Raw genomic sequence first — 59,549 nt, forward strand, 5'->3', positions numbered from 1 at the left:
TTTGAAGTTTCAACAAACCTATCTTTAGCAACTAACTACCATTTACACCCCTAACCGTAAAGTCTTATCAGAAACTTTAAAAAAGTATAACAACACAACTTTTGATAACCAAAATGAATCATTAACATGAATTGTTTATGGATAATTAAATTATATCCGTAACGACTTTAGCGCCATTTAAGTTTTAAACAGCCACATATCACGCCAATTAGGCACAACTTAATGATCGCTGTAGGCCAACATACTAACACCATGACACCGTAAAGCACGCATAATAAACTTTTTTAAGGAAAAGTGGAATGCTAAATCAACCTAGCTAGCTTCTATAAAATCACCAAATTAATAACCCTTTGTTATTCCACCATAGGATAACTTGAACATGTCATTGTCTTGTCCTATGTTGCTGTTGTTTTGGTTTCACATTGGTTTGTTACTATGTGGATTATGTTTTGCCGGTGATCCAACTGCAAGTTATGAACTTGAGTTCTCGTATATTACTGCTTCTCCACTTGGTGTTCCTCAACAGGTGAATTATTTCTTCATAATGTTTATGCTTCTGATGTTTGTGATATGTTAATGTACATAGTTAGTAGTAGCTCTATTTCTAAAGCTCAAGGCTGGCTCCTGAGTAGTTTTTCTAGCTTGGCTTAGGTTTGGCTGGTTTATTGCTTATTGTTTATTTAGTGTTATACATTTATATTTAATTTTTATATGCATTTTAGTTATAATTTTATATAAAAGGGAATATATATTATATAGTTATTTTCATCACAATTTCACATATATAAAATATTACGTAGTAATATGTTAATATATACTTGTTATATTAGATAAAAATTTACATAAATAATAGACTCGTTTAGGCTGCAAGTTGGTTTGAGCTCGATAAATGAAGTTCTGCCTCGGGCTCCTTTAATAAACAAGTTTAGTTTTAGGCTTCAGCTCCGCGGGACCGAGTATGTGTAAACTCGGCTCGGTGCAATCTTTTAATGAGCTGATCTTGAGTAGTTCTTGAGTAGCTCACGAGCGGGTTGGCTAGTTTACCCCCAAAAGTGTATATTTATATTTAAATTCTGATTACAGGTTATAGCAGTAAATGGGAAATTTCCAGGTCCAATAATTAATGTTACCACTAATTACAACGTGATTGTGAACGTCAAGAACAGATTAGATGAAAGCCTCCTCGTTACATGGTATGTATAGTTTAACCGCTTTAAATTAAATATCCAAAATCCAAATATTATGACTTTGTATGTATTTCACATGTGAACTTATGTTTAACAGGCCTGGAATAGAAATGCGTCGATCTTCATGGCAAGACGGGGTACTTGGCACAAATTGTCCCATTCCTTCAAACTGGAACTGGACATACCGGTTTCAAGTTAAGGATCAGATAGGTAGTTATTATTATGTTCCAAGTACTAATTTTCAAAGAGCAGCAGGTGGATTTGGTGGTTTTGTTGTCACAAACCGTAAGGTTATATCGCTGCCTTTTGATACTCCTGATGGAGATATAGTGATTACAATTGGTGACTGGTATACAAGAAATCACTCGGTTAGTTTTCGATTTTATTTCTGATAAATAGTAATATATGTTTAGATACAGTATCTTACATATGGTTAATTTAATTATCTTTGTGTATCAAGGTCTTAAGAGCCTCCCTTGATGCTGGAAAGAAACTTGGAATGTCGGATGGAGTTTTGATTAATGGAAAAGGACCTTTTAAGTATAGTTCCATTGTTCCAGATGGTATTAATCATACAACATTTAATGTCGATCCAGGTAGATGTTATTGGTATTAGTTTATAATATGAAACGTTACATATGAAGCTCTTTTGTAACAAATATTTATATACAATACAGGAAAAACTTACAGAATTCGTGTGATCAACGTTGGAGTTTCAACTTCTTTAAATTTCCGGATTCAAAACCATAATTTGCTGCTAGCAGAAGTTGAGGGACATTATACATCCCAACAAAACTATAGTAGCTTTGATATTCATGTGGGACAGTCTTACTCCTTTCTAGTTACTATGGATCAAGCTGCAAGCAGTGATTATTACATTGTTGCAAGTCCTAGATTCATTAATCAATCGGTTTGGGAACGAGTGACGGGTGTTGCTGTTTTGCATTATTCGAATTCCAAAGGACCTGCCTCGGGTCCTCTACCCGACCCTCCAAATGACTTATATGATCATTCATTTGCATTGAATCAAGCCTTATCTGCCAGGTATAATCTTGGGAGTAAAGGGGTAGGGCCGGGCTGAGCCCAAGCTTGACTATGCTCAAGCTTGGCTCATTTAACTTACTGAGGGCTTAAGTTTGAGCTTGGCTTGTGAGTGAGTAGTTTTTCAAGCTCGCTTGGCTCGTTTATCATTTATATATTAGTCAATTTGGTACATTTTTTTAAATATTTTTTTATATATACTGTGATATATACTGTGATTATAATTATAATTGTTCAGTAAGTTACGCCTTTTGTCCTTGAGCTTTGATTAAAATAACTATTTTAGTCTCTAATTTTTTTTAATAACTATAGCTTGAATTTCATCCCAATTTTCTGTTAACTTTTGGTGAAAAGACAACAATGCCCCAACATCACACGAGGACCACTTATGTAATTAGTTATACTTTGGAAGCATTTTTGTCTTGTCACAAAAAACTTACAGAAAATTTGGATGAAGTTAGTGGGCTGGAGTTAATTGAGTTGAAACTGAAACCACGATGGCTAAACAGGTCAAATTAGAACTGTTGGGCTAAAATTGTTATCTTAACCAAACTAGAGGGACTAAAAGCATAGCTTACTTTGAATTTTTTTCAACATAATACATATTATTTAGTTATTTTATCATAGCCCTCATTGATAAACACCCAGTGGTGCCGCCTCCGTCCTTGCCTTCTAGCTCTGTCGCCCTGCCTACTCTCTCTGTGGATGGGGTCCGATCATTTCCTAAAGGGACCTCATGCAGGAGAGACGGGATGCGGGCGCAACACTTGTTGGACGCTCTTAGTGGTGAGGGATCAGTGACTTCCATGGGTCTGCTCTAAGCCATCACTGAACTCGCCAACTTATGGTTAGGGGGTCTGTGCCCAAAGGTGCTCGCTGAGTTTTTTGCTTCGGCCCCCTTACCCCTTTATTAGCTATGAAGATGGTTGGGAAGGAAATGACTCATTATTTAGGGGACTTTCAGTTTTGGGTAGGGACCCCTAATGGGGCAGAGGCGGTGCTTCACAGCGCGAACCGGTTTCTTAACTCCTTTCACGCGGACGGTTCTTTAGCTATGCTTACCATGGACTTCTCCAACGCCTTCAATATGGTCGACCGCACAGCCCTTCTCCGGGAGGTTCATCATCATTGCCCGTCTATCTATCTATGGGTCCAGTTCCTTTATGCCCGGCCGGCTAGGTTGTACGTTGGTGATGACTGTATAGGGGCTACTACTGGGTTCAGCAGGGAGACCCCCTTGGGCCCCTCCTCTTTGCCTTAGCATTACACCCTCTTGTTTTCCGGGTACAAAATGACTGTAACCTCCCATTTCATGCTTGGTACTTGGATGATGGGACTATTATTGGTGGTGCCAACGAAGTCGCTAAAGCCCTAGACATTATCAGCTCGGAAGGGCCATCATTGGGGCTGCAACTTAATATTAAGAAAACCGAGGTTTTTTAGCCAGCGTGTAATGGGGTGAAAGTCAAAGATGGACTTTTCCCTAGTGGGATTGATAGACCAGAGAGAGGGGTAAAGCTCCTTGGAGGGGCTGTTAGTCGAGATCCCTACTTTATTAAGGAGTTGGCGAGGCGGAGAGCATCTCGTGCGATTGATCTTATGAAACTCTTACCTTGCCTTAGGGACCCCAGATCGAACTCCTCCTGCTTAGGTCTTGCATGGGGGTTGCTAAGTTGCTTTTTGGGTTACGAACATGCCATCCCCATATGATGGATGATGCTGTATCCTGTTTTGATAAGGGGCTTCGAGAAGCCATCGAAGACATAGTTGTATGTGGAGGCCCGTTCTTTGGTGATCTTCAGTAGCGACTTGCATCTTTACCGATGCGCTTGGGAGGTTTAGGCCTTCTTTCGGCTCATGATGTTGGGGTTTACGCTTTTGTAGCGTCGAGGGCTCAGTCTTGGAAGCTACAGAATCACATCTTAAGGAATAGTGGGGTTGTCGACCTGGACTCAGACTACGTGCAGGCCCCGGAACGCCTAAATGGCGCTCTCCCAGACTTTGACATTGGCGGTTTCTCTAATAAGGACACCGCCCCACCAAAGCCTCAAAAAACTTTGGCGAATGCCCTTTTTGGCAAAATCACTCAGAGCCTGGGAGAAGTTTTTGGATTGTCCCCCCGACAGAAGGTGGTTATTGAATGCTTACAAGGTCCCCATGCCCAAGATTTTCTTACCGTTATCCCGATTGATGGCTTGGGCCAAAGCATGTCTGCGGTCGAGTATAGGGTCATTCTTAAGTACCGTTTGATGATCCCAATGTACCTAGAAGACGAAACATGTCCGATCTGCCGTAAGGCTTGTCTGGATAAATTCGGAGAGCATGCGGTTCATTGCAAGAAGATGCCTGGGTTCAAATACCGACATGATTGGGTGCGGGACGTTCTTTGGGACATCTTAAGGCGAGCTGGGATATCAGCTAAAAAGGAAGCCCCCGTAAACTTCCTTACAGACCCCACAGAAGGGAGATCCACTCTACGACCGGCAGATTTGCTCGTCTTTGGTTGGGCCGGGGGAAAACACGCTTGTGTTGACCTCACAGGGGTATCTCCTTTAGCCGGTTTAAGGGATAATGGGTTTGTAGCTCGGCAAGCAATGAAAAGGGCTGAAACGAAGAAGGTGGAGAAACATGCTAAAGCCTGCGAAGAGAACCAACATGTTTTTGTCCCTCTGGCTTTTGATACCTTTGGCTCCTTGGCACCGAAAGCTATCCGGTTCCTAACCAGGGTCCAACGGGTTGTGCATAGCAATGTGTCGACTCCAAAGGGGCAGGAGTATGTCTTTAGCAGGTTAGGGTTTGCAATTCAGAAAGGAGTGGCAGCGCAGCTTGTTGCCCGCCTACCTGCTATGTTGATGTAATATCTATGTTTCTATATAATGAAAAATTTGAAATGGAAAAAAAAAAATATATGTTATACCAAAATGTAAATAAATAATAGGCTCTTTAGGCTCGCGAGCTAGCTCTGACTTGTTCATTAACCAAGCTTATTTTTAGGCTCTAGCTTGTTTAAATTTGGCTTGATTTGAGCTTTAGCTGGCTGGTCTCGAGTAGCTCTTAAATCATTTAGCTTGTTTACACCCTATCTATAATTGAAAAAAAAAGCATTTTTCTTTGTGATTAGAATCATTATTAAGCAAACATTATTTCCATCAGGATGAACAACAGTGCTAGTGGGGCCCGCCCGCTCGTTTCATTACGGGTCCATTAATGTAACAGACACATATGTGTTACGAAGCGTTCCACCTGTAACGATTAATGGAAAACGTCGTGCTACTTTTAACGGAATCTCATTTGCTAATCCTAAAATAACACCTGTGAGACTTGCTGATACTCATAATGTGAAGGGTGCTTACAAACTTGATTTCCCAAAAATGCCGCTAAACGAACTGCCACGCGTAGACACGTCCATTATTAATGCAACATATAAAGGATTTGTGGAAATAATATTGCAGAATAATGATACAGTAGTTCAGAGCTTTCATATGGATGGTTATTCGTTCTTTGTTGTCGGGTATGCATTTTTTATTTTTCCATTAATCCCGCTTCTTTTGCATACTTTTTATAGACTTGAAAAATGTTGATAGGATTTGTATTTACTAATATTCAGGATGGCATATGGGAATTGGACAGAAAACAGTCGGGGTTCATATAACCGACGGGATGCAATTGCTCGATCTACCACACAGGTTTTTTATTCTATATACACCAATGTGTAAAAAGTACAAAATTTTGAAAATTAAAGAATGAAATAGCTGGCTCGAACTTTTGATGAGCCAAGCTCGAGCTCAACATTTAAGCGTGTTAAGATAAACGGTTCTATTTAAATGTTGTGAAAATTGGCGATTTATGTAACAGGTTTTTCCTGGAGGATGGACTGCAATTCTTGTTTATCTTGATAATGTTGGAGCTTGGAATCTTAGGACGGTGAATCTTGATAAATGGTATCTTGGTCAAGAAACATATATAAGAATCATCAATCCTGAAGATCATGAGCAGAAAACCGAATTGCCGGTGCCTGATAATGCTTTGTTCTGTGGTGTTCTAGGAAACTTGCAAAGGTATGACATGCTACTTAATTACTAATTATGTGTTTTTGTTTTGTTGTGAAGATCATATACTTAAAAAGTACCATGAATCTTTATGCATGTAATATATCAGGCCTCAAAAGACGTCTTCAGCTGGATCAACCATTAAAGAACGGTCAAAGTCAAACTATTTGTTGCTGATGGCACTAGCAGGTGTTGTTTATATGATGATGATTTAAGAATTTGCTGGTCAAAGTTAATTGTTCAAAAGGGAAGTTTTGGGTCATTATTTTAGAATCATAGAATGTAAGTGGTTTGAAGAGGTCAGTTAGTTTTGTTGGCAGAATTTATCTGGTCATTTTGTGTTTTCACAAAGTGAAAAACATATTTTAACTTGTTTATATGAAAGGAACTGGTTTATGTTTATAACTTATTGATCATATACGTTTTTAGATTTTAATGACCGGGACGTGACACCTTTTCTTTTACGACACAGATTTATACTTAATAATATATATGTAACTGAATGTACCTGTTATATTTCTGTGTCAACTATTTTTTCTCCTTTTCTTATTTCGCTTGTTATCATTCTGTTTTTAAATTTAAAAAAGTTAATTAAAAAAACAATAGTAATAAAATGTTATATGTTATACTTGGTTCAGTCAAATCTTATCTCAAAATATTCTTTTATGATTTCTAAATATTCATAAACTTGCTTCTGGAGGGCTGCCCCCCGGACTCCTACCAATAAGAGGGCGTTGCCTCTTAGCTCCCCCATTGCATAGGGACTCCGCCCCTAAAATCATAATAAATAATAACAAGCGTGCATCCCACACCTCCTAACTTTGTTTGATATTATGATAAACAATGGTCAACAAGTCAATCGAGTTACACACACCCAAAAATCTAGCACGGTAAAATGGGGCCTGTGGGGTTGCCCACCTCGCAGATTGGCTGGGCCGGCCTTGGTTAGGCTATAAACACTTTGACAACTCCATCGTAAAAGAATGCACAACTGGTTGTGAAGATGAAATTTTGTGTTAATAAAAAGACATCAGGAGGGAAAAAAGGATATATAATTTCCATCTGCCTTTATGGATTAATTTTATGTAACCATCAAGCACTACCTTAGCAACACACACACATGTGACTATGTGAGGCAAACTTCATCTCCAAGCATACTGTGTTTCTTTTTTATTAATAATGAACTAAAAGGGCAACATGGAATTGGAATAGTTTTAATTAATCCAATTAAATTTGAAAGAAAAATATGTCAAAACATCTAAAACTATGATTACTACATTGTTACTAGCTCAATCTTCTAATAGCTGCAACAATAGACGGTAGAGACTCTAATTAACCCATTAAGCATCATTAACAAAGTCAAAAGTTCTTTTTAATCAATAAACAACAGTTTAATGATATAGAAGCTTATGCAGCTGCAAATATCACAGGCATGATAATGAAGCCCATTAGTACTACACATAACAAACAGACAATGTTGTGATCCAAGTAATCATAAAATACAGCAGCAGCCCCATGCTTATATATTTTGATGGTTTAGGAGTTAGGACAATAATACCCATCAAAATAATTTAATTGACCAAGGGTGCTAAATCTAATCAAGAGAATAATACACCACTATGTGAATTCAAACTAGGTACAAGAGTTAATAAGGTTGCGTAAACATATGCATATGACAAATTAGGTCGTCTTATTATGTACAAGAATTAATAAGCGTTAACAATACTTTCAAGGGGGGTCGAGGAAATTATTTCATCATTTCCATAAATCTATCTGGCAACCATAGATGGAATTTGATGCATCTTCTGGTACAACAATTCGTTCCTCCGCATTTGGGCAAGATTGTGATGCAACAAACTTGTCAAGAACATGCCAATCTGCTAGTTGATCATTAAAATTTTGGCCTTGTGTGAGCAAGGAAGCTGGTTCCAGATTAATGTTTCTTTGGTTTATGTCAATACCGTAAATGGGAATGGAAGAATTGCAGATAGAATGATGTTTTGGAGCCACTAGAAGAGGGAGCTGGAGGTGGTGACCAGGGGTAATCTGGTAACTTTGCTGATGATCTAGTTCTTTCTTGCAAGAACCATAAGAGTATTGGTAAGCATTGTTGCCTAAGTTGGATAGAATATGATTCTGTGTCGGTGAGTCGATTTCTGGCAAGAATGAGACTTGATCATCATACCACATTGGTTCATGTTCATTTGTTCTCCTCGCTATGGGAAGTCTTTTCTTGAATACCCTGCATACCACCCACCCTTCTTCCTGATTTCAAATAGAAAAAAAATTGAAATTGGGCAAAAGATAAGCATTTTGGTAAGTTACTTGGTCAACAACACTAATTTCATGATTTTCCCACAAAACTAATGGCTTTTGTTTAATACTTGCCTGTGTTATAGCGTTTTCATCTGTTTCGAGTCGATATTCATGCATGATCCAATCTGATTTTTGTCCATTAGGCGCACGACCTTTATAGAAGACCAAAGTCTTTCTCATCCCGACCAAGTCTTGCTTATAGTAAATAGCTTTATCCCTTCCGGTTGCCTTCCAAAATCCTGCTACTGTAGCTCTATTTGTGCGAGAACCTGTTGGGTACTTTTTATCTTTATGACTAAAGAAATACCAATCGTTTTGCTCTTCCGTGCCTAGCCTGCAAAGCTCTGTTTGATAGAATTTAAACAAGGAACAAAACGATATTGGTAAATTATATTTTTGTATGCTGAAAACCAGATCTCTTTATTTAAGTTCACAAATTAATTAGCATCTTCTTTCAACTAAAAACCATTTAGGATATGATCAATATTATTTATTTATTTAGTTAATTAATTAATTATCTGATTTTAATAAAGAGCTGTTGGTAAACTCTGCATAGTTCATGTATATACATCTACCTGAATTTCACATTTGTATACGAGCAGTTAGTTAATTATGGTGTTGTTAGTATACCTTCAAGATCCCATGGCTCAATCTTGTAAAGATCCACATCTCTGATGACATCTAATTCGATTGTCATTGAGTTAATCTTTTTCCTAAGGTAATAGTCCACAAGTTCTTCATCAGTGGGATGGAACCGAAAGCCAGGCGGAACATGCGAAAAAGTATTCATGTTTTCCCCTTTTGGTGTAGAACTTGAACCTTCAAATTTGCTGTTAAAAGAAAGTTAATCATGAATTTTGGTTCAAGTTTCCCATTTAATAAACAAGAAAGAAATAAAGAAAGATATCATTAAGCTTAGTGCTAATTAATTAAGCATACTACAAACACACGTACACACACACATACACACACATAGTGCTAATTTGTATATGGTTATCTTCATCTACCATAGCATGTAGAATAGGAAACACATTTCTTAATAATATTCATATAATGCTTTCTCAATGATATTCACCTTTTCCATTTCACAAATATAGAGAAATTTGGTTTACCTCAACCAAAAACTTAGAAACAAAAGTAAAAAAAGGCTAGAGCTTTCATGATGATGAAAATGATCCAAAAGATACTATAAAAATATCAATGTAATAATAGTTAATGAAATGTATCACTTGATAGCATAAATCAACCACCATTGCCAGTTTACAAAACACACATGATCATCCATATGAGACTTAAATTTCAAGACCTAGAGATCGAGAGGATGCTTACGAACAATAATCGAAATCTATGCGGGCAACTTGAGTAAAATCTTATCCAAGGGTATGATAATACAAAGTTTGATAGAAATTAGAGTTTCAAATGCATTTGGAATTTGATTGATCCAAGAACACACAATGATCAAGATGCTTGGATTTGCTCGGGATTTGAACCGAATCTTGTCTTGTGAAATGGTTCAATTCCCAAGGGAAAGAGTTTGAAGAAGAAGTGAGCTAAAAGGGGGTATGTATAGAGAGAGACAGAAACCCTAATGATGAGAGATGATGACATATAATATGGGATATAAAGGTAAGTAAAGTCTAGAGATGTTTGTTGTAGGATATCTTTGTCTTTCACTGTCACTGTCAGATGTGGGGCTGGATTGGTGCCAAAGCTAGATATTTTGCCCTAAATATCTTATATTATCACTCTCTGGCGACTAACACCAGCAACTGATTGAGACCCTAGTCGATCTTGTCCAATTTCAACTTCAAGTTCGAGTTCGAGTTCGAGTTTGATCTTGTTAAATAAAATACATATTTGGATTCCAAAGGTAGATCGATACTTCGTTGGTGATCTGCCAATAACCAAAGGCTGGTATGCGACATTATGAAGCTTTTTCCGTTTGTTATCATTTATCAAACCGGATTTCATAGACCTTGGGGGTATAATATTAGGCTCACACAATTCAATTTGAATTAAAGAAGATTGCCAATTTACATGAATTGGATGATCATATATATAACTCCACCAGTGGTGAAGCTTAGGCTAAAACACCGGGGGTCGAACTCAAATGTATACAAAATTTCACAAATTAGGGGGGCGGGCTCAAATTTTCGACTGAAAGCGGCTAAATTTACACAACGTATAAAAAATTTGGACGAAAACGGATAACTTTACATTTCCACGCAAAAAAAAACCGGGGGGGGGGGGGGGGCACCCCTGGCCCTAACTAATCTTCGCCCTTGAACTCAACCGCGTGCATGCATTCAACCCCATTGTATTCCACGACCAAATGAGTCTTTAGCAAGATGTGTTTAAAATTCACCGGTAAAACTGTTATTCATGCTTAGATTTCCAACAAACTTTCACCGACGGTTGGTGTGTATATATAGTGGCGGATTTTTTTGTTGTATATAAAAGAAAATTGAATTTTTTATAATGAACTTATAAGTTATATTTTATCTACAAAAAATCTCACGAGTTTATTGTATATAGAGTATAGATTGTCTATGTGGCAACTATATACACTCTCGATCAGTTTAATGTAAATAAGATTTTAGTAAAGACAAATATTGTATACATATGAATAAAATTTACGATGATATATATATTTTTTATTATTATTTTAACAAAAGAGTAAACATATGGAACACGGAACATGATTAAACGGACCCCGTTGTGCAGGTCGTCACATATAAGCCTCGTCTCCACCACCGACGGTAATCATTCTCCCACCCCGTGCGGCCATCATTCTTAATATTATGTAACATTACTATTATAATCTTTTCTTTTTAATACATTATTTAAACAATAAACATATTATATGAAGTATAGTTAATTTAACAAAAAGTAGAGAGAGAGAGAATATGCTCAGTGGGACGAATTGAGTAACTTGTAAAATTGAATTTCAATTAAATATATGTGTAACTCGATCTTTAGTGCGTGTATAGTGTTTTCCGCAACACACCTTTGTCCTCTCTTTGTAATCGTGTATATAAATTTGTATACGACATTAATAAATAAATAAATAATAAATAAATAAGTAAATATATTAATAACATATTTAGTGAATACATACGAGGTCCTAATTATATTAGAATATTGTTTATGCATACTTATATATTCATTCTTTAAAATTGAATTCAGTAGTTGTTAGTAAAGCCGTCTTGTTTTGAAACTAATAAGAGTTTTATGCCCCTGACTCGCAATGGGAATCGTTTCCATTTTTACCCTTTGTTGCGAAGTGAACACGATTTGAATTTTTTGAATCTGGTCAATTTATAATTTCACAATTGGAAAAACACAAATTTGGATTATATTACTTACCTCAAAGAAGCCAAGCAAACTTTTTTGAAGAGAACAAAGGTACGTCATAATCATAAATATAAATCAATAGTTACATTAATTTTAAAATGTACGCAACTATAATTTTTTATGTATTTGATTTATTTTGTATGAAATATAAAACCGATTATATATTTATGTTAATAATTTCCTTTGATGTTATTGATCTATTGATCTTTTACTAATTTCCTACTTAATTTTAGCGACGCATATATAACACGAAACTATCATTTGGATTATAGAGAAATCATTTTATATAACAACATAGATTTTGTAAGAGTATAAATAAGACTTTGTTTTTTCTTTTTCATACTTATTTAAATCGAATCTCGTCATTCTTATTTTAATGGTGTGATAAATTGATTAGAGTGTAAAATAGAAGATAAAGTGGAACATGTAACCAACAATTTTTGCTGTTCAGAAAAGCTCAGCTCAACAATTTTGCTGTGAAGAAAAATAAAAAATTAAAAGTAGAATGCCACGTGGAAATTGATGGCCGAAAGGTGGACCTATAACTCAACCAATAATATTGCGGATGGCTGAATCGTAACTCAACCAATAATATTGCGGCAGCAACAATACTTGTTGGACCCATCTTTGTGACGCCGCAATTGCCCCTTGGCACCTTCTAAAACTGTTACATCTTAATTTAAAAGTCAAAATTAAACAATCAATATAATATTCTAAATATTTATGACTTTATTTCTTAAAATCAACTTTTGGTATATATAACACCGTATGATTTTTTTAACATTTAGAAATCAAAAAAAGTTCAAAAATAATTTGTTTAATTAACAATTACAATGAAATATTTCCACTTAATGTCAATATAAATCACCTTAGATGCAAAAATGGACACTTCTAAATAAGTAGTCATATTCTGGTCAAATGGCACCAATAAATTTTTTTATTTCTGTTGAGCGCGTGTTACGAAATTTTGGTTGACATCAGTTTCCTAAACAATGACCAAAAAAACAATTGGTTACGAAAAGATCCTCATTCGAGTCCCAAAGAATCGTTTGTTTTATTTTTCTTAACCCGGCTTACGATATATGAAACACTAAAAGGATCATGACCATTTAGTTTGGAAGGTCAAGCTAGCCGGTTATGTTCGGTTTTAATAAACGAGCAGAAAATTTGATAAAAACATGTTACGATATATAATCACCCTCTAAATTAAACTATTTCATTAACAATAATATTATAGGCTCATGGCTCCCCAAGTGAAGGCCCAAACGGCTTATATATTAATCATTACTTTGGATTAGCCCGCAAAATTAACTTGGGCTTATATAATTAGAAAATGTGAAGCTTGGTCACTAAAACTAAGGATGAGAAAATAATCAATAAAGCGAAACAAACCGAACCGAATAAAATCAGTCGATAAATCTGTACAAAAATAGCCAATTTGAACTAATATAAACGAAATCACACCATTTTTGCATGTTCAAACATTTCAAGCCAAAATGTGAAATCAAAACTGACTAGTATACTAACTGAAGTCATACATAAAACCATAAACCAAAACTTCGATTTTTTTGCTTCGGTAGCCCAAATTAGCCCGACCCGTACACACCCCCACCTAAGACCAGAAAACCCAACACGTTCATTGAATAAATACGAGTTGTATCAATTCCAATATCAAATCAAAAAAATGTACACAAATAATAAATAAATAAGAACACGTAACAATCAAATATGTCTCATAGTCCTGGAGTGAACGGTATGCCGGTGGCCGGGAGCCATGACCTGCCAGCAATAAGCCTCTCCACCGTATACTGAGAGGCTACACTCGCACTTCGTATAACTTGATATCCTGGCCATTTCACACGGTTTCTTGTAGACGAACCAGGACCAAAATTTGCGTATTCCCCATAAACCAATGTCTTTTGTGCAAAGTTTGTATTGTCCCATGGCAACCATCCTGTCGGATTGATATGACTATCAATAAACGATTTCATGAATACCGTCCTTGAATACTCTTGCCATGGTCGACCCAGGAATGTCCGGACCGACCCCACCACAGGCTTAAGGTCTGGTGCAGGCATAACACGGGAATTATGAATTGAAATTCCCGTGTTCTGAAAAGGGTCACCACGACCTTGAGCCGTGATAACATTTGCTTGCCCTTTTATTGGTCTCCGCGCCATGATCATACAATTTTGGAAAACCACAGCCGCGTTACCAAATATGAAATCGATTGTACCATAAATGTAGCATGTTCTATAGAATTGTCTTTGAGCAAGTACAAAAAGAGTGTCTTGATAACCTTCGAAGCTACATGCGTAATACACCGAGAGATCGGATGATGATCGGAAGGCCACCGCCTGATTTTTCACAGGTCCGGCCGTGTTCCGGAATGTTACACCTCGGGCAATAAATCCAATACCATCAACTCCTATATTTTACGGATTTAATTAGTTAGAAAAATGGTCACATGAATAACAACACAGTACATAATAATTGATAAGTGTAGAATTTTTATTATTATTATATATATATATATTTAAATGTTTAGGTTGCTAAGGAAAATAAGAAGTGTTTCTAATGGTTAGGAGATTCTAATGTTTCTGAATCGACTTTATATATATTAAACTAATTGGTTTTGTTTTTCTATTTTTTATTTTAATATTATATTAATTATAGGACTTGATTTTTTTTCTAATAACTTGTAATATTTATTTTTGTAAAAGAAGTCTAAATACAAAAGTTTGTTATATTTTTTTCATCCCAAATTAAATGTTATTAAAAATCAAGTTTTATTCTAAAACAAAGTATTTTTAATACTTAAATAAAAGTTTTATTAAAAAGGATTCGTAAACTGCATGGTGAAGAAATAACATGCAACTTAACGTAGTTACCATGCATTTTTTTTCTTTTCTTTCAAATATTAAATGTCTACTTTACTTCACTTTAATCATAGTATTACGTACGAATGTAACCAATAATAAATCTATTAACTAAATTATAATTAATCTTACCAACGGTCGCAGAGCTATAAGTTGTGTAGCCTGCGGCGACGCTCCGGGAGCCGGTAATAATGGTGTATCTTGCTCCATCACCAAGGAACATGATATTATTTAGATTGTTTCCAATTTCAAGATTCTCCCTATAAACTCCTCTTCTTATGTAGATAATGTATCTCTTGTTCCCACGTTTAAGACCAGCTGCAAAATTAAGAGCTGACTGAATGGTTCGAAACCGACTCCCCCTGGCTTGTGACACAATAATATCCGCCTTCATGTGAATTGAATTTGATTGCAACAGTTTCCGGTCACCCGGTGTAACCCAACTCGGATAATCACCATCTAGATCTTGGTTAATGTTGTCAAACTTTTGCTTAACAAAGAACTGATTTATAGCCAAACTATTGCTTATCATCTCGGTAAGGTTATGTGATTTGAGTGGTGAGACTAAGTTTGTCAAGTTGAAGTCTTGAGAACCCGAAAAGCAAGTTTCAAGATTGGTGAGGCCCGCACTGAGCCAAGTTTGTGCGTCAAAGTCAGAGCTACGGTTGTGTTTGAGGCCGTTTAGGGTTTGGGTGAGTTGAAGAATGGTGTCGTTGACAAGCTTGTTGCAATCGAGCCATACCCTTTTCTTTCGTTTGCTTCTGCATTTGTTGCGGAGGTTGGTGTTGCAGTTCTGTGCGTCCTGTGCCCTTTCTAAGGCGGCCTGTAGTACCAACATTCGGAAGTCTTTCCTGTGTCGTGGGGTATGATAGCCCCCACGACTCAGGAAGTACTTGCACTGTTGTGGGTGAGGAGTCGTATCACACCAGTAGTCTAGGCTGCCTCCGGTTTCTTCTTCTTCTTGTAAAGAAAAAGAAACCAAAGAGAAAAGAATCAACACATACAACAAAAATGGCAAAAAGAAGTTGACTTTTGCCATTTGATGACTAGGATTTTGTGTTGTAGATGTTGTTTAATAAGTTTTGAGTTTGAAATGAGAAATGGGTATTTGAGAGGGATTCAAAATGACATGTGATGGGGTTTATATTTATAGTATGAGGTGATAATTAAATATATATAATGTAAAGTGTAATGAAAGTTTAGTGAAAGTTGACATTGAGAAACCCTATAGAAATTGTGTGTGTAATTAGTTAATGATGAGATCCTTGTTATACGGATCGATCGAGCTGCCATTTTTCCATTGAGAGAGAATCGTGGGTTTATACTTTATAATAATGCATGGGTCATTTATTATGTCATCATTGTAACATGTAAACTCCAATGCATGGTCGTAGCTAGTCTTCGACTTCGTCGGCGACCATAAAATACTTGACTACTCAATAATATTATTTACCATTCTAAATGAACATAATAAAAGTGTTTGATGATGTTTATTAAGAACTTTAGCTAAGATAATTGTACTATGAGACCATGTGTGGTTAAAACTAGACATACTCAGATATTTTACGTCACGTGGCGCCTAGTCAGCTTTTGTGCATTTTGCAAAAAGCTGGTGTAGTGGAAAATGTCCCCAAAAACGCCTCTCTCTCTTCTCCCTCTCTCTCACAAGACCTCCAAAACTTGTGCCACACCAACGTTATCTACAAAACACTGGCACCAAAAAGTTACCCAAAACGTTGAGGGGCGGCGCAAAACGCCACAACAACGCTATCTCTACAGACAGTTAGTACTTATAATTAACCTAATTGACAGGATATGTAAGATGATAAATAGCTAGTTCAAGAGTTAATGAACTCATGTTTGGGCTATCATTGAATATAATTTATTATCAAACAAGCTACAAAATGAGACATTAATTAAAAAGTGCATAAGATATGAGACCTAGGATTACGAACACATAAGTAATGGATAAAAATAGCTCAAATTAATAGCCTTGTAGTTTCATAGACGATTATCCCAAATGTTAAACCTGAATTTCATCATCTATGTTCCTAATTGATCAATTTATTTTCCCTACTATATAAAACAATGCCTAAATATTTGATTTAACGTTTATTTAAACAGTCAAATTCACAATTAATGGTCAACTTTCGATTCTACGGTTTAACTCAAACTAACATATTTAAAATTACCATATTAAATTCTGACGTAATAAATATATAGTTTTATTATAATCAATATTTTATCACGTTAATGTGGGCTAGCCAATTTGATAGGGACAATTACCTTTTAGATTTGAGGTTCTGTGTTCAAACCTAGACAAGGGTGCGGTTATATATTGGTGTAACATTTTCTGTTAAAAAGATTAATGTTCTATCACATTTCCACTCTGTATCATAACATTAATGATTACTTGAATTATAAGACAAGAAAAACATAGGGTAAGCCTAATTGATGTACATCTGGATGAACGCTATAAAGAGGTGGAAATTATCCGGCGGCCGTTGATGTAAAATGAAGCAACAATGGTGGTCGATGCATTGGAGCTTCCGTACAGATGATGGTTTCTTGTAATTGTGAATAAAAATTCTCTAATTCTGGTTTTTTAAATCCGTAGGTCATCATTAATTATGTAAACTCGAAGTTACTTAATTAGTTAACTATTTAAACCCCTTTAAGAGTTCAAACACCGTATTCTCAGGAACAAAAACCTCTTCTCACCATGTGAGTTTTCCACCTTTTTCTTAATTAGTTCTTTATAAAAAGGTTTTTTTTTGTGCTCAAGTTGACTTGGCATGAATCATATATATGATAAGTATTTTAGTAAAAAAAAAATATTGTAAGAAAAATAATAATTTGATACTTATTATACTTATTATATAACACATGTATTTATAAATTTTACAAGATAAACAACTACAAAATCAAGTATCACCGACGTCGATCCGACTAGCCGGTTCTATTAAAAAGTAAAAGAAAAATTGACGGTGTAGAAAAATTAACGAGCTAATAACTTTGTTAAACTTTTGTCACAATTTACAATAATAAACACAAATAAGTAAAGAGTTAAGGGCGAATTTATAGAGGTTCAAGTGAGTGTTAACTAATTCACTCTGTGTACTCTCCCCGATCCTCGCTCGATAGTTTTCTTCAATAAGCGTCTCCCTAAATGGTAGAGATCACCAATACAAAAGTCTCACTCTTTAAAGAAAGTGATCACCTTCTTCACTAAGTACTTAGCTTTGCAATTTCTTCTAATTTCACTATATCAAGACAGTGAGTCTTCACGTAATAATTAATTAACTCTATATTATGTTAGATTTCCCAGCCAAATACAAATAATGTTATATGAAGAACCCCCCCCCCCCCCCCCCCCCTCCTTCTCAAATCACCAACTAATAATGATTCTTTTTGCTCTACACTTTTAATCTTCTTTCTATATAATTGAAGCTTTATTATACTTAAATAATGTAAGAGATTAACCTTAGAGCAAATGGGTGAAGACTTAGTTTTAATTAGTCTTCTATTTATAGTCAAGTATGTGAGAGACAAGGTTAAGGAACTAATGGCCCAACGGTCGCTTCAACCGACCTTGGACGCCTGGTCCACTTCACATTAGTCTTAACACATTAAAATGACTTGCTACAATTTAATATAAATTTCTGTTTGCTAAAATAACTTGCAAACACATATAAACACCCATTTAGGCCCAAAAGTGTCCCAGTAATTATGCATATATCTTAACACAGCAGAATAACTTGTTATAATATGCTGTGACATGTGTAACATGACCTAACCACACATGAAAAACACACATTAAGGTATAGATATTGTATAGGCCACACTGACGAACCTGAAAATTTCCTGAGTAAAGTTTCGCGAAAGTATGGCTTCTCAAGTGAAAGTACGGAAGGTTGCGTGTGAATGGAACTTTTATTTGGAAGATGGAACTTGTATTTTGAGGGTCTTTTACTTTTTCAAACTCCCTATATATGAAATTTTGTGTGTAATTATTACTATTACTATTATTGTTACTATAATTATGTTAAAAACAAAATCTTAGATATAAACGATTTGATTCATTGATCAGCATGTGCATGAAATTTATTCAATTCCCATAATCATAAATTCATAAACATGATCGTACCATAAGGTTAGACTATATGTACCTTTTTAATAATAAACCCAAAAATATAACTTTAATGCAATCGCTTTTAAATTATGATCAGTGTTTATATATTGCAACTGGGAGGGGCGAAAAATATATTCTTTAACATGTAAACCGTACGTAATTGAATGTGTCATTGTTTGGTCAAACCAATTTAATGATGTTAGTGTTTGTATATATTTTAATAAAATTGTTTGTATACATTTTAATAAAATTGGTGTTAATTAATGACCCCTTAATTTATTTATAAAATCAGCAGATCTAACAATGTGTTATAAAATCAGAACATTGATTAATGTAACTCGCTTACTCGGCCTAATTTTTATCGTTTTCATTTTCATTGTCAGATTATTTACAATAATGAATTGTATTAATGTACAGGCCTACCCTAGCGTATGGGCGAGGTGGAAGACCTAGAATTGTTAAAGATTTTCAAGGATGACCCTAGATATACCTCTATTATCGTGTGGATGTATCTTTCGTTTGGGAACATCAAATGCATACATTACACATACTTGAAATTATATACTTCGATGATTTTAGTGTGTTTATAAGAGAACAAAAACACAAATGCATTTAGCGTAAACATAATTTAGATGGTATGAAATTTGGGACACTGGCCCATTTTGACATATAAGATGATGCACTCTTTATCAAGGTATAATTACATACATAAAAAATCAATAAAAATGCGTGATAATCAAAATAAAACTTATTAAAAATGGAAGACATGAGAATTAAAAATTAACCAAGGACGAACGCCATCCGTGGGACTCGAACCCACGACCACATGATTAAAAGCCACGCGCTATACCAACTGAGCTAGAACGGCTAGACGTAATAAGTGTTTTCATAAATCATTTATATAAATTTCAATAAACAAACAGTTTCAAGATTGTCCTCCTTGTAGAAGAGTGTATTGAGTCTAGATCCAAATGTTGGACCGGATTGGATCGAAGCCCAAGTTTCATACCCAAAACGAGGGTACACTCAGACTCAAATAACACAAAATTTGAAGATGTGACCACAATTGTGGCAACTTGCATCGTTGCATACATTGGTCCACGCTTTGGAGGAAAAAAAAGACATGTTCACATGTACTTATTAAGTGTGAACTAAGAACTTAAAATTGTAGATTTCATGTATAAAACGGGGCGTAAAATGGGGCGGGTCTTTTGCTCCCCCCGTTTTTGTCTTTTTTCTTTTTACCTTTTTTATTTCTACAAGAAAATGCCCCACGCCACTAAAGGGTGAGACATTTTGGTCTAATCTGAGCTCACTGGGAAACGGCGTTGGGTTATTTGTTTGTTTATTTGAGCCACTAAAATCGTGGTACATCATCTAAGTTATGTTTTAATTATTTCTCTTTTAATTTTATTTTCAAGTAAAACCATTAAGCACCATATTCGAAAATGCCCTCATGCTTAGGCTATGTGTTATGGGTAGTCACTCCCTGTAATTCTCCATCATTAATCATATCAGCGTCATTTCAACGTTTCCTTCATTATTCAACTATATCATTCAACCTCATATCAACTTTTCCTTCATCATTCAACACCATTATTCAACTCACGTTATACTTTATTCTCCATCATTCTATTTATTATATTATTTAAATACGAGAAGTAATGAAAAAAGAAATACAAAAAAGAAAAAAAAAGCTAATTGGAGGATTTGAAGAGACCTCATCACTAATGAGGGAGCGGCACGATATTCCAGTGGTGTCACGTGTGCCACCTCATCACTCTCAATGACTCTCCCTGAGCCACACCTCATGGTCTTATATGACAATGGCGTGATAAAACATTTTTCATTGTCACTGTAGATGTACTCATTGGAAATATGGCTGCGAGCTTGGCATCCATAAAATTCCATAGTCTTATTGATACGCATAAAGTCTTTTTTAAAATTACATAGAATATGAGCAAAATATTCTTTTTAGAAGTTATTTATGCCTTCCAATTTGTTTGTTTTACCAGCTTTTATTCACTGAATTAAAAATTATAAAATGAAAATATAAAAATATAAACATAGAGATGTATGAACCACAGAATGAGAGGAGAGGAATCACATGATAACCTGTTTTATCATCTCGTGTTGTCTTTACCAATGATTATTGCCAACTAGTTCACGTGTCGGACAGTAGCACACTTTCTAACTTTATACATATAGTTTACACAAACCACACCACTCCCACATTGCAACACAAAATGCAACCTTTCACTTGTTCCATGCTATCTCTTCTAGCCATTATCCCCTTTTTTCTTTCACATAACTTCACTTTCATTTATGCAACTTCAAGGTTACATTCACAAACCAATGCCGACCCGACACCAACACGAACTTCATTAAATCCTCGTGTCAAGCCACAAAGTACGCCGACTTGTGTTACCAAACACTTTCACCTTACGCGGCCACTATTCATGTGAACCCTATGGAGCTAGCCAATGCGGCCTTGTCCGTTAGCTTAAAAAGTGCAAAATCAACCTCAAAAGTTGTGCGCGAGCTCTCCAAGGGGCCGAACTTGAGTATGAGAGACGGGGAGGCAGTGGCGGATTGTTTGGAGAACATGAGTGATTCTATGGACGAGATTAAGAAATCAATGGTTGAGATGAAAGGTGTGGACGGACCAGAATTTAATGAGAAAATGGGGAATGTGAGGACTTGGGTTAGTGCGGCTTTGACCGATGAAGACACGTGTATGGATGGATTTGAAGAGAATGCTGGGGCGATGAAGGATACTATTAGAGGGTATATAGTGAATGTTGCAGAGTTAACAAGCATTGCGTTGGCTCTTATTACTAATATTTCTTCTACTTGATTAATATTTGATTGCTTTATTGTATGTAATGTATGCATTATATGTGTGGTGTTACAAATATCATTATTTAGGCTAGCTAATAGTGTGCCCGTGGTGTGTTCACATGTTATAGAGCGGAAGATATGTGTTTGTTCAAGATAAATAATATTGTACTTTATCAGTTTTATTATGAACTTAGATATAACAGTGAAAATATATAAAAATAAAAAAATATATATATATACAAAATAAAAGTTGTATATTGATGCAATGTACAGATGTGTGCATTAACTTGAAATTTATTATAGACACCAACCAGATTTTGATGAAAGGACCGTGTCCTAAGGAAGGACTGGTCCATCATGTGTTCAGCCTGGCAGGACGTCCTTTTATCCGATCTTGTTAAATTTCCTCTATACGCTTTTTTTTCCGTGACGTCTTGTTCTTGAGTTTTTTAACTAAGGAAAGAAAAGGAAATGAGAGGGAATGATAAGAAAGGGAAGGGAAGGAAATTTTTTTAATTAGGTGTGTTCTTAAGTTAAAAGGAAATTAGAGGAAAGGAAATGATAACCATGTTAAAAAATAGTTATCCTTAGTAATCATCCTATTTTTGCGATGATAACTTATTGTGAAAATACATTAATTTAATCTCCTCTAACTCCTCCTACTCCTTTCCTTTCCATCCTAAAAAAAACTCAAGAACACCCATTTTTTAGCTATCCTTAATTTTCCTTTCCTTTTCCTCCTTTAAAAAACTCAAGAGCAAGGTGTAAGAGTATCATCAATGCGGGAGATCATGAACATTTACATTTTTGTTTGCCCGGCGCAAGGTTTGGTGTTAACAAAAAAAAATCAGACAAAAATATACCCTTGTTAAAGTGTCTTATTGGTTGGGGGTAAGGTTTTGACTAAAGTCTGTTGGAAAACTTGTGAAAAAGAGTTAAGATTTTTCGCTAAGAATGAAAATGTACTTTTCGCATTTTGGCATAGTTAAAATAAATGTAACTAAGATTACTATTAACGCTAATTATTTTGTTTGAATTCTATGTTGTGAGAGATTCACAACAAATCAAACTGCGTCCAAAATGAATTTAAGATGAATGAGATATCAATGTTTGAAGTTGAGTTTTTGAAGATAGGTTGTCAAATACTTTCAAATAATAAAGTGGAAGAAGCGGAAACTTGTCCCATATTGGTGGAGAAACACAACTTGTCCCATGAGGGTAGAACCCATAACCTTTGGGTTAGATTGTCACTAGACCAAGCTAATGGTTATGTAATTAAGTACAAACACTAAATATACATATTGTTTTAATAAAAATACATATAATCTTCTAAAAATAAATAAATTTGGGCCTAGCGGATGTCGGGCATGTGGCCGTCAACTACCCAGCCATACCAGTTATGGCCGGCCCTCGTTGTTGCAGTAGTGGATCCCCTGATCGAGTTTTAGCAACTTTGAGACCCCACTTTCACCTTGAATTGGCCAAATTATGAACAGGTGAAAGATTTTTCATTCCTTAGCAGGAAAGAGCTGTTGGTCTCCTCCACTGAATGTAGAAATATGAAAGGATTGGAGCTCAGTTGAGAATGATTAAACTAATAAAGGAGATTGGAGACTTTTAATGAAATTTATTTTTGTTTTTAGTTTTCTATCACGACCCAAAGGCCTTTATTTTTCTCTTTCCTTTCTTTTGAGTTTCGAGTTCAATTCGAGTGCTCATGGACTGTTTCAACTGTTGTATAGTAAGAAACATATGGATTCTATTGAGGACCCGAAATAAGTTTCAAATCCAAAAAAAGTGTTTGTATAAGAGACCACATCATAATTTATTCAAATATAATGCACCTTCATGTTAAACAAGTATCCTCAACCACAATTTCCTGTTATATTTGTTTCCTTTTCATATAGTTGTAACACTTTTATTTCTAAAAGAATTGCAGTTTACTACTTTCTTCTTTTAGTGTAATGTAGTTCATATTATTAAAATTGTATTTTTATGTTATTCTATGAACGGTTTTCTACAACGTTAGCTATGATTGAAATAAATCAATTCATAAAGAAGAGAATTTAGTATGAGTTATCGCTATACTTATAATTATGGTGACGGGTTTGAACAATATCAGTGGCAGTGCTACCTATTGGGGTTCGGGTTCGCCAGAAACCAATCTGTTTTTGATTTTATATAGAATGTATAGCACTTTATATTCGGTTTTATATATAACATATAACATGTATTAATGAACGAGCCCATTTTTTTTCGGAGAGTAAACCCATTATCATTTTTATTATGAAAACTTTAGTTAAAAAACTTTTAGTAAATAATTTTTTTATATAAAATATATAAAAAGCTATATAAATAACTAAACCTAATGGCATTTGCCCGTAATGCCATAAACTATATTGAAGCGAAGTCCAAAATACTATAAATTACTAAACCCGATTGAAGTGACCCAATAACTCAATTAACATTTAAAAACGATTGAAAAAAACTGATAAGTTGCTTAGCGGCCTCGTCCCCGATTGTCGACGACTACGTTCCTATGTCTGATCATCTGTGTTCGAGTCCGACTTGTCTGTCATTAAATCTTGCCCCCTTGAGTCACGTCTCCAATCAGTTTATCAAGCAATCAAAAATAATCTATCATTGGTTTCGCTTTTCAAATCCAATCATCCATCTAATATGAGTAAAAAAAAGGTTTGTTTTTGTTTGATTGTTTATGTAATTGTGTTTATCACTTATGTGTAGTTGTATTTTATCTAAGCTTGATTAGGTCACTAGGCGTATATTTTTATATTTAGAAGTATATGTGTTTGATGGTATTGACTTTGTGTATTTAGGGGTTATTAGTTTTTTTTTTAATTGAAGGACGACCAATTTCATATTTTTTCATGTAATCTAACCTGACCCGACTTGAAAACTTTGACATCCGATAAATAAATACAAAAACCGAAAAATACACATAATTTATACGAAGAAATTTCTGACTGCCACTGAATAATATGACGGTGATGATGAGTGTGGTGTAGGTAATAAAATTGGAAGTTAATAACATTTTAGTACGTGGCACCAATGTAAAGTTAAAACAATTAACTTTTCTAACGTTATATTCTATTATTCTAAACTGAAAAAATAATAAGTTAAATTTAATCTATTAATTGTAAAGTTTTGTATGGTTATAAGTTATAACATCTCATGTGACGAAAGGTTCCAAGTGCAAGTCACGTATAGTCATAATAAGTCAAATTTAAGAAAAGTAAGATGTCAAGCCCAATATTTATGATGTGACAGTTTAAAAGCAAGTTCTAGGTAATTTAATCTTTTTCTTAAATGTTAATAATATTCGTTTTTTTTATCATCATTAACAAGTTTGATATTCTTTTTTGTGTAATTAAAACAAATTAAATAAAACAGGAAAGTATATTCAATCAAAACTTTGGCCAGTGTTCTTCTTAATACGGTTTTAGCTTTGTTCATTTTGGAGAATTCTCTTAGACATCTTTTGATTAAAATTTGTTTGCATCACTAGTAATCGAGTAGGGCTACTTAACGATCAAGAGGAGCTAGTTTCAACTCGAGCTTGATCGAGTTGAAACTTAAACGAGTCAGTTTGGCTTGGCTCGCTTTGTAACTTGTCTTCGAGTCCAACACGTAAAAAGCTCAAATCAGCTCGTTTATTTCTTTCAAGTAGTAAAAAAGTAATTTTATTTATGTACATGTAGAATACATAAGTAGTTTAAATACGGGCTAAACGAGTGAGCCTACGGTTTTAGATCAATGTAAATTTTTTTCTAAGAAAGATTTAGGTTGGACTGCAATCTAGGTTTTGAATTGTAAGCATAACTACTTACGCTTAGTTCAAAATCAATCAAACAACAGCTTACCTTCGATCGAGCTCAAATCGTTTATAAACAAGCCAATTTCAAGCTAAGATTTTTAAAATTTATTTCAGAGCACGGGCAAATTTAATAGCACTTGGTAAATAGTAATCATGTATTCATATGTATATAAATCATAAACCCAAGTTTGGTTCTAACCAGTCACGGGGCTTAAAAGGTGACACTTTTAACTCATAAACATTAGGCCCAACGTAGCCCAATAATGAACAAGGCCTAATGTAACAAAAGTAAGCCCGGCCAATGTTAAGAATAACGAATTTGATGAGAGAATAATTAGGAAAGAATGAAAGGAATTTAGAAAATGAATTATAGCATGAGATGCGGCATATGTGAAGCAGCAAATGACGTGAGTTCACGTGTGGATGAGATGTGAGTTTGACTTTGGAACATAGATCACGTCCATCCACGTTTCTCGCTTCATTGGGTTCCCATGCACATGCACCCTATCTTTCCCATGTTCGGTCTAGAATCACAACTCATACAATCCATTCTTAACTACATTACATTGCATCTTTATCTTTATTTCTGACGCTAAAATCAATCTCCTTGTTCTAATAGTAAATAATTATTGTTTAATTCTTTATTTTGAAGGTTATAAAAGATAAAGACAACAAAAGTATGTTTTTTTTGTACTAAAGTTATGTAGCAATTGTTTCCAAGGAAGACAACGCTGAATGTAGAAGAGGGGGCGATTGAATGATGAAGGCTAGGGTAGGTGTTGGTTTAGAAGTTTATCATAATGTTTTTTTTTTCTCTGAGGTTTGGTCATACTTGACGCTTTCATCCAAATAGATAAAAAAGACATAAATGCCTCTGACTTAATAATATCGAAACATAGACAAAAACGGGTAAAATTACTCTACGTTAAAAACTTTTCTGATAAAAAAAATTACACTACTAATAAAAAAGGGAGCGGGTTGCCCCCCCCCCCCCCCAAGAAGCTACACCCCTAGACTTAACGCTAGAAAATAGACATAGCTAGCTATTTCGATAAAATTGGTGAGAATCGTAAAACCCCAAGGTTTCGAATAGAAACAAAAAGATAAAACTGTCATAAGCCACAATAGATCATAAACGAAAATGACGTGTTACTCCTGATATTTCTTTAATAGATCGATTTTCATAGACTAATAATTGATTGTCACATGCAAAACAAATTCTCACTTGTACCCATAAAAATATGATATTTTGTACTAAAGTTATGTCTATCCAAGAAGGTCGATTTTAAAGACATGTATGAGGGATTTGGGGTTGATGGCTAGCTAGGTTGTCAACATTTATCATAGCATGTGGCTAGTCCCAAACTATTCATTGATATGTGACCAGTCTGCTAACTCTAAAATGATTAATAAAACTATGTTGACTGTTAATACGTTGGATACTTGGATGATCATCCTCAACTTTTTTCATGCTTTCACTAATAATATAATAATAAGGTATCAGGGACTAATAATGATGATTTAACAAATTTTCTCCTCATTCTCAGTGGTTTGGTCAACAATTAATGCAAATATATTTTATGATATTAGGCAGTGAATTTGCCCATTATCTTTTATAATTTATTTAAGAACAAAATAAATGATCAATGCCAGTCTGGATTCAAGATTCTAATTTTATATACTGCTTTATACATCACGTTTCAAACTTTTCTTCATTAAACGTATTTTATAGTGAAACAAAAAATTTTAGCTGCGGATTTATGACCAAAGCATCGGTTTCAAAAAGGTCTTCAATTGCAAAAATGATTGCAAAAGAAGGTGGTCGCTAATTCAGAAATGCTTTTTATGTCGCTAATAGTGTCACACAAAATCAAATTTGGCCGCAAAACGAGTTTGCAAGTAATTTGAGGAATGAAAATTTTGGTTGCATATCAATCACATGATCGACCGTTTGATGGTCACAAATGCTGGTTTTATAGTAGTAGTGTATGGTCTATTTAAACGATATACAAACTTTATCAAATCCAAACACTTTCATATGTACTGACTTTCATATATATGCTAGTTGATAGCATATGTTGTCGTTGATCTGTTAATGATAAATGATGTCAAATCTGTCGCAAATGAAATTACACACACATTTCGGAAGGTCATTATCGACGAATTTCAGCGATAACTACCATTATCGAGGGTTATTGACAAATTTAGCTTTTGATACTATTCCTTTGTTTGTAATGACACTACTACAAAGTCGCACCGGTAGAAAAAAGTCATCTTACGATGGTTAATTCCAAATTTTAAAACGGATTATGAACATTGTAAAAAAACTAACTTTATCTTTTAAAGTGGTTCTAAAACCGCTTTAAAAAAACAAACAAGATAGATTTAAAAGAATAATCTAAGAAAACTTAAACGTATTAAAGGCAGTTCATGACCATTGTAAAAGATCACTCGCCAAAAAGTTACTTTTCCAAGCAGACTCAAACACATCTATTTTATAGACAATTATAAATGCCCATCTTTAAAAGCAATCATTTAATAGAATATACAATTATAAATGTGTTCATAAAATAAACTGCCCCCCCCCCCCCCTAAAAAAAAAAAAAAACAAACTAATTATATTTCATTGGACAATTGCCTCCTATAAATTCATGAGCACCTTCTTGGTTCCTTCCCACATAACAATATCAAACACTAGTCATCATCATCACATATGGAACCCAAACTCTTGAAAATATTATTCCTCACAACATTTCTATTAACCCAAGTTTCATCTTCCACTCCCAATGCCCAACAAAACAAATACTCCACATTCGTCAAAACCTCATGCAGCTCCGCCACTTACCCGTCCGCATGCGTAAAATCCCTCCTCCCATACGCAGCCACCGTCAAAACAAACCCCATTAGGCTCGTCACAGTCGCCCTCTCCACCACTCTCAAATCCGCCAACGCCACACTCTCCACCATCACAAGATTATCCAAAACTAAACAAATAACCAAATGGGAAGCTGCAGTGCTTAAAGATTGCATTGGGGATATTAAAGACTCAATGGATGAAATTAGAAAGCTCCATCAAAGAAATTTCGGGTATTCCTAAGTCTGCCGATAAGCATTTTGCCATCTCCAACGCTCAGACGTGGACCAGTTCGGCCATCACCGACGAGAATTCGTGCCTTGACGGGTTTTCGGATAGGAAAACTATGAATCCGGTCATTAAACAGAAGATAAGGAACAGCATTGTGAACCTTGCAAGGGTTAGCAGTAATGCTTTGTATCTTATTAATCATCTCTCAGTTTAAAATCTTTATTTCAATAACTAATTTTATTTTGGTTTTGCATCAGTGAGATTTATAGTAATTTGGTTGCTTTAATTCCATGATAAGTTGATGTTTTGTAAATTACGTGATTCAGTATTATCCAGTATGTTACTGAGTTTATTATCTGTTATAGTTATTGTTGTTACTTTTTTTTATCATTTTCTTTAAGTTTGATTGGTTATTTATTATTATAACTTTGCTCTATATTAATTAATAAAATTAAGATAGTTATTGACTTTTTATCATTGTCATTTGTATACTTACTGTTAGTTTTATTTAAAGAGACCTTATTTTCAGTATTTTAATACATAATTTATTCACTGTGGTTGTTTAGTTATGACAATTAACCACAAGTAGATTTGCCTTCGTATATTTAAAATTATTCTTGGATCAAGTATTTTTAATTTAATATATATATTGGTTTATCATGAATGTATAGATTCGGATTACTGAATTTGATGTCGGTTTGTTATTTTTGAGAGATTTATTTTATAATTTTAAAACTATTTTGATTATTACCAATATGCGTGAAAGATGGTCTCGAAAACAACTAAACTTTTAACAAACAAAGTACACTCATCAATATTTGGTGCAATTAGTCTATGTTTATACAATTAGTCTCGTTACAAGTGATAGGCACCCTAGTAAACAAACTCCGTCGTGAGAGTAAGAGAATGTCTAGATAGAGGGAAAAAGAGAGTAGTTCAATACCAAAATTTTGGGCATTGAAAGCTTACCTACACTTTAGAGGGAGTATAATTCTTCGGGTATTGTATGGATCGATACAGTACATTAATAACATTTTAATGTTTGAGAAAACATTAAAAGTGATTTCGGGAAGAAAACATTAAAAGTGATTTCGGGAGCTCCGGATAATATGATTTCTTAGTTTGTGTCCCTAGCTTCCTCAAATGTTGGGTAACTTAAGTTTACTTAATATGCAAGCTCTGTACGTATAAGTATTTAGATAATTGGTAGCATTTATATATATTTATAAGTTAGAGAATGCATGTCACTTTTCATGGGATTCTTTGATTGTAAGTATAGGAAATGTTATTCCACACCAACCGAAAAAGGAAAAGGTAAAAAAGCATAATAATAAAATATATGAAAGGGAGTCAGGGAGATGTTGTAGTTAACAAAAACATCATATTTACAACTTCGAGTAATCAATGCACTTCATTTTAAATCAAAAGTCATGTATCATTGTAATACATGTTAGATTTTGTAAGTATGTAAATCAGTAAGGGGCTGTTTGGTTGGATCTTAATGAGCCTCTTAATGGTTCAGGTCTGATTCAATCAGATTAAGAGTGTTTGTTTGATAAAAAAATTTACATCTTAATGGGTGAATGGACCTCTTACCCATTCAACTCCAAAACAACGTTGAATGAACTCTAAATGAAAAAAAAAAAGACCTAATTACCCACCCCTGTAGTTCATTCCTTCTTCTGTTCTTCTGGCAACCAACGCTCACAACCACCATCATCGCTCGTTGAAGCTCGATTTCTGCCAAATTACAAGCACAACCAAGTATGATTCCTGTCTCCTACTCGATTTATGCTCTTTTATTTCTCTACCCTAGTCGATTTCTGTTTTTCAACCTCTAGGTTCGGATATGGTTCGATTAGCCAGGTTGAGAAGCTTGGGTTTTGTTCAGTTATGTTAAATCTTATCAAGATTCATCAAAATACAATATTAGTTGGGTTAATTACATCCCTAACTAACTAGTATGTAGTGTAAATATATGTATATATATGTGTATGTTGTATAAAAAATATATAATAATGCCTATATATATAAGCGGACTGGACCGGAATCTTAAAAGGGCAAATGTCGTACCTGTAAATCGGACCGTTAATAAAGGGCTGGTTTCGGCTCTACATGGGGTGGGAACATTATATCACGGGTTTGCGGGTTTTTGATATAGTTTTTAGGCTTCATTTTATTAATGTAACTATGTTTTGCGGGACGGTTTCACGGATGGGGTTCATGGGTTTCGCGGGACGGTTTCACGGGTCGAACCCATTTATTAATGTAACTGTGTTTTGTTAGGAAATTTCTACGGTTCAGGTGAAGACCTCGGTTCGGGTTGCATGTATGAAGAGGTGAAGACATTGGTTCGGAATGAAGACGTTGGTTTAGTTGTTGTATATAACTTCATTTTTAAACATATATATATATATATATGTGGTACTGTGATTATTATTATTATTATTTTTTTTTATATTTGAAACATTTTTGTATATTGATTTCATCTTTAGGTATATATTTGCATATATTGGTTTTTGTATATTGAGTTTCAATGAAAATAGAACAAAAAAAACAATCTGATAGTTTATCTTGCACGAAATAGTTCAGAGGGGTATAATAGTCATTCTGCATAGCCATTCAGACGTCCAACCAAACATCACTTACTAGTTCAGCACTTACTGGCTCAGAGCCTCTTAATCATTCAGACCTCTTAATCATTCAGCACTTAATGATTCAGCACTTGCCAAACAGCCTCTAAATGTAATACTGACTCAAGTCTGAAGAAGCTTTGCACTCGAAAATCAGAATAGGGCTGACAGAAATCAATAAAGCTGGGCTTGGGCTTCAAACTGGTGTTGTAAGATAAAGGGAATTTGTTTGAAGTTTGAGCAACCAACTAACATAAATCAACCATTTTAACCGCACCTGAATACCAAACCCAGCATGAAGCGAACCGAGATATTTGGGTTGAAATACCCAAAATCAGGTAGACCCGAATAGCCCGAACTAAGGGCAGTTAATTTCTAAAGTCGATTTTTTTATATGGTTAACCAATAACCAATGATGTTTTACTTTTTTTTATATAGGAATCCAACTTCCAATTTTTATAGAAATCCAACTTCCAACACGTGTATTCAGTAGGCGTAGTAATGGAGCACGCATATCCTTGGTAGTATACTTTATTGACAAACATGCATGATGTTGTAAAACCTTGTGATATTAATTTTTGGGTAAACAAAACTCAAGAATCGTTTAAGGTAGACTATGTTTAGTCGAATAACTAGCAACAATACAAACCAATTCATTTGTGTGAAAATTTGGTCGATTTCAGATTGCATATTGTTACTAAATGGTAACATGACAAATTTTTTTAAAAAATAGTTATAGATAACACTGATATGCAAATCAAATGGTTTTACCTGATACTCGACCCGAATGTAGCCGGCCTGTTTAATCCGAAACCCGAACAACCCAAGTTTATTTGGGGTCGGTTCTTGGGTCAATTTTTTTTAGCTCAAACCCGAATAACCCGAGCCGAAAAAATTACCCTAAGAACACCCCTAATCTAGGATGGCCCGTCGCGTAGCGCGACCAACCATCAGTTCGGGAAACTTTTGGTTTTTGGTATATTTGGCCCCTGGACTTTGGTAAAGGTCGATTTCAAGCCGGAATTAAGCGAGTTAAGGTCCGAAATGGATATATAAGTATATAACATGATAAGATATAATATCAATATAACTTGGAACACATATTTTAAATGGATCTGAAAGGTAACAAAAGTTTTAACGGGTCAGGTTTTCGGGTTTGAAAAATGACGAATGTCACGGTTAAAATCCAATTTCATTCCACATACTTATGAATGAGTCAGTATGGGTTATATTTTATCTTTAGCGGGTGAACGGGTATAAAGGAATGTTAACTTAAAAGGAAATGAGCTGAATGGGTCGAAGATAGTCCAATGTGTGTCTTGTAATATAGAAAGTATCCTAAATCATTTTATTCCACCCTTGTAAGGGCTTTGCCACATGGGCTACAAGCAGGTTTTATGATCAAGCTTGAAAACAGTCTAATAGATGTCTGAATTGAAAGAAGATAAAAATACTCTTGTTACGTATTTATCATTGAAGATTTCTTATTATGTAAATTGAAAAAAAAAAACAAATAACAAACGTGTGGTATGGTTTTAATGTTTTATAATAAAATAAAGATTAAAGAAGGTTAAAGTTACTTTCACACTCTTTTAAATATGAGTGACACGTTAACCTAATCAACAAATTACAATGTGCTAATTGTTTGTCTAGGATTCAAATTTATGAATAAAAAAGATTAACGTGATTATGCTTAAGACAATCATTAAACTATTTAAATATTTAAGTAATGTTATTAATTACTGAAAGTGATTCATACGCCACTTAAGTATTAAATCCGATTTATTTTATGGGTTAGGTTCAAATAAAAAGTTTAATTTTTCTATGAATGCTAAGAAGCCATAAGGCTTTGTGTAGTGAGCGTGGGTTAGGGGCGAAATGTGGCGAGGAAGAGCGCAAACACCCCCCCCCCCCCCGGCGATATGTGGGCGATTTGGGGCGGGGTTTAATTGTCGCCGGTGACGTGAGATAAATAATAATATTATATAAATAGTACCGTTTGACAACGGTCAAATTAAAATATATGTATATTTAATTTAAACAATATATATATATATATATATATATATATATATACACTCTTCTTCTCCATTTCATACACAAATCATACCCAAATTCTTAAAAAAATTAACAAAATGAATCCTAGAAACAACTCGAACCAACCGAACTACCAATTCCCTGGTTTCGGTCAAACGTATGGTTCGCAATCGAGCCAACCGAACTACCAATTCCCTGGTTTCGGTCAAACGTATGGTTCGCAATCGAGCCAACCAACCAACCGAACTTACAATGGAACCCGATGAACTCGAACCAACCGAGCTATCCGTTTCAATTTTCCAACCCGAACCTAAACATGTACGCCAACTATCTAAGCCTCCAAAACACAATGCCGGCGTTCGGGTCTACACCACCGGAGTCGGAGCCGGTGACGGTGCCGCAAACACAAACGGCACGGGCCTCCGGTTCAAGCAAAAAGGCGACCCGTAAACACAAAAAGAAACAACCGGGGGAGCCGATGGCGCAACGTGATCCATACAAGCATTGGAGCGAGGAGGAGGAGGTGGCCCTCGCAAGAGCTTGGATCGTCATTTCGGAGTATCCCAACGTCGCTAAGTTTTTTAATATTAAGTATTTATTAAAAATGTATTTAGTGTTTATTAAAATGTATACTAATGTTGACAAATAATTTTAATTTGTAGCTAACTTTCAAGCCACCGGGGTGTTTTTGAATAAAGTATTTGAAGCTTGGCTCGCGGTAACCGGTAAACCCGAAGACTACCGGGGAAAAGAAGCGGTCCAAGCCCACTGGAAGGGGCTTAACGCCGATTGTTAAAAATTTGCCGGGATAATTAACCGGTTGCAGGGGTCCGGCTGGCGTAGCGGGCATAACGACGTCGACATTATAAGTCAAGCCTTAAGCGACTTTCGAGCTCAGGGTCACACTGTTGAGCGGCCCGGGAAACCGTTCAAGTATTTGAGTTGTTGGGAAAAGCTACGTGGTTGCTCGAAATGGAAGGGGTACCAACCGTTCCGGCCGCCCGACGAGCCGGCTCATCCCGGCCTTCAAAAAGGTAGAATACATCGTCGTCGACAAATCCGAGCACACCAAACACACCCTCCGATGCTCGTAGCTTTTTCCTGGACGACACGGTCAGTTTAGCCGACGATGTTGATATAGCCGACGACGAAGAGGTAGAGGAGTTGCCTCGACCACGCGGGAGATCGAGAAAAAATAAGGGGGAAGGTTCGTCGTCAACACGATTCAATACGAAGCCCGTTGAAATAAACGAGTTTGTCGGTCGTTTGGAAACAAATGCCACCGTAATAGGAAACGACTTTCGAGCATCCAACAAACAACAAGAAAAGTTGAACCAGACGTTGGAATTACGTCAAATGAAAGACGACTACGAATCCCTCAAAGCGGAGGGGTTTCACGAGGAAGCCGCATTATTGTTTCAACGACTACGTGAAAAAATGCACGAATATTACGGATATTTGTTTCTTTTTTTTAGTTATGTTTTTTTAATTTTTTTCTTTAGTTATGTTTTTTTATATTTTTAGTTATGTATTTTTTTGTATTTCTTTTTAAATTTAATGCATTTTTATTTAATTATTTAAATAAATTGGTTTTTATTTAATTAGTTTAATTATAAAAAGAAAATAATAAAAAAAATATACCGTGGGCCCAACTTGTAGCCCCTACACCATTACACCCCAAAAACAAATTCACACTCCTTGTTGACTGGGCGCCACGTGTCACAATTCGAGCCCAATTGTAGCCCCTCCACCACGCATAGCCTAAGTGTATGTTTGGTTTGAGGTAATGGAATATGGGGGAATGGAATGAGAGAAATAATGTAATAAACAAGGGAATGAAATAGATCATTACCATTCATTTGTCTTGTTTGGTTAACCTATGAGAATGAAATGAATCATTAGTTAATTTTATTTGATATCAAAAAAATTACAGGAATGAAATATAAATAATAAAAACGTTTTTTTCTCAGAGTAAGTTATTTTACAAAAAAAAATGGCGGTGGCAACGGCGGTGGCAGTGGGAGTCAGGCGTCAAGGGAAGTGGTTATGGTGGTAGTGGTGGTGGGAAGGTGGCGGTGGTCAAGCGATGGTAGCATTGGTAGTGATGGCGATGGTAGGGTGGTGGCGACGGTGGTTGAGTTCAGGTGATGGTGGTGGTGATTGTCACACCCTGTTTTAGGGCCTAGGCGTATGACCAATAGTTGGTACCTGTTTTGTAAATACATCAGAGTTGCGGTTTATTTTAGCGGAAGACTTTGGTTTAATAGAATATTAATTTATTTGAAAACTTCTCGGATAATAAATATCCGGTGTTTGATTTATAAAGCTTGTTGAAATACCGTTAATAATTAAAAACTGAGCCATCATTACCTTGCGAGTATTTAACTCCATGAATGTCTTGCTACCTGTACTAATCTGTATTCCCTGAAATGTGGGGAAAAATACGTCAGCTATATGCTGGTGAACACGTATGACTCAATAAAACATTTTGAATGACATTATAATACAAATATAGTTTTCTCTATAAGCTCAGCAGAAGCATTTCTACTTCTGGTCTATATACCACTGCCCTACACACACAATTGTTCCCGAGCCACGTAGCCCTTTTCCGGGAGACTAGTTATGACCATTAGCCCGCGGCCACGTATCCTTAGAATGATTAGGCTGAACGGTTATGTTTGGATCCAGACACATGTGTATTCGGTCTGAGTTGTCTTTATTTTCTACTTTGTATTATAAATTTTTAGAGATTACTCGATCTCATATAAGCATTGATTGACTCGTTAAGACAAACACCCGTTCGCCTTATTGGGTATATGTTTTGACTGATTAAAAAGGTTGACGTATTCACCTGTCCGTCGGTGAGCGTTTGAAACCTTGACTTTGAATGATTGACTGATTGATTGTTTGATTGACCTATAATAAAATAGGTATTTAAATATCCGGATCGTCTCTTGATTCGACTATAGACCTTTAGTCTGGTTTAAATAGCTTTAAACCTTGATTGATCATTTGTTTGAATAAAATATTTAGATACATAGTCTTTCTGTTTATTTACCAAATCATATGATAAGTTTCTTCTTCAAGAAGAAACATTTATAATTTGTTTCTTCTTCAAGAAGAAACATTCATTGATTGCTATGAATGTAAAATCTTATGTTTCTTACACATAAAGAAACAATGTTTTAATTATATTCTTTGTATACGAATGCTCTGTTTCTTAATCGTGAAGAAACTATATTTCCTTATGAATGTAAAACTGATGTTTCTTAGTTGTAAAGAAACACTATTATAATCCTTTGTATGTTCAAAGCTTATATAAACATAATTATAATCAAGGTTTGGGTTATACCCCTGACTATGGTCCAAGCCATATAATAATAATACCATAATGACTTAGGTCAGAAACCTTACCTTACACGGGTATTCGAAGTTAGATACCTAAGTTCGTACGAACAGCACTTCTACTCTATGTCGTGTACTGGTGCTTAGATTGTTAGAACTTCGACGCTTAGCACGAACTTCGAGGTTGGCACGCAAAACGAGGCAACATATGGTGGCCGTCGTGTTGTGAACGTACTTCGAGATAGATTGTCGGGTTATTTTCGGTGGCACACACTTCAAGAAACACGTCGAGTATTTGCACGGATTACGAGGTAATGATTGTCGGGTCGGCACGAAAACCGAGGTAGTGAGAGAGTAATTCTAGAGAGAGAATCTAGAGAGAGAGAGTGGAGAGGTGTGTGGGGAATGAGCTCGTGGCCTCCCCTTTTATAGCTGATTTTGGACTCCATTGCGATATGCGATGGAGTCTTCCATGTGGCCATCGTGTAGCGCGATGCCACCACTTATGCATGACTGCCACGTGGCCTGTCACGTGTCCTACCCTGCTGCCACGTGTCACCTGAGTGTGACACGTGTCCCTGAGTAATTACGGTCCATCGCGATACGCGATGGCCTTCTTCTTGGACTCATCGCGTAGCGCGATGGGTCATTGTAGATTATTTTTCACTTTAGAAGTGCAAAATGCGCCATCAAAGCGCCACATTGCCCCCATCGCCAACGCCCTTCGCCCGAGCCCGAGCGCGTGCGCGTCGGGTGCTTCGCACCCTCTGTTAGGACCACTGGGTGCATACTAGGCATATAAGAATATTATTATGGAAAATCTCTTCCTTATAAAGAGCTTCCATTTCTTACCACTTTCCATGTAGGATGAGTTTTAACTTCCTTATTTATGCCCATGTGGAATGTTTCCACTTTCTTACATCTTTCAATGTGGGATGGAATTTCCTTATTCCATATCTTTAACATTTTATTTCTTTATAGAACGATCTTGTTTAAATTTTTCCAACACTTATTTTAGGTAATAATTTTGATCCTGCAACTTTACTTAGTTGTCAACTTTGGATCGAAATTTTTGGGATGTTACAGTGATAGTCAGGCGGCGACCTGTGACAATGGTTGCGGTGGTTACGGTGGAAATGGTAGTGTTGGTTACGGTGACAATGGTGGTGGCAGCGGTGTGGTGGCGGTGGTAGCGCTAGTGGTAAGGTGGTGGTGGTGGCGACGGCGGCGGTGGTGACAACGATGGTGGTGGTAGTGGTGGCGTCGGAGGTGGTGGTGGATACGGTGAAGGTGGCGGAAGGTGGTGGTTGATGTTGTTAGGTGGTGATGTTGTTAAGAAAGTATGGTGAATGAGGATGTAATGAAAAAAAAGAAGAGGGGGTGGGAATGAATGGTTTTAATGGAATAGGATTCCATGTGTAATGGATGATAGGGATGAGATCGGGACCGTACCGGTACCGACCGGTCCCGGTCCCGAAATATTCGGTTCGGTACCGGTATTTAAGGTAAAAGTTAGGGAAAATTCGGGAAATACCGGTCCCGTACCGTACCCGTACCGGTACCGAAACTCAACACGTTGGTACCGATTCGGTACCGACGGTACCAAATCGGTACCAGTCCCGAATTTGCACATCCATAATGGATGATTCCATTCCATTAAGCAACCAAACACCATATTTTTTTATTACCAAGCAATGAATCATTTCATTCCCTCTATGATTACTGCATACCAAACAATACCTAATAGAGTGGCATGTTCAAACTAATCTCAACCATCAAAATTTAAAATCAATGGACTAAAATCCTTCTTATTATTCCTATAAAAAGCATACTTCTTATTTTAACTTGATCCTTTAATATGTCAAATCCAACTAAATGTATATATACTCACAAAAATTTGTTTAATTTGTAGTCTCGATCAATAACCTTTATTTGAAAAACATAATATATAGTGAAGCAGGAATAACTGTAATTTCTCAAACTTTGTTATATTTTCTTTGTTACTTAATTTGTTTTTAGGTCTAATTTAAATAAACATGATACATAATTTTGTGTTTATAAAGTAACATTAGGTAAATTATTTTGAAATAATCTATTTTTGATAAATAACTATTTTTCCTACCCTATTTTGGTAAAAACACTATTTAAAAGTATGTTAGTTTTTCATTAAAATAAAAAATACTACGACCATCCAACCGGTACGTTCATATATCAATTTGAAGTTATACGATACGGAATGTCAAAGTAACAATATATGTTTGTTTTTATAAACTAACACGTCACATTGTTTGAACCCACAACATGGTCAATAACGTGTGTTGGGTCCACTTATATTAGCTTATTTCGTACTCCCTGCCTCTCTATTTCTACCCGTTTTTTCTAAAATTGACTACTCCTTTCCCCCCTAACGCCAAAAGCCACATGCTATTTACTAAAATGTAAAAACGTGTATTTTATATAAAATAAGAATATTTGTCTTTCAAATCAATAATATAATGACTCGTTTTTCTGTTATTATACACGCCATGTTATTGAAAAGATGGTTTCTCACGCTTATATCATAAATTCATAATATTTAATATGAATTTTAAAGTTTTAAGATATATAATTTCATGTAGTAAATTTCTTAGTTCAGAAATTAATATAACCTTGCATTTGAATCACTGTTTTAAATTATCTTAAAACTGATTTAGAAATAAACTATAAACATGCACTGAATCGTCGTACCTAAAAATATCAAAACTGAAAATAAGTGAAATTATAAACTGAATATCGTTTCGATTTTTTCGGTATGTACTATTGTTAATACAGAATCGAAAACATGAAAAGCGAATACCGCTACCTCTGGTATTAGGCCATATCGGTTTGGTACAGTATCGGGACGACACCCATACACATAAAAAAGAATACTCATCCATAATATAGAGAGTTTAATGGATAACACAATTGAATACATCATAACATTTTATTTACAATTTACAAAGAGAAACAATCGACAAATGCTAGGTCATTAGGGCGATATAGTAGTCTTCAATGCTAGGTCATCATATGGGAGCGAATAAAGAGATTACAGATAATTAAAGAGTTTTAAAATTAGGGTTTTAAACAATACGAATCACTGATAAACTAATTAAATGTGATATAGTTTTGATTATTTTGTTTTCGCAATAACTTACTCTTCATAGTGAAATCGCCTTTTATGTATATGGTGAGATTCACCATATAACATTGAGTTATTTAGAATGAAAAAAAATCGTTTAATTGTTTTATTGATAGTTCATTGCTGTACACTTAATGAATTATGGTTAAATTAATAACATATAATTTTTCTAGAATATATAACCATAGATTATTTAAAATAGTTTTAATTAATCTCTTAAGTTCTCAAACAATCCAAGAATATTTGTTCAAAATTTCAACTACCCGTCAGGTACAAGTGAGACAATAAAGTGGGATCTGACCTCACCTTTCGGAGCTCATAACAAGACCAAAAAGTTAGGTACCGACTTACCGTTAGTTCTTGTCACACTACTATTAATTAATTAATAAACAAAGCCCAAAAAATTGCAATCATTAATTATTATATTTTATCCTCAACACCCATTTATTTATGACATAATTAAACAAAGAAACGAAGTCACGAATATCTCAAAACTTATAAATTTTATAAGCTCACCAAAATATACATATTGTATTTATAGTATTATACATCTTTATATCTATAAAATTTAGACACTAGCAAAGATATGCTAATTTATAACACAAAAAGGTTCATTGATAGTGGTGTGGTACACTAGAGCCCACCTATCATCAACTAATGCTTTTGGGCAAAGTTGTTAACAAGTGCTAGAGCATTACTAGTAACATGTGCAACACTAGCGATTTGAGCCCGAACCGAAGTCTTAATCCGGCCCTCCATGGCCCGACCACCGAACCCATCCATGCACGTGTTCTCATCGGTTAACGCAGAGCTAACCCATGTCTGGACATTACTCATGTGCCATATGAACTGCCGGCCCTTGACCCGTTCACAACTCTTGAGCTCTTGGATCGATTTCCCGACCCGGTCCAAACTATCACTTACAACTTCTAAACAGTCCCCAATTGCGGCCTTTTCGCGGGGCTTTAGCCCTTTGAACCTTTTTAATTTGTTGAGGTAGGATTGGGTGGATTGGGACCGTTTAAGGCTCACGGCTAATGCGGTGTGGGCTAACTCGGCCCGGCTGGTTTTTATGGTTTTTACAAAAGGGGAAAGTGTTTCTTCGCATACCGCGGGGTAGCGAACGGTGGCGCATGACGATTTGATGAAGGTAGAGGTGGGTTTGACCCCGGTCGAGACCGCGGTTCCGGCTAAGTAGACAACGGTTAGGAGGAAGAGTGGTATGGCTATTTTGGATTCCATTTTTGGTGTAGTGTGTTGATAATATTATGGGTAATTAGAGGTTTGGGGTGGATATATATAGAATTATAGAAGGTTGTTATGGGCCCGCCTAACTTGCTTTAGCCGTGTGAAATATGTGGAGTGGTAGTGTTGGGTTCGGTTGGGTAGCTTAATATTTGAGGTTGGGAAAAAAAGTTTAAAGGATTTATTATTATTATTATAATTTTTCAAACCCGAAAACCAGACACTAAGGATCACTCTAACAAATTAATAAATAATATATTTAGAAAATAGAACGTCGTGACCCGGCTCACCAACAGTGAAAACCCACAATTAGAAGAATTCTTTGGTTCAAGCCGCGAGAACATGCTCTAGACGAGACTAGAACCCACGACTTTCCGTAAAAATTAAATAATAAGGGTTGCTGCTTGACCAGTTGGTCTTTGGTAAAATGACTTAATTATTTCATACTAGTTAAAAATGATCTAATTCTTTTATACAATTTAATTTAGGTAGTTTTTAATGTATTATATTAGAATATAAAATTAAGAAGTGGGTTTAGGGGTTTTTCCAATATCAAAGCACCGGTCCAGCATTGAATTACGGGTACAATAAGTTGAATTTGGTCGTATCCGACAATCTACTTTGTTTCACACGCTAAAGAAGTCTCTATGGGTCCTTCAATTTAATTTTATGCATGTGGTCTCAAGAAAAACCGTACCACATTTAATTTACAGAAAAGTGGAAAACTAATTATTCATTCTTGTGGTATTCACATTTTGAATCAAAACCTTTTAAGAATAATTTAAAAACATTTCATTTTACTACTTAATGTTGGAAATCACATCCACAAACATAAATCACAGAATTTCATTTTAACCAATATTAACTATTTTTGTCTATTATAATTTTTGCCACGTTTATAATGACCTCTAATCAGTGGCTTGCCAAGCCATAACCGATTAAGCGAAAAGTATCCTTAGATTTTGATGTGTGGCATAACCCGAGAACCGAACTCATTGAATTCAAAGGTTAATGAAAATGAGTTTAAATCAATAAAGTTAATAGAGAACATAATAATAATTAATAGCATTGTCCTATACATAATATGTGTGGCATAACCTTGGTGAGAAAGTAAGTGTGAAATGTTAAATGAGAAATTGCCTATATAAAAAAAAGCCTCTGTTTACATTGTTTTAACATATTTTTTGGGTCATGTTATTCATACATCCCTTCTAGAAACTCACACACCCTTTATACGATCGTATAGGACCTATACGATCATATGTAATAAAAAAAACAAAAAAAGTACACCTGCATGTACAGTGTACGGAGTTTGACTAGGAGTCATACGATAGTATGACTCCCATACGATCGTATGGAAACAAAAAGAAAACAAAAAATAAAATAAAACAAAAATTGAATGACTTAACCGTGCATGTTAAAACCAAACGTGATATACATGGATAAGAATTATGCATGATATATATATAATATTCCGTACGTACTTACCATCGTTTTACGCAACGACAAGATACAATATTCCGACGTGATAAAATATTCAGTTTATTATTTGATACGACACAATATTCTGGACGTGATATAATATTCTATCGGTTTTAATATATAAACACGAAGGAGACTTGTTTCTTTCTCATTCATTTACTGAATTTGCAAATATAATATATATGTTTGTAATAAATATATAAACTTTTTTAAAAAGTTGCAAACTGTTAAAAAAAATTAAAAAAACAAGTCATACGATCGTATAGTATCCATACTATCGTATGGAACCTGCAAGAATCTGACAAAAGCTGAAGTCTTATACGATCGTATAAGACCCATACGATCGTATGTGTTCCAAGGGTGTGTGAATAACCAAAGCCTATCTTTTTTTACTTTAACGTTGACTATAAAATCAAAGTCTAGATTCGCTTATGGTTAGTATTTGTGTGTTATTTTATTTTCAAATTATTTTGAACTATTTAATTGTGTCAAATGTTTGACACTTTCGTTTGACGGTTTATGCTAGTTTGACCCATCGATATTTGACTGAACATAACCAAATAACTTCAACTTAACCGATTAACCAAACCCCGGCTTTGGTTTTACCTTTACTTGAAAATTTGGTTTCCTTTATGTCTTAAAAATTTAACCGAACCGAATCGAATCAATACATGCATAGGTCTTGTAACAAAGATTTTTTTCTTAGATATACTTAAGATTTAAGATAATAAAGAAATCTGAAGAAACACAAAACCACCCCTCACGGTCTAACACGTTAGTCCGAGGGTAATGGTTAAGTATTCCCCGCGATGTGTTACAAGAAGGAAAATGAGATCTCACCCCTCCTGGGTCAGACGGATGCTCTCTTCGGTTTTGGAACTAACGAAGCCGCATCTCGATCTTCTTCTCCGGTTGCTTGAGACCTGCCATGGAAAGACCGGGGGGAGTGGAGGTGACTGCTAAGAGTAAACTCTTTTTTACAGACACAAAAATATTGGTGGTGGCCATGAGAGTCCAAAAGAGATGATCCCTCCAAATGAGATATGAAGGTCATTTATATAGAAGACTCATGGCAACCATCATGAACCCTAACCTTATTGGGCCAAGCCCGGTTAGGGGTTACCTCTACAACCCCCCGGCCCATTGGGCCTTAGTTAGTAACCAAATAATAACATAACAATCATAAATGTAATAAGTAAATGGTCGTACCGGGGATTTGGTACCCTACCTCTACATAATCTAAAGAGTGAACACACCAATAAAGACCCGAGTGTAATCACCTAATTCTAATACCATCGGAAGGTAGAAATTGTTTTTCGTGTTAAAAAAGAAAAGAAGTCGATCACGATGCTCTCGTACACAGTTTGTTGGTAATTTTTGTCATTGGTTTGTATTTGTCATCAAATGTAGATATATACGTATCTAATATATGTAGATGTAGAGGAGAAATGGGACAAATATTTTTTTTGGAACATTGGACATATTCATATATTTGTAGGATTGGTGACCATAAAACAGAAACATTGTATTTGGTAAAAGGAATCATCATCATCATCATCGTACTCAGTATATCCCACCAATAGCAAAGCTATGGCAGGGTCTGAGGAGGGTAAGATGCAGACAACCTTACCTCTACCCCGTAGGAATAGAGAGGCTGCTTCCGGTGAGACTCCCGGCTCGATAGTAGTTTTGCATCAAGCCTTGGACATGAAGGCACATAACACTCAACTATCGGGACACCGACCGATTGGTGCATGTACCATTCTCTTTCGACTATCAACGCCACCACACGATGCCTGATTAACTTCCCACCACTTTTAACGTTATTTTCATAAGATTAGTAAAATAACGTCAAAATTAGTGCAATTTCACTTTCGCCCACCCGAGAGTTTATACATATACATTATATGCGCGCACCGCAAGCAGGGCGTTTATTTATTTATTTCATTTGGTAAAAGGAATATGATGCATTTATTCATTTCATTGTATTTGTTTATATATTTACTTTTTCTTTTGTATACTGTTAATGATATGTCATTTTGTTTGAGTGGAAAATATGGTAAAACTATATGAAACAAATTGAGTTAAGGGTTTAACTCATGACATAATTAAAGAAGCAACTGCAAAAGGTTGCTAAACTTATGGTGAGTGTACAAGCTGCTGTTTATGGAAGCGAAAATTGTGTTCTTGATCCGGTTTGTTTTTGTGAAGTGGTTGTTTATAAGGTTGCAGAACATTAGCAGTGGCAGAAGCTGGCAACTACTGGCAGTGCTTGTGGCAGCGACAACGGTAGTTAGTTTTTTTGAGTTATCAATTAATAAAATCTCCCACTTCATGTCAATTAGTAAAATACCCCACTTCGCTTTATAAAAAAAAGTGAGAATTGTCATAATTGTATTGGAGTTTGTATAAAATGGTAACAAACATTCAGACAAAAGCTATAAAGTTACGTATTATATTTAAGCGATACGCATTAAAGTATTCAACTATGAATTGGACGGGTGCGCCAAGCCAATTAGTAGTAGTGCAACACCAAGGCTTGCTCAAATACCTCAACAGCAAGCTATTCTGAAGGAGTGAGCCAATGGTCTACGTATTACATATTGCTACACTTGATCTTAGTCTAAAGGCCGAGAAAGGTTTACCCTTATCTCTTTACATGTCATCTTTTAAATATGCAACCTTTTTAGTTTGTATTCTCCACTTAGCCAATGTGGGACTTTGATTTACTTTTGCTTATTTTGGTTGTTTTCTGTCAAAACTTTATTATATTTGATAAAACCTAGCATTTAAATATTATAAAGTAATGTTGATTATTGTCCAGTTAACTGTAATGATATCAACATTCTTTCAAAAGGCATCTATATTAAAGAGCAATTGAAATGATTAAAGTGTCTTATAGTGTGTGAATATAAAATTATTTGCTGACCCTGGAGCTTGATATTTTTGGTTTCAAGTGGAATTAGGCCGATAAAATAATAAATAACAATATAAAAGAGCACTTATTTGATATTTTAAATAGAGACATGAAAAATATAAAACATGCATATTTGCCGACGCCAAGGAGCGGGTACGTTACGAATCAACTCGACTTGGTCATTTGAAGAAAGTTTGGTTCAAAGTAATGTCGATAATTACATGTATGATATATCATAATCATGAAATTAATACAAAGTTTAAAGTACTAATTTTGATGTCTCAAAATGAGCTACTCAAGAATACCATTAAAAAAGAAACTCATTTGAGTCAGGTTTTAAATTTATGATCTTGAGATCTCAAGTCTTAATTATCACTGCATGTCATTGGACTAAAAGATCAATTATGTAGTATCATTTGATCTATTAAAGCAATTTCAATACGTTTTCTTAATTTAAATATTCTTTTTATTTGACCATTTTAACTAAATATATATTATAATTAATCAACTAAACTATAAATAAATAAATTATAGAATTGTCGGTGAAATATTACGATTTTAAAGTAAAGTATGTTTGTACTATCTATGGATGTATAGCTTTAATATTATAGAATCCAAAGCTTGAGTTTAAAAAAGGTACCGTCAAACGAACTTTTAAGTCATCAGTATCTTTGGGGATAAAGATGCATCAACCTATGTTTCTCGATCGATATCTATTGAAGATAAAGATGAATGAATCTATTTTCCTTTTGGTGCTTTAAAATTTGAGGATTAATTATCAAATTTAAGTATTGTTGCTCATATTAATTATTTAATTTTTTTATATTGATCACGTTTGCGCGATTTTCAGTGTGAACTCCTTTAGCCCCGCTCATATATTGGAGTCGGAAAACTTTTATTCGATCTTAGAACGTGCCAACTTGCCTTAACACTGTACCCGCACCCGTCTTATAGTTACTTGGTCGCCGAGGTATTCTTGGCTTCAATTCCCTGCAGGTGCTAAGTATGTGAAGGGTTTTGCCTTAACACTGTACTCGCACCTGTCTTATAGTTACTTGGTTGCCCAGGTAAGGAGTATTTTCCCGCTTACTTTTTAATCTTTTTGAAATTTTGAAATTCAAAGAGTTGGTGAAAGGATAAGAACAGTCCAAACTGTTGAAACGTCGTCCGACGGTTTCTTCTGACAGTGTCAGGACGTGCAGGAAGTTATGGCGACGTGACAGTATATGGTCATTCCAGGCGCTTTTTCAGGCGCGTGGGCGCGATTTTTCGGGCGCGTGGCCGCGAAATTAATGGCACGCGTCCTTTCAACAGCTATTGCCAGCTTGCTCATTGCCACGTGTCATAGTTTCATTGCACCTGCGATTTCTCTCTCTTCCGCATTAAATTCATCGCATTAATTGCGATGAGTATATAAAGGGGGAGAGGGTCTTTTGTAATTCACATTCACTCTTCTCTTCTTGTAAACGATTTCCGGCGAATACTTTCTGCCAAGCATTCTCCTGAAATCACTCTTCTTTACCTCCAAACCATGTCTTCTACTCACGATTTTGAAGCTGCTGCCGAAGAATCTGACGTGCACGTCGAGATCCCGACGTCTACGTCTGATAAAGACGATAAGAGCACTGCTGGCGAATGCCAGTGTGCTCTTCCGGCCGACCTCTATTGGTACGTCGTCCGGAAGTTCACGCTCGAGTCGTTCGAGCCTGAATTTCCGGAGCCACACCAGACGTTGTACGATGCCCCCAAGGGCAAGATAGGGGTGTACGCTGCATTCTTCGTTTATGGGAATCTCAGGTTCCCATTGACGAAGTTTGTATACCGTGTCTTGGAGAGGCACGGCGTGCATCTGACGGAGGTACACCCGATGGCGATCGCCAAGATCCGCCACTTTGAGTGGGTGTGCCTCATTCTGGGTGTGGAGCCCCACGTAGATCGGTTGATGACCTTCTACTCCTGGAGGTGCGTCCAGGGGTGGTACACCTTGGTCAATCGGATCAAGGGGTTGAAGATCTGCACTACCGAGCGCAGTCTTCGGTCGTGGAAGCGTGAGTTTTTTTATATCTCCGCTCGCGTCGTCCCCCTTGCGATGACCTTTAAGAATGGACGAGCACTCCCCGCCCTTCACGCCCTCAACTACCAGGAGGCGGAGTGGTTCGCCAAGATCTCCCGGGTCCAGACTCCGGTATACCGCTTTGCGGAGTCTGGGATGGTGATGCTTGGGATGAGCCGGGTGTGGAAGGAGGCGTCGCAGGTTCTCATCGTCCTCGAATACGGTTTGAACTCTGTCCCTTACGGTATGCTCTGTCTTCTTTGTTGATATAGGTTTTTCTTCTAACTGTTTATTATTTTTTTTATTTCAGAGGGGAATGACTTGCAGTCGCTCCTGCATCCGCGAGAAGGCTGATGGTCCCGCTCGGATGGGTACTCGTGCTCTAGATGAGAATGAGTTGCCCATCCTTGAACAGACGGCGGATCGGTTCGTGGAGGTCTACCCGCCAGGCCACGAGATCCTGAGCGCCAGGCGGCCAGGTAAGGAGTTATTCAATCCTCGACCTCTCAATGCTGAAACCTCTGCTGGAATTCCTCTAATCTTGTGTTCTGATGAGGAATCCGCAGATGGTCCTCCGTTGGTGCGGAAAAAGAAGGCTGCCGGCGGGAAGGGGAAGGCGAAGGTTGCCTCCACTGCCGATCCGGTGCATCGGTCTGATTCAGAGACCGAAAGCGAGGAGGTGGCGGGGAACCCTGGTGGTGATAAGACCACTGCTCCGGAGGCTGAGACGACCGTCACCTCCGAGCAGGCCAGGACAACGACGGTGAGCGGCGTGAAGAGGCCGGCTCAATCGGGTTCGTCCCCGCCTGTTCGCACTTTTAGGCTCAAGAAAACCCGTAAGTACAAACTTTACTTTTTAACTTCATATCTTTCCGCCATTATACTTATATCTTCTTTGTGCAGGCGTGGATGCTACCGCATTCCAGGGTGGAGCGGGGAGGAGCACCTCCGGACCCATGACGGTAGGCTTGGTCAACCTACCTGAGGCGATGACCCAGGCGGCTGCGCCTGCTTCAGTTGGTTCAGTTGCTCACCCAGTTGAGCCAACTGTTCCAACTGTGATGACATCTCCGCCGGCTGTCAGTGCCATATTTACTGAATCTTTCACTGAGCCGGCGGTGACTATTTCTGCGGGTACTTCCGCAGCGGCGACCACGGTTGTGAGTTCACCTCCGTTGGTTTCTACCGCGGCGGCCTCCATGCCTCCGACGTCGGCAGCTACAGCCGATCCTTCAGTTATGCTTGGGGCTTCTCGCCAGCCTCTGCCTCCTTCCCATCTTCCTGACCTCTTGGATGGATTTCCCTTGGGTTCAGGTGATGGGTTTGGCGGCTATCGGCCTGTTGTCGACCCTACAGGTGCGTAGGGTTCTTTTGGCCTTTTTTTTTTATATATATCATCTTTTCCTAACTGCTTTTTGTTTTTTGCAGTGTCGGATTCCAATGAAGTGTATGTTCCACGATGGAACATCCGCCGAGGAACAACCCTTCGCACGCCTGTGGAGTGCGTGGAGTTGGCTCGTCACGCAGCTCCCAGTGGTGCGTTGGGGAAAGCAATGGCTAGCTACCAGGAGGGTAGGCTAACCAACGAGCTTCGGATTCTCCTGGCCCGGATGCAGCCGCGCGTCGAGCTGCTCTGTCGTGAAAACGACAAGTTAAAAGCAGCTCGTATTCAAGAAGTAGCTCAGGCGCGGGCTGTCCGGGAGGAGAACAAGAGGCTTGCCGCAGTGGCTGCGGAAAAGGAGAAGGCCTTCAAGGCCCTCGAGGTTGAAGTTCAGGCCTGGCTCGAGGCCCGTTCCAAGGCTGCCCAAGCTGTTAACGAACAGCTTCGGCTGGCTAAGGAAACTGCACGGAACGCAACCGAGAGGGCCACCAAGGCTGAAGCTGTTGCTGAGCCTCTACGCCTCGAGAATGAGGAACTTAAAGCCAAACTAGAGGCTCATGATGCCTTGGCGATGGAAGACGCCAAGAAGCTCCAAGAGATCTTGGACCAGAAGGGGGTGCTTGACCATACTGAGCGGAAGCTAAAGGGCGTTGAAGAGGCTGCGGCTAAAGAAGTGTTGCTTGCCAACCTCAACAAAAGTGAAGCCGAACGCGCCCGTAACCAAGCTCAAGCTGCCCTCCAGGAGGCTCTGGTTACCAAGGAATGGCTTCTTCGAGAAGCGTTGTCGCAGGTAAGCTTAGCTTCCTAATGTCTTCACGCTTTTCTTTGTAAATAGAAAAGGTTTTGATACTTGTATTTTTTCTTGTAGGTTGTGCATCGAGTCTTCACGGACACATCATACGACGATGCCATGAGCGCAGCCCTCAACGCTTCTCACGAGGATGGGGAAAAGGCCGGCTTCGTGCTTGGTCTAGGGTTCGTTGAGAAAGGCATCCCGCCTTCCAACTTCCCTTTATATGATGTTGATACTGAAGCTGTTATGACCAAGCAGTGAATCAGTATGCCGCCTTCCCGCATCCGGTGGTGGAGAAGGTGAACGAAGTTGCTGCTGCTGATGATGGGCTAGCTATCCTTAAAGCTTTCCTTGAACCGCCACGCTCTACTGATGGTGCTGGTCCAAGTGGAAGTGGTCCTGAAGCTTGATCCTGAAAATCCCTTTCCACCATTAGAGTAGATTTTTATTTTTGTATAGCTTCTTTTGTATGCGGGTATGTACCCAGCAGTCTTTGTAATATATGAATTTTGATGGAATAAAGATTATTTGCCAATCCCTTGCCTTGTTTATTTCACGCATATTCTGATTTAACTTAGCAATTTCTTTTGTACTTAGATAAGTTAACTTTTCAACGTGGTAGATAATAAGTTAAAGTTTTGCGTCCTCTTTCATGATTGTGCGGATAAGACCCTGCCATTCTTGTAATACTTGAATTATTATGAAATATAAATCTTTTTTCACTGGATTACTTGCTTTATAAACGTTATATGACTTGCTCATGCATACTTTAGTTTAAATTAGCAACTTTCCAAGTGTTTAGAATAAGTGAACCTTTGAACGTGGTAGATAATAGGTTGAAATTTTGCTTCCTCCTTCGTGATTGTGCGGGTAAGACCGTCACTTGCACTTAGTAGGATGGCTAAACTTTACATATATCTGACCTGCGTGGAGGTTTTCCTCATCTTTTCGTTAGAAATTTTCTAAGGGTTTAGAATAAGTTAACCTTTGAACGTGGTAGATAATAGGTTGAAGTTTTGCTTCCTCCTTCGTGATTGTGCGGGTAAAACCGTCACTTGCACTTAGTAGGATGGCTAAACTTTATCTATATCTGACCTGCGTGGAGGTTTTCCTCATCCTTTCGTTAGAAATTTTCTAAGGGTTTAGAATAAGTTAACCTTTGAACGTGGTAGATAATAGGTTGAAGTTTTGCTTCCTCCTTCGTGATTGTGCGGGTAAAACCGTCACTTGCACTTGGTAGGATGGCTAAACTTCACCTATATCTGACCTGCGTGGAGGTTTTCCTCATCTTTTCGTTAGAAATTTTCTAAGGGTTTTGAATAGGTTAACCGTTCGACGCGTGGTTGTCAATAGGTTATTTCGGTTTCTTCTATCATGATTTGTGCGGTTAGGACCGGCACTTACATTTAGTGGGATCACCAAACTTTCCCTATGACTGACCTGCGTGAAGGTTTGCCGTTTTGTGTTTATGCGGGTTTTGCCGCCTTCCACAAGCAACGACTTCTTTACACTTATTTATGCGGTGAAAACCGGCATCAGTGTTTTGAATAAATTAACCGTTCGACGCGCGGTTGTCAATAGGTTAGTTCGGTTTCCTCTATCATGATTTGTGCGGTTAGGACCGGCACTTTCATTTAGTGGGATGACCAAACTTCACCTATGACTGTCCTGCGTGAAGGTTTGCCGTTTTTTGTGTTTTTGCGGGTTTTGCCGCCTTCCACAAGCAACGACTTCCCCACTTATGTATGCGGTGAAGACCGGCATATCAGTGTGGAAAGTTCATAAGTATAAATATAAGATCATCAGCATCAATGTTCTAAGGAGAATCATTTCCATTAGAAGTGGCTCTGGGCCTTTTCTTTACAAGTTTGGAATTGATCTACATGCAAACTGTGTAATTGAGCTCCCTTCCATGTTGTTGGGATGGGAGTGCCATCGAGCCGATATGCACCTGGTTCGGGATCTCGTTGTTTACGCAGTATGTTGTCTCCAACATTGAAGCTGCAATTTTCATCGTGTTTTCCCCAACTGGGGTTCTACACGCATCAGCCTGCTCAGCGTTCGTTATGCCACGAGGTGCGCGAGCGTCCCATCTCTGACAAATGCTTCGACGATGTCCTTTACGTCTGTGCATTCTTCAGTGTTGTGGCCTTTTGTCCTGTGAAAGTCACAGTATTTGCTCCGATCAGCATTGTGACGATGTCGGTTTATTGGAGCCTTTGGCCATGGGAGCTCCTCAGTGGCGAATATCTCGGTGACGCTTTTGGTGAGTGGCGTCCATCTGGAGTTCTGGTTCGACTGTACGTTATCCCTTCCGCCCAACCGATGTTGCAAGCCGGATGAGGTGTCAAAGTTTACCCTTGACTGCCAAATACCTAGCTTCCGCTTTTTGTTTAGTCGGGCGGTAAGGACGTTGTCTTCTCTTGTTTTCTGAATGTAGAGGTTTGTGCTCTGGGGGAGATCTCTACCCAGTTGCTTTTCCGTTTCCGCAAAGCGTTTAGCTGCTGTCGTGATGGCATCTCATGTGGATGGCATGCCATCTCTACCCGTTAAGGTGCGGATGAGCTCTGGGTCGTTCGCGCCCTGGATGAAAGCAGCGCGAACAAGATCTTCGCTAATATTACCCAGACTTAGCTTCTTTGAGTTGAAGCGAGTGATGAAGTCTGGCAAAGATTCATCTTCCTTTCGAATGCAATTGAGGATTGTCCATTGCTCTTCGGTATACTTTCTTTGTTGGCTGAAGTGTTGGCTAAACTTCTGCTGGAAGTCTTCCCAATCGTAGATGTGGTGGACCGGTAGACGATCGAACCACGCTCTAGCTGCCCCCACAAGCGTCATTTGGAACATGTAACACCACGTAGGTTCCGTCCAACTACTGACGGTTGCCCCCGCTATGAACCTGTTCAAATGATTGTCTGGATCAGATATACCATCGTAAGTGCCGATGTTGGACATCTGTTTGGCACTTTTCGGGACGATTGCTTCCGCAATGTCCCTTGCAAATTTGGACGTTCCCGCCTTTGCAGCAGTTGGTGTAAATGTTTTGGAGAAGTCACGTGGGTTTCCACCCGCGTTTTTTGGTTTGAAGGTTTCTCCAAAATGCCTTTTTGGTTGGGAGTCCGTTTCCTTACGCTTCCCTTTCGCCTTATGACGAGGGTTTGAGTCACTATCGGATTCCTCCGAATCATCATCCAAGTACCCTATGAATTCCTCAGGCTGTTGGAGTGAACGTAAGCGTTCATCCAACTCAGCTTGGAATTCTTTTTGACGTGCTTCCGCCCATGCTTTAACTTCATCGAGTGTTTGGCGTGGGAGCCTCGTTCTTTGTCTCTCTAACTGGGTATCGGTGAATCCCAGTGAGAGATTATTTACTGCACTTGCCCCAGCTTGGGTAACTGGGGTAGTGTTCGTAAAATTTACTGCACTTACCCCGGCTTGGGTAACCGGGGTAGTGTTCGTAAAAACTGTGTAGTCGTCGGTATTCCCCCCAGTAGCTGGGGTTGTGGTTACCGGAGTTTCTTTAACCATCTTTCCATAAGTTTTGAGAAAACTGAAAAAGAATTAAGTTCTAGCTTTTATGCACGGATGGGGCCAATGAAGAAACACTAATCGACCCCGGGCAGATTACGGATAATCTGGGGGTTAAATAGATGTTTCCCACGAGGGGTTAGATCCGGCAAAGATGGTTCTTCTGATAACCTGCAAAACAGACACCGTGAGCTTGTCACTTAGAAGGGGGGGGGGGTACTTCCTTGTGACCACCCTCCGGCGTGAGAATCAGACTAGATTGCTCTTGAATATAAATGTATATTAAGAGATTGCTAGAGCAGATATCAGGTATAAGATATAAGATACAAGATAAGATGAGATGATCATACCATTTGGGGTATTTATAGCCGAAGGTAGGTTTCCAAGAAGGTATAGCCGGCTGAATAGTATTCCTGTTCTACCAACTGTGGCCTACGCACGTGCCATGCTGGTAGTTGGTGGGTAGGCAGCGGCTGACAGTGACCAGGCCTGCTGTGTACTATTCCTTTTCCACCAACTGCAGGCTATGCACGTGGTATGACAGGAGTTGGTGAGTAGGCAGCGGCTAATAGTGACATACAGTACAAGAGCATGCTGCTCGCCATACTGTTGTCAATGAGCTGTCGTATCTCTGGTCAGATCTTTTGCCCATACCTCATCAGGTACAGTACAAAAGATCCTCCAGTATCGTACGGACTGGCTCATTTGGGCGGGAGTATTCCCCCTCCCGCCTTTGTGCGGGATTGTTCCCGGCTTTGCTCATTCCTTCTTCAGGTGACATTACTGAATTATTTTGAGAGCTAAGTGCCTTGTGCGTGTAGCCTTGCTGCGCGGGTGGCCTTCCCTGATGGCTTGTATCCGCAGCTGCGGGAACAGGCGGAGTACTTCACCATTGGAAGGCATTTCCTGCGGGAACAGCTTGCATACTGCGCGTAAGGACGTCACGTCTCTGAGCTTGGTGGGTCCTGCGGATCCAGTTGGTTTCCGCGCAGACGTCTCTCTTCAAGGTGAGTCATGCGGGTCCAACTGGGCTCTGTTGGGACCTACCTCTTCAGTAAATTAAAGTTTTTTTTGTCATCCAATTGTATTAGAAATGTAAGAATTTGAACTAAAATAAAGGTATTTTGAAAAAAAGTTAGAAAATATGTTTGTAATGAATTCTAAATGTAGTGCAGCTTGTTGCCCGTTTGCCTGCCACTTTATTGTAATCGTTTTATAGTAAATTATATAAAACTTCGATTATTTATATATTAAAAAAAAATTTTACAAAGAGCAATCATGCTATTAAGAAACATATGCTTTTTTCCCTAATATGTTATTGATTTAGTTATACTACGTTATAATGAATCATACATGTATACATTATAATATATAATAATGAATTATACACTTATTTAAAATTTATTATTTTAGTCGAGTCACTGCTATTTGGCCGGAAATCTTGCAGACAGTCAGAAATCCCTCTATACCTTAATCCAAATCTAATGACAGAGAATTTATTATTCAAAATAATAGTAGTGGGCTTGCATAGGTTAGGTAAGACGCAACACCAATTATCCTGTCGCGTAACATAAGTATCCCTACTAGTTAAAAGTATCATAAAGTTAACTGCAGTTGAGTCTTTCGTATTGTACAAAATCCTAAGTAACTAAAACCTAAAACCATGTTCGTTCACGTGTAGGTAAGCTCTCACTAACTAACCAAAACACTGTTACACGCATGCTTATCTAAAGAAAAAGATAGACAAAAGTTACAACTAAACACCTTTCCTCACCCTTAAATACTTGATAATCTTAGGCTTCAAGGAATTTAGGTGCATCATTTAACAACTAAACACGTTAAATGATACAATAACGCACTTATATACCAACACTTAAAAACAGATTTCATACGAGTCTGGTTGGGTAACATGTTGAAACGAGTTCAGTTCGAAATGAGTCATGATTAGTTGATGATATGTAAAAATCAAATCTACAACTCTACAAGGTGTTTACATATTATATAAAAAGGTAAACAAATGACCTCAACTTCTCAAGATGAATAATTCATAACCTTTTATAACTCTACAAATCAAACCCTCTACTCACCATCATCATTCGAACTCTTTCCACATCCTGCACACGACCCGCCTCACCATAAATCTGCATCAAAAGCTCGAAATTATGGCTATTATCAGGCTCCAACTCGAACAAATTCTCAGCAGCAATTTCCCCAATTTCCACATTCCCATAAACACGACAAGCGTGCAACAACGCTCCCCAAACCGTAGGACCAGCCGTGACTTGCATTGTATCCGTGATCACTTTATAAGCTTCGGTTATTAATCCAGCCCTTCCATAAAGATTCACCATACACGCGTAATGTTCCATACTAGGAACTATCCCATACCCTTCCGTCATTGTAGAAAACAATTGTTCACCCTTTTTTACAAACTTCAAATGAGCACATGCGGTTAATACAGACACGAATGTAATCGCGTCAGGGGTAATGCTGGCATTCAACATAAGCTGGAAGTACTTGAGGGCATTTGGGTGTTTTTTTTGTGCTGATATTATGCTGTTCCAAGATACCAAATCTCTCTCAGGCATTTCGTCGAACAACTGTCGTGCAATGTCTAACCGGTCATTATTTGCGTACATGCAAATTAAAGAATTCGCAATTGGTAGATTCCATTGTGTTCCTTTACGAATAACCCATGCGTGAATCTGAGCCACGAGTTTTAATGGCAGCCCTGGTGTGAGAATTGTGGAAATTGAAACCGAGTCTGGCTCAAACCCGTTTAAAATCATTTTTCGGAAAGTTACCAATGAGTCGAATAAGAGATCGTGTTTAACCAAACCTGTAATGTACACGAAACCAAAAAAACCGATCAGAAACCCAAAAACCGAACCAAAACAAAAACCGATATTTAGTTTTATGTTTTTGTGAAAACCGGACTAAAGGTTCAGTGTTGGTTTCACATGTAATAAAACTCTAAAAAAACCCAAACTAAACCGAATTTATCTATTTCATTTTGTATTTTGTGTTTGAAGTAATTTATAACAATTTAACTATATGTAACTCAAATATTTTAGTATAAATGTATAATAATTTATAACTTATTAATTAACAAAATGATTTAGGCCCAAAATTTCAAGTTGAAATGGCAACACATAAATAACCGAACCCAAACAAAAAATGAACAACTTTCGAAAATTCAAAAACCGAAGTTTTGATTTTTGGTTCGGTTTTAGCCCAAAACCGAGGCAAACCGAACTATGCGCACCCCTACCTGTAATCATTGAGTTCCAAGAAACTATATCTTTTACTACAATTTTATCGAATATTTTACGCGACATCACAATGTCACCGCACCTCGCATACATACCAACCAACCCATTAAGCACAAACCCATCATTTCCATACCCACGGCGAATAATCTCCCGATGGACTTGTTGACCAACGTGAATCAACCCCATGCCACCGCACGCTTTAAGAACACGCGGAAAAGTAAATACATCCGGCTCTACATCGTCTTCCATCATTTGAAAATACAATGCCAATGTGTCATCATACAAACCCATTTCAGAGTACCCGGATATAAGCGAATTCCAAACAAAAGCAGAATTATTTCTCTCAGACATTTCATCGAACACCTGGTGTGCATCCTCCATATATCCATTAGACGCGTATAACCTAAGTAGTTTTGAAGCAACACCCGCATTTTTACGTAAAAGATTTGTGGGTATTACGCGATGGATGCGGATACCCAGTTTGATGGCTTGTAAATGGTAGCATGTTTCAAGAAGTGATGAAAATATACGGGGATCGTCGATTTTTATGCCGTTTTTGACCGAATTTTCGAGGTCGTTTACAATGGTGTTAAGTGCTTGAAGTTTAGTTTGCGGTGAAGGGTTTTGGTGTATAAGAAGCTGTGCTGGAGATGATTTGGTGAAGGTGACTTGGGTAATTTGATTTTGTTGTTTTCGATTTGGTTTTGGTTTGTTGTTTGCATCTTTCTTCAGACAAAAAAAGTTTAGAACTTCACACTGCATACTATCAAGTTGAGTTTTACACCAAATAAAATGGATAATATAAAAAAACCTATCCCAACTATTCGAACTTATTTTGTTAATACTAGTGGGTGACTCGTGTTGAGTGGCTAATTCGTAAGAGTGTGTTTTGTTGTTTAAGCCAGACTTCAAATTCATCCAATAAAATGGTGTCATATAGTGCTGATTGAATGCTGGCTGAACACTCATTGAAGTCAAAGTTGAAGCCGTTTGAGCCTATTGTGATTCAGGCGAGCAGTAACTGCAACGAATTATCTGATTTTTTGTTTTTCTTAATATAACATAATAATATAACTAAAAGAATAATTTATATAATAGAAAAAACATAAAACATCCTAAAATCATAAATAAATATAAATTAAAAAAATAATAATAAACATCCTAAAAATACAAGTCTCATGATAGACATGAAATGCTTCATTTGTAATCATCCAAACATTTTTACAAGTCTCTCAACTAATATATTCTTTTATTGTGAATAAAACCGAATAAACTAACATGAATTAGTATAACATTTTAGGTTAGTAAATACATATGGGCTACAAATTATTCGAAAAAAAAACAACAGAAAACCCATTTGTTTGTTTATAAAACTAAAGGCCCCAGAGAAAACCCTAATCATCTTCTTCTCTTCTTCATTTCTATCCCGTGTTGGCTGTTGCACTTCATCATATTTCTTTTTTTTCTGATTTTTTTATAACTAAACTAAAGAAATTACAAACAGGGGCGGCCCATAAAAAAATTTAAATTTGACACATATATATATATAGAGAGAGAGAGAGAGATAAATAATGAAAAAAACGCATGGAAACTGAACTATTATCTTGCTCAGCTGGTTCTCTTCTTGTTTTTAGGTGGAAGGGCTTGAGTTCAAACCCATTGCTTGCACTTTTTTCCTTTGGTGGCTCATATTACTTTTGTTTATTTCTTTGTTTTTTATAAAACCCAACTGATTTCTTTGGTGACCCATATTATATGCATATTCACGTTAATTATTTTGTTTATATTACGATTTTTTCATATAGTTTTTAATAAAAAAACATAACTAAATTTAAAACCCAACTAAAAATTGTTAAATAAAAGCCTATTTAGCTTCGGGTAATTTCAAGAATTAAAACCCGTATTTTAGCTATTATGGGTTATCTTTTGGTTTCTTTGTAAAAACTGTTTTTATATTTAAGGGCCCATTTTTTTTACTCGCACAAGGCCCTCGAGCTCTCACGCATTCTCATTAACGACCCTGATTACAAAAATCAAGACTCAACTTTCCTTTCCCCACTTTCAAATTCCCCTCCACGGCTCCACCAGCCGCCATGCGCTAGCAGGGTCGCACCCACTCACTCGCGCCGCCATATTGTAGTGTTCGCCACTAACGTGGCTAGCGCTAGCCACTCGTGGCTCCGATGAAGCCACCGCCACGCACAGTCTAAGAGTTAAATTATCTTCCGAGTTAATTAAAACGATTATATTATGATACTATTATTAATTAAATAATAATAATTGTTATTATTAAAAGTGTATTATTTCATGTACATAATTTAGTAAATTAAATATGCATTAAAAATAATGTATACTAATTATTAGTGGTTACAAAATACAATTTTATCAATGAAAAAATGTTTATTAGTTAAAGTAAACGTGTCAAGTGTTAGTAATATATGCATTAAAATTTATAAAGCTCTTAAAACCTAAAAATTCTTAACCCACTTCTTTAAAATTATATATCTCGTCAAATAAAATGGATAGTATAACTCCGAGATATGACATTTTTTTTTGTTTTATGTTATGTATTTTGTACTTATCTAAAATGTGTCCATTTTATGTTTTTTTTAATAAATCCATTGTTATGTATTCATTTTTTATATGCTTTATTTAGTAATTTATAAATATATATATGAGTGATACGTGCCCACATTTCCATGCAATCCAACTATGCATATACATGATCGAAAACGTGGGCTTGGCTCCTCTGCATGTTTTCCTTTAGTTTTTATAACTTCCTTTTTATGCTATTATTATATTATTGTTCCTAATTACTAGAATAGTGGGTTGGTTAAGTTATTAGTTTTTAGCCAATAAGTAGTCAAGCTTGTTTAATGTTTTGTTATGAATGAAAATATAGAAAATTGGCACCAATGCCGTGTTCTCTCTCGTTTATGTTCTTTGGAGTCTAACCTACTCAAAGGGTCACTATTTTGGGAGAT

General features: G+C 36.8%; 3 protein-coding genes, 1 non-coding gene and 5 pseudogenes across 5 annotated transcripts; 3 read left to right on the forward strand and 6 right to left on the reverse strand.

Annotated features, from left to right (window-relative positions):
* The first annotated feature begins 324 nt into the window (after nucleotides 1-324).
* LOC143592747 (monocopper oxidase-like protein SKS1) lies at nucleotides 325-6,545 on the forward strand (annotated as a pseudogene). The gene is made up of 9 exons (XR_013145975.1): nucleotides 325-526; nucleotides 1,084-1,193; nucleotides 1,285-1,555; nucleotides 1,648-1,783; nucleotides 1,865-2,231; nucleotides 5,382-5,739; nucleotides 5,836-5,914; nucleotides 6,084-6,286; nucleotides 6,387-6,545. The product of XR_013145975.1 is annotated as a monocopper oxidase-like protein SKS1 (transcript).
* A 1,487-nt stretch (nucleotides 6,546-8,032) lies between these two features.
* LOC143590966 (NAC domain-containing protein 7-like) lies at nucleotides 8,033-9,476 on the reverse strand. Its single transcript, XM_077071302.1, has 3 exons — nucleotides 9,224-9,476; nucleotides 8,666-8,937; nucleotides 8,033-8,542 (listed from the first exon to the last, which is right to left on the reverse strand). Exons 1-3 carry the CDS (start codon nucleotides 9,381-9,383, stop codon nucleotides 8,033-8,035), a joined length of 942 nt encoding a protein of 313 aa, XP_076927417.1. The 5' UTR covers nucleotides 9,384-9,476.
* A 3,732-nt stretch (nucleotides 9,477-13,208) lies between these two features.
* Nucleotides 13,209-16,308, reverse strand: LOC143590976 (putative pectinesterase/pectinesterase inhibitor 60). Its single transcript, XM_077071313.1, has 2 exons — nucleotides 14,959-16,308; nucleotides 13,209-14,375 (listed from the first exon to the last, which is right to left on the reverse strand). Exons 1-2 carry the CDS (start codon nucleotides 15,863-15,865, stop codon nucleotides 13,681-13,683), a joined length of 1,602 nt encoding a protein of 533 aa, XP_076927428.1. The 5' UTR covers nucleotides 15,866-16,308; the 3' UTR covers nucleotides 13,209-13,680.
* A 3,445-nt stretch (nucleotides 16,309-19,753) lies between these two features.
* On the reverse strand, nucleotides 19,754-19,826 carry TRNAK-UUU (transfer RNA lysine (anticodon UUU)). The gene has a single exon. It is a non-coding gene; the product is annotated as a tRNA-Lys (tRNA).
* Nucleotides 19,827-20,853: 1,027 nt separating this feature from the next.
* Nucleotides 20,854-21,967, forward strand: LOC143592773 (pectinesterase inhibitor 10 pseudogene; annotated as a pseudogene).
* A 6,380-nt stretch (nucleotides 21,968-28,347) lies between these two features.
* LOC143592786 (pectinesterase inhibitor 4 pseudogene) lies at nucleotides 28,348-29,090 on the forward strand (annotated as a pseudogene).
* Nucleotides 29,091-40,421: 11,331 nt separating this feature from the next.
* Nucleotides 40,422-41,171, reverse strand: LOC143592778 (21 kDa protein pseudogene; annotated as a pseudogene).
* A 3,950-nt stretch (nucleotides 41,172-45,121) lies between these two features.
* Nucleotides 45,122-45,263, reverse strand: LOC143593639 (U2 spliceosomal RNA; annotated as a pseudogene).
* A 10,087-nt stretch (nucleotides 45,264-55,350) lies between these two features.
* Nucleotides 55,351-57,088, reverse strand: LOC143592761 (pentatricopeptide repeat-containing protein At4g25270, chloroplastic-like). The gene is made up of 2 exons (XM_077072601.1): nucleotides 56,565-57,088; nucleotides 55,351-56,132 (listed from the first exon to the last, which is right to left on the reverse strand). The coding sequence occupies exons 1-2, from the start codon at nucleotides 56,944-56,946 to the stop codon at nucleotides 55,357-55,359; spliced, it is 1,158 nt and encodes a 385-aa protein (XP_076928716.1). The 5' UTR covers nucleotides 56,947-57,088; the 3' UTR covers nucleotides 55,351-55,356.
* Between the last annotated feature and the right edge of the window lie 2,461 nt (nucleotides 57,089-59,549).

Source organism: Bidens hawaiensis, unplaced genomic scaffold (genome assembly GCF_021521415.1).
Source record: "Bidens hawaiensis isolate Kalapana, Puna unplaced genomic scaffold, B.hawaiensis_p1.1 tig00001685_1, whole genome shotgun sequence".
In the NCBI taxonomy this organism is placed as follows: Eukaryota; Viridiplantae; Streptophyta; class Magnoliopsida; order Asterales; family Asteraceae; genus Bidens; species Bidens hawaiensis.

Bases quoted from the DNA above. Each gene is read 5' to 3' on its own strand.
- LOC143592761 (XM_077072601.1), bottom strand. From the start codon at position 56,946: ATGGAGGATGCACACCAGGTGTTCGATGAAATGTCTGAGAGAAATAAT. The intron at 56,133-56,564 runs GTAGGGGTGCGC...TGTACATTACAG, and splicing joins TTGGAACTCAATGATTACAG to GTTTGGTTAAACACGATCTC.
- LOC143590976 (XM_077071313.1), bottom strand. From the start codon at position 15,865: ATGGCAAAAGTCAACTTCTTTTTGCCATTTTTGTTGTATGTGTTGATT. The intron at 14,376-14,958 runs GTAAGATTAATT...CGTAAAATATAG, and splicing joins TTATAGCTCTGCGACCGTTG to GAGTTGATGGTATTGGATTT.
- LOC143590966 (XM_077071302.1), bottom strand. From the start codon at position 9,383: ATGAATACTTTTTCGCATGTTCCGCCTGGCTTTCGGTTCCATCCCACT. The intron at 8,938-9,223 runs GTATACTAACAA...TCTATCAAACAG, and splicing joins TGAGCCATGGGATCTTGAAG to AGCTTTGCAGGCTAGGCACG. The intron at 8,543-8,665 runs GCAAGTATTAAA...ATTTGAAATCAG, and splicing joins ATGAAAACGCTATAACACAG to GAAGAAGGGTGGGTGGTATG.